This window comes from Ranitomeya imitator, chromosome 2, assembly GCF_032444005.1.
Source record: "Ranitomeya imitator isolate aRanImi1 chromosome 2, aRanImi1.pri, whole genome shotgun sequence".
NCBI classification, from domain to species: Eukaryota; Metazoa; Chordata; class Amphibia; order Anura; family Dendrobatidae; genus Ranitomeya; species Ranitomeya imitator.
The window spans coordinates 767,007,462-767,079,550 of NC_091283.1; positions in this window are offsets into that span (position 1 = coordinate 767,007,462).

Below are 72,089 nucleotides of genomic sequence, written 5' to 3' on the forward strand. Positions count from 1 at the left end.
TTCCATCCTCGTTTCTCTTCAGGACAGGTTGAGTCTTCGGACTGTCCTGGTGTGGATTCTGTGGTGGATAGGTTGCAGCAGATCTGGACTCAGGTAGTGGACAATTTGATCTTGTCCCAGGAGAAAGCTCAACTTTTCGCTAATCGCAGACGCCGTGTGGGTCCCCGACTTCGTGTTGGGGATCTGGTTTGGTTATCTTCTCGTCATATTCCTATGAAGGTTTCCTCTCCTAAATTTAAACCTCGTTTTATTGGTCCGTATAGGATTTCTGAGGTTCTCAATCCTGTGTCTTTTCGTTTGACCCTCCCAGACTCCTTTTCCATACATAATGTATTCCATAGGTCGTTGTTGCGGAGATACGTGGCACCTTTGGTTCCATCTGTTGAGCCTCCTGCCCCGGTTTTGGTGGAGGGGGAATTGGAGTATATTGTGGAGAAGATTTTGGATTCTCGTGTTTCTAGACGGAAACTCCAGTATCTGGTTAAATGGAAGGGTTATGCTCAGGAAGATAATTCCTGGGTTTTTGCCTCTGATGTTCATGCTTCCGATCTTGTTCGTGCTTTTCATGCGGCTCATCCTGGTCGGCCTGGGGGCTCTGGTGAGGGTTCGGTGACCCCTCCTCAAGGGGGGGGTACTGTTGTGAATTCTGTGGCTGAATTCACTCCTGTGGTCACAAGTGGTACTGCAGCTTCTGAGCTTCCTCCCTCAGGTGTTCTGGTGAGCTCGTTAACTGCTTCATTACTTAACTCCGCCTGATGCTGCTATCCTTGCTCCTTGTCAATGTTTCAGTGTTGGATCTGAGCTTCTCCTGATTGTTCCTGTGACCTGCTGCTCTGTATAGCTAAGTGCTTTTTGTTTTTTTTTGTTGCTTTTTTTCTGTCCAGCTTGTCTTTTGTTTTTGCTGGAAGCTCTGAGACGCAAAGGGTGTACCGCCGTGCCGTTAGTTCGGCACGGTGGGTTTTTTTTGCCCCTTTGCGTGGTTTTGCTTTAGGGTTTTTTGTAGACTGCAAAGTTCGCTTTACTGTCCTCGCTCTGTCCTAGAATATCGGGCCCCACTTTGCTGAATCTATTTCATCCCTACGTTTTGTCTTTTCATCTTACTCACAGTCATTATATGTGGGGGGCTGCCTTTTCCTTTGGGGAATTTCTCTGGGGCAAGTCAGGCCTATTTTTCTATCTTCAGGCTAGCTAGTTTCTTAGGCTGTGCCGAGTTGCCTAGGTAGTTGTTAGGCGCAATCCACAGCCGCTTTTAGTTGTGTTTAGGATAGGATCAGGTGTGCAGTCTACAGAGTTTCCACGTCTCAGAGCTCGTTCTTGTATTTTTGGGTATTTGTCAGATCACTGTGTGCGCTCTGATCGCTAAGCTCACTGTGTTTCTGGATTGCCTTCATAACACCTGTCATTAGCAAACATAACACGTGACATCTGGGACCGCACACAGGATGCCATCCGGGCCTCCAAGGAGAGAATGAGGGTTTCGGCTGATACACACCGGCGCCCCGCTCCGGTCTTTGCTCCTGGCGACTTAGTGTGGCTCTCCGCCCGTAACATCAGGCTGCGAGTTGAGTCCACTAAGTTTGCTCCTCGCTACATTGGCCCGTTTAAGGTTCTGGAACAGGTCAACCCTGTGGTCTACCGTTTGGCTATTCCTCCACGCCTTGGTATCACCGATACTTTTCACATTTCCCTCTTAAAGCCTGTTCATTTGTCTCGGTTTTCTGAGTCATCTGCTGGGACATCGGGTTCATCCACGGATGAGTTTGAGGTGAATGCTATTGTGGGGTGCAAGGTGGTACGTGGCTAGAAATTTTATCTGGTGGACTGGAAGGGTCACGGCCCAGAGGATAGAACCTGGGAGCCTGTGGAGCACATTCGGGCTCCGCTGCTTATTGCAGCTTTTGAGCGTAGTGAGGTTCAAGGAAGGGGGGCCCTAGGAGGGGGGGTAATGTTAGGAGTCGAGTTTCCTCTGCTGCACAGGGGGAATCTCGATCCGTGTCTGCTGAGGTCTCCCATTCTGCTTCGGCCGCAGTGGGCTCTGCTCAGCGGAGGCGTCGCTCCCAGCGTCTTGCTGGGACTGATTCTGTGCAAAGGGTTACTGCTGCCTTTTCTGGCTCTCCTGTTGTACCCTACACTGATCTGCGGCGAGCGGGCTTCTCTGGGACTAAGTCCTTATTTGCACACACTGAGCATGCCCAGGGCAAGATCTCCCGTTGGAGATCGAGAGTCACATGCTCAGGTACTGCAGCACATCCCATTGGTCCTTTTGGCAGGTCCTGAAAGGGCAAAACTTCTGTAGCTGTTTCCTGTGCTGCAGCTATATAAACTGCGCATGACCGCACGGCCATGCGCTAGTATTGTCTTGATATAATGTGTGTGTGTAGATGGATGTATGTCGATGGATGAAAGCTCTTAAATATCCCTCCCTAGTGTTGTTGACTGCTCGCGGATGATGGTAGCTATCTAGCGCCCGACTAGCCATCTGCACGTAACACACATCACAGCGTCCAGTTGCTGCGTCCGTCAGTGCGGCACCGCATGCACTCTCGTGCCTTTATATACTATTTAATAGTTTCCTTACACACCCAGTTGTGGTGTTGTGCCAGCAAGTGGTCTAATCGGACTTCAATCCTGAGTTGGGGTTGTGTTCGCTGACTAGTTGCTCGCGCTCTATGTGCGGTACCGCGGTCCTGTGACGCAACAGGATCGCTTCCTTCACACAGGGTGGAGTTAACCCATGTGTGTGTATTCTTATAGTACCGCCATATAGTCCGTCTTTACTAGCAGCAGGGTTTTTACCTGCACGGTGGACCTCGGACTGCGAATGCACCTGGTTCCATATCATCTTATACTTGGTGCGTTCCGCCAGTCCTTAACACATAATTTTCTCCCTTTGCTGGATAAGCTACAAATTTTTCTCAAATCGTACGATTTACCATACCTATCCTGGATAGGAAGAATTAATGTAATCAAATTCTATATTCTTCCAAAAATGTTTTACATTATGAATATGGTCCCCATACTTCTCGCTAGGGTTGAGCGACCTTCACTTTTATAGGATCGGGTCGGGTTTCACCCTCGGAAGCGCCCTGTTTCCTTCCGACAGCCTTCCTTCCTAAGAATCAGCCCTTCCAGGACCTTCGGTGACGTCGCGGGTGACGTCACGGCTTGTGATTGGCCGCGCGAGCGGTCACATGGGCGGCCGCGCGGCCAATCACAAGCCGCGACGTCACCGCGACGTCACGGCAAGGTCCTAGAAGCGCGGATTCGAAGGAGGAAGGCTGCCGGTTAGTACCAGGGCACGTCAGAGGGTAAGTATTGCAATATTTTTTATTTTAATTCTATATTTTACACTTTAATCTGAATTCCGATACCAATTCCCGATATCTTAAACATATCGGGAATCGGGATCGGAATTCCGATTCAAGATTCAAAAGATCGCCGACTTCATGGCCGACCCCCCACTGGGGTCGGGTCGGGTTTCATGAAACCCGACCTTGCCAAAAGTCGGCGACTTTTGAACAATTTCGACCCGTTTCGCTCAACCCTACTTCTCGCTAATTCATTCTTTCTTATCGCAAATAAAGTGGTCACAAACTTTGTATGGAGAGCTAAAAAAGCTAGACTCCTCTTTAAAATCGTTTCCCTACCGAAAAATACTGGTGGCCTTGGCCTTCCCAACTTCAAGATATATTATCACGCAATCCATCTTGCCCGATGGATGCATATGTTCATAATTAATCCAGATCACAAAGCTTCTAATCTTGAGCTTAACCTAATGGGAAAAAAGGCAGAGATCTATCTTTGGACCTCTTTTGCCCCTCCTACTCACTCGCTTGATGCAATATCTTACAACACCTTAGCCATTAGACGCTCCCTTGTCCCTAATAAACTCCCTCATTGTCTTTTTCTGGACAACATCTGATTAAAAATTATCCTATGGCTCATAGACCCTAACTATGTAGATGCTTTTGGCCTCTGGGATTCCTTACCTAACCTACCAATTTCGCATCTTCTCTCTAACCAGATGTCCTGCATCGACACTTGGCCATGCGAAGCAAAGAAACAAGCCCGCAATCTTTTACAAAAACACCACGTACGCTCTATCATATCAAAACTTAATACAGAACAAAAACATAACTCTGATTGGCTGTGGCTAGAGTTTATAGTCAGACTTCGGTCCCTACCCCCCAAACTTATCTCTAAGTTGTACGCTAATCTCATTACTCCCCCCACCCAATTCAAACCGCTCTACCTATCATCCTTGGAATCATAACTAAACTTTTCCCTTTCTCCTCAAAAATCAAATCACATCTTGTGTAAGTCACATGGCTTTTCAAGATGTATTTTACTACAGGAAAATGCCTTTAAAATCCTTTCACGATGGTATAGAACCCCGGAAAGACTATTTTATCTAGGCTTGACTGATTCGCCTCTCTGCTGGAGGTGCTTGAGTTTGGTAGGTTCCTTAGCTCATATTTTCTGGCTAAGCCCAATTATCTCCAATTACTGGTCTGATATAAATAAATACCTCCGCCGTTTAGGTCTAATTAAACGAGATCTAACACCCCAAGAAGTTTTTGCTTTCACTCCCTACAAATTTGTTCAAACCTAGGAAACATGACTTACTCATTCTCTTGTTAGCAGCAGCAAAACACTTGATCTCAATACACTGGAGACATTTGTCTCCCCCTACATTGAACAAATGGATAAATAAAGTTCAAGATCTCTATAGAATGGAAGAGTTGACCAGCTGGGAATCCCGCACACACGAAAAATTTCTAATTACTTAGCATCCTTGGAAAAGCAACACATACATTCCCCTTTGACTCTACCATACACTTATTTCCTGTACTCTGGTATTTCATTATTTCCTGACCCTTTGTCTGCTTTCAAGATTTTGTGCGTAACCCCAATGCCGCACTACTTGAGCCTGGACTCAACTCAAATTAGTTATTTTAAAACAGTTAATTTTCATTGTCTATATGTAAGACCTTATGCTCGATTCTTTTTGCTTTTAGTTACTTTTAATAGTCCTAATGTCTCATCTTTACAGGCGTCCAGAAGATCCTGTTCCAATTTTCTGGAGTCGATGTTATAATGACTTTTTTGTTTATACCTGAAAATTGTTTTTTCCACAGTTACACTATTCTTTGGCTTACACCTGGCATCTTTCTAAGTAGTTGTTCCTGCTGCTTCTTTCTTCATAACTGGTTACTTGTTATCTAATGGAACAATTGAAAAGTTTTTCTTCTTCACTGTACTCCTTGAGATTTGCTTATGTAAGGGTGGTTTCACACTTGCGTTTTTGTCTGCAGCGTTTTTTTTCAAAAAAACGCATGCGTTTTTTTTCCCTATATTTAACATTGAAAATGCATGCGTTTTTTTGTGTACGCGTTTGGTCGCGTTTTTTGACGCATGCGTTTTTTTACTGCATGCGTTCATTTTCTGAAATGCTACTTGTAGTATTTTTAGAAGCGTTTTTTGGACCAAAAAAAAACGCATGCGTTTTCATGCGTTTTTTTTGGGTCAAAAAATACATTGGAGTCAATGGGGACGCATGCGTTTTTTGGTGCATGCGTTTTTTGCGGTAAAAAACGCATGCGTTTTTTTATTAAAAAACCAGAAAACACACTGATATGCCACCCCCCAGCATAAAGGTGATAAAGGGAACCTAACCCTACCCCTAACCCTACCCCTAACCCTAACCCTACCCCTAACCCTAACCCTACCCCTAACCCTAAGGGATCCTAACCCTAACCCTAACCCTAATCCCTTTATGGTTAGGGTTAAGGGTAGGGGTAGGGGTAGGGTTAGGGGTAGGGTTAGGGTTAGGGTTAGGGTTAGGGGTAGGGTTAGGGGTAGGGTTAGGGTTAGGATCCCTTAGGGTTAGGGTTAGGGGTAGGGTTAGGGGTAGGATCCCTTTAGGGTTAGGGTTATGATCCCTACCCCTAACCCTAACCCTAACCCTAACTATTTCTGTTTATAGTGGGTTTTTTACTTTATTTTGATGATTGGCAGTTGTCACACATTTTTCTGCATGCGTTTAAAAAACGCAAACGCATGAAAAAACGCATGTAAACGCGGTTAAACGCCGCGTTTTTTTCACCACATGCAAAAACGCATGCGTCAAAAAAACGCAGCGTTTACACGCGTTTACATGCGTTTTTTCACCATGCTTTTTTTGCGTTTTTTACCGTAAAAACGCACCCGAAAAAACGCCAATGTGAAACCAGCCTAAGCCCTCTTTATAATTATTGTTTGTGTTGAAAATTGAATTAAATAAAGAATTACAAAAAACAATAAAAAATCTCTCATTGCCTGAAAGATGCATATATAACCCTTTTTTAGCTCTTTAACATAAAACATAAACTTTACAAGTGACCTCAACTTTACATTTTAGCAGAAAAATGGATGGTAACCAACAGCCTATTTAATACACTGCAGTATCAGACTTACTTAACCCCTTTAGCTCCTAAGCCTGTTTTCACCTTCATGACCAGGCCAAATTTAGCATTTTTGTCCAGTGTCACTTTATGAGGTAACTCTGGAACACTTCAATAGATTCCATGGATTCTGAGACAGTTTTCTTGTGACATAGTGTCCTTGGAAATTTGGCCAAAATTTTGAACATTTTGCAATTTTCCAGCGTTAAAATTGTATGCACTTAAACCAGAGCATTATGTCACACAAAATAGTTAATACATAACATTTCCCACATGTCTACTTTACATCAGCACAATTTTTGAAACATAATGTATTTTTGAGCAAAAAAGGGGAGAAGCCAGCGCAGCCTAAGGTTAAGACGCAATACATAAAGTGCAAAAGCACATATTAATTTCTAACTGTATTTTCAAAATGAGACATTTAGCAAACAATTGATCAATTCTTTGAGCCACCCCGCCTCTTCACGGCAATCTCATATTGGGGCAGTCCTACACTACGTTTTTTATATTCGCTGTGCCATAAAGGCCTCCTAAATGAACTAAAAGCAAGACCACATTAAAAGCATGCTGTACCTGGAGCATTACTGAGTCACCCCCATGGCGCCAGAGTAGGCAAGCAAGGATAAAGGTTGACAAAGTCCAGACAGACATTTCGGATCCAACCTCCACACTGCCCATCCAGAACCACAGATGAAGAGTGAGACAGGCTGAGGCACAGGTGCATAATCAAACAAAGCCTGAGGCAGGGCAGGGCTGCTGTGAGTGTGAACAGCAGCCTATCAATCACTGAGACACAGAAAGAATGGCGCACATAACCAGGCGCGGCGCACGGCAAGAGTGGTGGTCAGCCACTTACCAATAACAGAGCAAAAAAGGGGAGAAGCCAGCGCAGCCTAAGGTTAAGACGCAATACATAAAGTGCAAATGCACATATTAATTTCTAACTGTATTTTCAAAATGAGACATTTAGCAAACAATTGATCAAATGTATTTTTGTTAGGAACTTAGAAGGGTTAATAGTTGACCAGCAATTTCTCATTTTTCCAACAAAATTTACAAATCCATTTTTTTACAAACAGTATCACATTTGAAGGAACTTTAAGGGGTCTGTATGACAGAAAATACCGAAAAGTGACACCATTCTAAAAACTCAAACCTACAAGGCGCTCAAAACCACACTGAAGAAGTGAAATGATCATTTAACTTTTATTCACAAACATTTTACTTCGGACCCAAATTTCTTAAATTTCACAAAGGTAAAAGGAGAAAATTTGTTGTGCCATCTCTCCTGAGAACGCCATAACCCCAAGTGCTGTTTGGGCACATGGCAGGGCTTGAAAGGGAAGGAGCACTATTTGACTTTTTGAATGCAAAATTAGCTGGAATGGAGAGCGGATGCCATGTCGCGTTTGGAGAGCTCCTGATGTGCCTATACAGTTGCATACCAGTACAAGTGATCCCTTTTTGGAAACTAACTAAACCCCTCAAGGAACATATCTATGGTGAGCACCTTGAAACCTCTGATGTTTCACAGAAATGTATAATGTTGAGCGGTGTAAACAAAAAATCTAATGTTTTCACAAAATGTTATTTTAGCCCCCAATTTTTTTATTTTCACAAGGTATAACAGGAAAAATTTGATCACAAAAATTGTTGTGCAATTTCTTCTAAGTACACCATTACCACATACCTGAGGGAAAATTATTGTTTGGGTGCACAGCAGGGCTCGGAAGGGAAAGAGCACCGTTTAACTTTTTGAGCGAAAAATTGGCTGAGATCATTAACAAATGCCTTGTTGCATTTGGAGAGCCCTTGATGTTCCTAAACAGTGGAAATTCCCCACAAATGACCCCATTTTGGAATCTAGACCCCTCCAAGGAACTTATATAAATGTGTAGTGTGCACCTTGAACCCCAAAGTGTTTCACAGAAGTTTTTAATGTTGAGCTGTGAAAGTAAAAAAATCTAATTTTTTCACCAAAAATATTATTTTTTTGCACAAGGTTAACAGGAGAAATTGCACCATTCAATTTGCTCTGCTATTTCTCCTGAGTATGCTGACACCCGATATGTGGGGGGAAAATTACTGTTTGGGTGCATGGCTGGGCCCGGAAGTGAAGATGCACCGTTTGACTTTTTGAATGCAACTTGGCTGGAATCGAGAGTGGATGCCACGTCACGTTTAGAGAGCTCCTGATGTGGCTAGACAGTCAAAACCACCAACAATAACCCCATTTTAGAAACTATAGTCCTCATGGAACTTATCTAGATGTGTGGTGAACACCTTGATCCCACAGGTGCATCACAAACGTTTATAACGTTGAACTATGAAAATAAAAAAATCTAATTTTTCCCACTAAAATGTGCTTAAACAGTGGATTCCCCCACAAATGCCCCATTTTGCAAACTAGACTGCTCAAGGAATTTATCTAGACATGTGATGAGTACCTTGAACTCCCAGATGATTCACAGAATTTTACAACGTTGATCTGTGAAAATGAAAAATAAATTTGTTGTGCAATTTCTCAATTATTCCTGATTACACCACTACCACATATGTGGTCAAAAAATTGGTTTTTAAGCACAGTGCAAAACTCAGAAGGGAAGACGTGTCATATTGGTGTTCAGCTTTTGCTGGAATGCTTTGACAGCAGAAACCCCCCCATATATGACCTTATTTTACAAACTACACCCCCAAATGAATTAATTTAGGGGTACAGTGATTATTTTGACACCACATATTGCCTCACAGAATTTTCTACTGTTGGGCGGTGAAGAAATAATGATTACATTTTTCCCACTGAAATGTTGTTTATTGTTTAACCCCCAAGTTTTTTAATTTTGCTAAGGGATAATAGGAAAAAATGGACCTCAGCTTGTAAATATTTCTCCTTAGTGCGCCAATACCCAACATGTAATCATGAAATAATGTTCAAGCACAGTGCAAATTTCAGAAGGGATAGAGTACCTGTTACAGAACCCCCAGCACCAAGAATATGTTATGCTTTATACAGTGGGGCAAAAAAGTATTTAGTCAGTCAGCAATAGTGCAAGTTCCACCACTTTAAAAGATGAGAGGCGTCTGTAATTTACATCATAGGTAGACCTCAACTATGGGAGACAAACTGAGAAAAAAAAATCCAGAAAATCACATTGTCTGTTTTTTTAACAATTTATTTGCATATTATGGTGGAAAATAAGTATTTGGTCAGATACAAACAATCAAGATTTCTGGCTCTCACAGACCTGTAACTTCTTCTTTAAGAGTCTCCTCTTTCCTCCACTCATTACCTGTAGTAATGGCACCTGTTTAATCTTGTTATCAGTATAAAAAGACACCTGTGCATACCCTCAAACAGTCTGACTCCAAACTCCACTATGGTGAAGACCAAAGAGCTGTCAAAGAACACCAGAAACAAAATTGTAGCCCTGCACCAGGCTGGGAAGACTGAATCTGCAATAGCCAACCAGCTTGGAGTGAAGAAATCAACAGTGGGAGCAATAATTAGAAAATGGAAGACATACAAGACCACTGATAATCTCCCTCGATCTGGGGCTCCACGCAAAATCCCACCCCGTGGGGTCAGAAAGATCACAAGAACGGTGAGCAAAAATCCCAGAACCACGCGGGGGGACCTAGTGAATGAACTGCAGAGAGCTGGGACCAATGTAACAAGGCCTACCATAAGTAACACACTACGCAACCATGGACTCAGATCCTGCAGTGCCAGACGTGTCCCACTGCTTAAGCCAGTACATGTCCGGGCCCGTCTGAAGTTTGCTAGAGAGCATTTGGATGATCCAGAGGAGTTTTGGGAGAATGTCCTATGGTCTGATGAAACCAAACTGGAACTGTTTGGTAGAAACACAACTTGTCGTGTTTGGAGGAAAAAGAATACTGAGTTGCATCCATCAAACACCATACCTACTGTAAAGCATGGTGGTGGAAACATCATGCTTTGGGGCTGTTTCTCTGCAAAGGGGCCAGGACGACTGATCCGGGTACATGAAAGAATGAATGGGGCCATGTATCGTGAGATTTTGAGTGCAAACCTCCTTCCATCAGCAAGGGCATTGAAGATGAAACGTGGCTGGGTCTTTCAACATGACAATGATCCAAAGCACACCGCCAGGGCAACGAAGGAGTGGCTTCGTAAGAAGCATTTCAAGGTCCTGGAGTGGCCTAGCCATTCTCCAGATCTCAACCCTATAGAAAACCTTTGCAGGGAGTTGAAAGTCCGTGTTGCCAAGCGAAAAGCCAAAAACATCACTGCTCTAGAGGAGATCTGCATGGAGGAATGGGCCAACATACCAGACTTACAGACTTACAGAAAACGTTTGACCTCTGTCATTGCCAACAAAGGATATATTACAAAGTATTGAGATGAAATTTTGTTTCTGACCAAATACTTATTTTCCACCATAATATGCAAATAAAATGTTAAAAAAACAGACAATGCGATTTTCTGGATTTTTTTTTCTCAGTTTGTCTCCCATAGTTGAGGTCTACCTATGATGTAAATTACAGATGCCTCTCATCTTTTTAAGTGGTGGAACGTGCACTATTGCTGACTGACTAAATACTTTTTTGCCCCACTGTATATATTATGTATAATAGGTTCCATGTGAAATGCATTAGTCCACAGGCTGCGCTGTTGTGAGAGGCAATTCAGTATCACAATGGACATAGCGGTCAGAGCACATACAGTGATCTGACAATAACCCAAAATAATAGAACGAGCTCTGAGACGTGGAAACTCTGCAGACCGCAATCCCTGATCCTCTCCAAACACAACTAGAGGCAGCCGTGGATTGCGCCTAACGCTACCTATGCAACTCGGCACAGCCTGAGAAACTAACTAGCCTGAAGATAGAAAAAATAAGCCTACCTTGCCTCAGAGAAATACCCCAAAGGAAAAGGCAGCCCCCCACATATAATGACTGTGAGTAAGATGAAAAGACAAACGTAGGGATGAAATAGATTCAGCAAAGTGAGGCCCGATATTCTAGACAGAACGAGGATAGGAAAGATAACTTTGCGGTCTACACAAAACCCTAAAGAAAACCACGCAAAGGGGCAAAAAGACCCTCCGTACCGAACTAACGGCACGGAGGTACACCCTTTGCGTCCCAGAGCTTCCAGCAAAACAAATAGACAAGCTGGACAGAAAAAATAGCAACAAATAGCAAAGAAGCACTTAGCTATGCAGAGCAGCAGGCCACAGGAATGATCCAGAGAAACACAAGTCCAACACTGGAACATTGACAGGAAGCATGAATCAAAGCATTAGGTGGGGTTAAGTAGAGAAGCACCTAACGACCTCACCAGATCACCTGAGGGAGGAAACTCAGAAGCAGCAGTACCAGTTTCCTCCACAAACGGAAGCTCCCAGAGAGAATCAGCCGAAGTACCACTCGTGACCACAGGAGGGAGCTCTGCCACAGAATTCACAACACTGCGCCCCTGGGCAGAGGGGACAAGATATCCCCCTTCTGTCCTCCCCCACCTTTGTAATTCCCACAGTAAATACCAGCAGGCTCCGGCCCCCTGCGGCTATTGTAATGTATGTCTGGCCTGTTTTTTCTATTGGCCTGCCCTGTGTATCTGTGTTATATATTCTGTGTGTTGTAAATAAAGTGTATTCTTTTAGACTGGAAATACCTGGAGTAGCAGTCAGCTTTTATATGCTCCCATGTAATCAAGAAATCCTAGCCAGCGTCCTTCATTCAGAATCCAGCAAAAGCAGACTGGACCTCCTGAAACACGGGGGGTGCTGAAAGAGGTACTACAGCACAGTAGACCCGTTACAGTACCATATTATAATGAAGATTTTACTGTCATGACTTGCGTGTTCCATGACCTACTGAGAGAGCCCCCAAGGTGACAGAATAGAGGAACCCCTCATAAGTGACCTCATTTTACAAACTACACCTCTAAGTGAATTCATCATGGGATGCGATGCAGTGAATATATTGATACTACAGGTGTGTCACAGAATTTTATACCATTTTTACCACCAAAATTTTGTTTTAGCCCCAGGTTTTACATTTTTACATGGGGGAGTGGGTAAAAATGGCAACAAAATGTGTCCCACAATTTCTGCTAAATGTGGAAATACCTCATATGTGGCTGTACAGTACTGCTTTGCCATACAGCAAGAGGTGGGAGGGAAGGAGTGCTATTTGACTCCTCGAGCACAGATTTTCCTAGAATTGTTTGCGAACTCCATATACAGAGCCCCTAAGTGCTAGAAGAGCAGAATCCCCCTCAAGTGACCCCATTCTGGAAATTATACCCCAATGGAATTTTTCTACAGTTTTAGTGACAATTTTGACTCCATGGATGTTTTCCAGAAACAAGCAGCAGCGGATGTTGATGAGTGAAATTGCAAATTTCTTTTGAAGTGCCCAGTACGTTGTAGTCCTCAGTAAGTTGTAGTGACCAGTACATTGCAGTGACCAGTACATTGTAGTGACTAGTGATGAGCGAATAGCATTGTTGCTCGGGTCTCCCCGAGTATGCTCGGGTGATCTCCGAGTATTTGTTAGTGCTTGGAGATTTAGTTTTTGTCAACGCAGCAGCATGATTTATGGCTGCTAGACAGCTTGAATCCATGTGGGGATTCCCTAGCAACCAGGCAACCCCCACATGTACTCAGGCTGGCTAGCAGCCGTAAATCATACAGCTGTGTCGACAAAAAATAAATCTCCCGAGCACTAACAAATACTTGGAGACCACCCGAGCGTGCTCAGGGAAACCCGAGCAACGAGTATATTCACTCATCACTAGTAGTGACCAGTAAGTTGTAGTCACTCGTATGTGTTAGTGCCCAGCTCATACGTCTGGAGACATGCAAATGTAAATTAGGCGGGCTCTCATCACTACAGAAATAACAAACATGTGGTTTAGGTACAGAAGAAAGAGGGCATTTGGATTTGGAAGTGCAGAATTTGCTGAATTTTTTTGGGGGGAGAGAAGCCATACCACTTTTCCAGAGCCTTTGTACTACTAGTAACATGGAATCCCCCTATATTTCTGATAACAGATGACGGACCTGAGTGAGCACTTGCTTTTTTTGAGGAATGAGTTGAAGCCTTTATTGGGAACATTTTACATCTATCCTGCACTTTACGCTGAGCACTTACATCGGGGTCTCCGTGTATATCTCCGAATGACATGATTCAGATAAAAGGATTCGTTCACTATAATGAGGCAGCAAGGTCACTCTGGACTCCATCTGGCATCTGTTTAGTGGTATCCTTGTTTTCAGAAGTGCACAAAACTGTGACCAATGACACTTTTATGCATGCCTAAAAAGATGGACACCAACGGATCACAAGTTGGACGGCGTCCACAGCGCTTCTATCTGCCTCATTATAAGGAATCTTCCGCCAGGGGTTCAATCTGAATCACATGTTTCAGAGATATACATGGAAACCTCGGTGTAAGCGCTCACTCAAAGCATGGGATAAATGTGAGCCGAGCTTTGCTGTGAATTTTGGGAGACAGAATGAACAGCAACAGCAGGTGAATAATTGGTTTTATCTGTTTTTTTACACCTTTCATTGTGTGGTATAAGTGATTAGACGTCTTTACTTTTCAGGTCGGTGCAATTACAGTGATACCAGATTTATGTAGTTGTTTTTATGTTTGGCTGCTGTCACACACTAAAAGACTTAAAAACTAGATTTTGCATATTTTGATGCCGACAGAGTCATGTGAGGGTTGTTTTTTTGTTGGATGAGTTGTTGTTTTTATTGGTACTGTAAGATAGTGCTTACTGCATGTGTTGGGGGACACTCGCTTAGCAACAGGATTCAGTCACACGGGCACGATTTTCTCTATTAAACAGTCCAAGTGGTTTATTATGCAGTCATAAACCGGGTCATGCACAGTTCATTGTAATGAATGGAAACGGAGGCACAGATGGTGAAGTTCACATTCGTTTTTATTGAAATTAAATGTGGAACCTCTGGACCACGGTCTGTGGGGCTCTGAAGGGGGCATGACTACGTGAGCCCCAGACACCAGTAGTATGACCCCTCAAACAGGGTCAGAATGGGATACCTGGGGGACACGGATGCTACCTCCAGTTAGACCCCAGACTCGTGGTAGCTGACTCAGTGGGACAGACGGACCAGCAGGGTTAGCAGATGACGTAGAGCTAACCGGTGGGTACCGCGGGTAGGGGTAGAAGCTGGTTCTAGCGGTACTGACGTTGTCCTGAGGTTCAGGTGACTGAATGGCGGGACGAGACAGCACTGGAGTAGGCAGATTGGAGATCATCCAGGAAAGCTAGGTAACTGGTAGCAGATAGTCTGTGGAGACAAACAGTGTAAGCGGAGCACTGACAGAGACTTCAGTAACAGAAGCACATGCTAGCAGGAACCAGAAGAAGTAACTGAGGAAACTTGTTGCTCTGGCACCCTCCATATGGTGGAGGGGCTAGAAATAGTAATCATTAACACGCCATTGGTCAGAAGCACCTTTTGGAAAGTGCGCACTGTCTCTTTAAGAGACCGGGAGAGAGCGCGTGCGCGACCTAAGCACACAGCTCAAGGACCTGCTGGCTGCATGCCAGGAAGCAGAGGAGGGAGGGGAAGCAGAGACCTTGTCTGGACAGTGTGGAGCCGGCACAGAGTGGGAGTCTTGACGGGGACCCCATGAAGGTACAGGAACTGGACCGGGTGTAACATTCATTATATACTTCATGGAACACAATAGGCACCAACAGATGACATTAAGTTGTAGCTTTATCTTAGATACTTCATGTACGGCTTGAACTCACAGTTCAGACATTACACCCACCAGTCCTCCTTGACCAGTTCCCCAGGGGGTGTCCATATGCTGTATCAATGTCTCTACTTATATAGCACACACGACATTGGTTCACAGTCTCTAAACACGCCGGACCTCACTTTTTCCAGTTACCGTGGGAGACCACATAGTTCATTACTGACGTCAGTGCACACAGTTCTCCATACTCTGGGTTACCTTCCAGGAGCTCCTGCTCAACATGCTGACTCCTGTCAGTACTCTCTCTCCCAGGGACGCTGCTGAACTGGGATCACTGTCCCGGACAATGCCTTGCTCACCAGGCCACCTGACAGTCCAGATCCTCAGATGGACTGTAGCTCCCCCAATGCAGTGCCATCACAGACTCTGCATACATGTCTTTCCATGTGCTCTTCAGGAAGTCCTACTCCCAGGATCTTCCAACACAGGTTGTGCTATTCAGGAAGTCCTACTCACAGGATCTTCCAATACAGGCCTCTCAGTGCACTATTCAGGGATCCGATCCTACTCCCAGGATCTCCCAACACACAAGTCTCTTAGCGCGCTATTCAGGGATCCAATCCTACTCCCAGGATCTCTCAACACACAAGTCTTCAGGTCCACGGTCTCTCAGTGTGCTATTCAGGGATCTGGTCGACACACAGGACCTCCCAACACAGAAGACCTCCAGGACCTACACACACTCCACCATGTGACCACACCATGGATACATTATGTGCTTGTAACCATTCCCATAGGTGGGAGGTGTGTGTGTGGTTGGTCAGACCCACCCAGCTCTCCAACTAACCCTGCAAGCCTCCTTTTACAAATATACAAATACTTGTGGGACTACAGGTCCCAGAACAACAACATTACTGCCTTACAGCGCAAACTCCCTCTGTGACATATACAGTACATCAAATGGCATACTCGGGAATACAGAACAGGAGCAGGACTTGGGTATCCTGGTTACAAGTAGGCTGAGCAGCAGTCCTCAATGTCAAGCAGCAGCCACAAAAGTAAACAAGATTTTAGAATGTATAAAAAGAGAGATAAAATCCAGCGATCCCAGCGTATTTTGTAAATCACTGGTGCGGCCACATCTAGAGTATGGGATCCAGTTTTGGGCTCCACATTTTAAAAGGGATATTCAGAAGTTAGAGTCAGTTCAAAGGTGGGTAACTAGTTTAAAATTTGGGCTTGTTTAGCTTAGAAAAAAGATGCCTCAGGGGAGATCTCATTTACATATGTGATCAGTGCAAAGGACTAGTGCATGACTTATTCCTTCGAAAGACTATACTAAGGACCCAGGGGCATTCTTTATGGGTGGAAGAAAGGCAAATCTGGTTGCTAAATAGGAAAGTTAGAGCAGCTAGACTGTGGAATGCCGACCACAAGAGGTAGTAATGGCAGACACTATGACAGCTGTTAAAAAAAGGGCTGGATGATTTCTTCGATACACTTAACATTGCGGATTATAGTTAAATTAGTGACAAATGGACAATTGATGGAGAAAGGTTGAACTTGATGAACTGACATCTTTTTTCAAGTTATATAACTATGTAACTATGTATCGCAGGCAGCCACCTGGATTAATGCAGTGTGCAGTGTTCAGCTTAGGCCTCCTTCCCACTTCCGTTTTTTACAATCAGTCACAATCCGTCAAAATGTTGAAAAGACGGATTGTGCAAGATTGCAAAAACTGATGCACTGGATCCATTTTTTTGATGGATCCGTCAAGGCAGTTGTTGCCAGTATTTAAGGCTTTGTGCACATGTTGTATATGCGCCTTCGCCGCATTTTTTCACTGCAAAAACGCATACACAAAACAACCCATGTTAAAAATAATAAAAAATCGTGATATTCTTACCTTCCGGCGTCCCCCGTAGCCTTCCCGATGCTCGCGATGCTCCCGGCAGCTCCCGTTCCCAGTGATGCCTTGCAAGACAATGACCTGTGATGATGTAACGGTCTCGCGAGACCGCTATGTCTTCGGGTTATTGGCGCAAAGCATCACTGGGATCCAGAGCTGCCAGGAGCATCGCAAGCATCGGGAAGGCTGCGGGAGACGCTGGAATGTGAGAAAATCACGATTTTTTAAAATTATTTTTAACATTATATCTTTTTACTATTGATGCTGCATGGGCAGCATCAATAGTAAAAAGAGAAAACGCGAGAGAAATTCTTCCAAGCATGCTCAGTTTCAAAAGACGGAATCCGTCACTGGATTCCATCTTTTGATGGTCAGTGATGGATCCTGCGTCCAAAAGCTTCCATTATAGCCAACAACGGACAGCGCAGGATCCGTCACTGTGCGATCTTCCTACGTACACAAAAAACGTTTTTATGTGCGTTGTCGCTGCCCGACAGACAGCTATTTTACGACGGGTCCAGCGCATGACGGATGAAATGGAATACCATCCCTCATAATCCATCGCTAATACAAGTCTATAAGAAAGAAAACAGATCCAGCAGAAACATTTGCTGGATCCATTTTTCACAAAACAACGGATTTTGACGGAAACAAAAAGACAGAAGTGTGAAAGAGGCCTTATACAGAGGGTCAGGTTCAATTGATCCTGTGCGTCCCATACCTTTTGGATCTGCAGTGAGCCTACAATTATGGCATACCCTTTTCATTTGGTCTATGTTCGGGTTGGGACCCGGTGACTCTTATTCATTATTCACACTAGGTAGGTTTTACCATTAGAAAGTGTAGTTACTTTCCCAATCGGGTATATCTTGTCGTGGAGGGACAGCTTTATGCTGTTTTTTAATCAAAAACAGTGTTTACTAAGTACCCTACGTTAATTATTTAATGCACTTGCTTTTTTGCTTATTTATTTTCATTAGGGTATACAGTATGTACACATTGTCTTTTCTTTGGTTTTGTCTATACACTATATATAAGATTATAAACTGGAGCCTGGGAACTTCAGCTTTACTTGGATGTGACAAGATGCCTAGAGGCTTGTCTCACCAACCATGTTAATGCAAAGAAATTGAAGACCTGTGTTAACGTGTATTACTAAATACAATGGAGTAATAAATATATATTGCTAAATATTTTGTGACATGTAAAGGATTTCTAGTTATGAATAGAATGTTTTCAGTTTTCCTTCCCCTCTCCTCCACTCTCCTTTGCGGCCCACTTGCACAAACATTACTGTAGACAGCTTGTTTTCATGCACAATTGGTCACCTGTTTGATAAATTACAGTGTTTTAAGAATCAAGGAGAACATATTAGCTGAACTTTGCTATTTTTATTGCTGACATTTTTCAGGCAGGGTATGCCTTGACAACCAGTTGGCAGTGGGATTTTCCTGTACATGAGGGACTTTTCAGGATTATACATAGATATCCAGCATTTAAAAAATAGGAGTTATTAGAGCTGGTAGAAAAAAGAAAGTGTGAAGAGTTTGATCTAAAAAAGGTGCACTGTGAAATGGCTAGCAAATTGTGGTTTTGTTTTAAACATTTGATATAAAATATATATTTAATTTATATTTTACAAAAACATACATTACATCCAAAAAGTAAATAAATAAATACAAATATAATACAATAAAGAATAAAACAAACATTTAGGTCTGTTGTCTTTGCCCTTACAGGAATCAGTCACCAAGATTAGGTAGCCCATCTGAGAGCAGCATAATGTAGACTGTTGTGAATTCTGCTCTTGGGCTCCCTCCGGTGGTTGTTGATGGTAATGCAGTTATTTCTGAGCAGCAGTCTTGGACAGGTGTTTCTGCTAATTGCAATTCGTACTGGGGTTTTTAGCTTTGCAGGACTCATTAGTCCTTGCCAGTAGTCAATGTTCCTTTGGAAGTGTTGGTCCTCTGTCTGGCCCTCCTGCTTGCTGCCATTTCAGCAAAGATAAGTGTTTGCTTTTTGACACACTGCTGTGTGTTTATTTTCTGTGCCGTTCTTGTTTCTATTTTTGTTCCTGCTAGACTGTGCCTGATGTTTTTCTCAGTCTAGTTGGATTCGCTGGAGTCGCAGATATACTCTCCACATCTTTAGTTAGGTGGTGGAGTTTTTGTATTTTTCTGCTGTGGATATTTTGTAGTGTTTTATGCTGACCGCATAGTATCCTGTACTATCCTTTCCTATCTAGGTAGAAGTGGCCTCCTTTGCTTATCCCTGTTTTCTGTCTGCGTGTGTCTTTTCCTCTCCTACTCACAGTCATTATTTGTGGGGGGCTACCTATCCTTTGGGGGTCTACTCTGAGGCAAGAGAGTTTTCCTATTTCCATCTTTAGGGATATTTAGTTCTCCGGCTGTGTCGAGGTGTCTAGGTCTGGTTAGGCACACCCCACGGCTACTTCTAGTTTCGGTGATAGGATCAGGGTTTGCGGTCAGTAAAGTTACCACTGCTCCAGCGAAGGTCATTTCATGCTGCTCCAAGGCCACCTGATCATAACAGTACTACTGGCCAACAATGAGTTAATTGCATCTCAGAAGAAGGGAGGGAAGATCTTGAGCCATTTTTTTTTCTCCAGCCTGTTTTGTCTTCTCCTCCCTCTTTATCTCTGGGTGGCTGAAGAGCCTTGTGCTAGCATGAATGTTCAGGAATTAGTTTCTCGTGTAGACCAGCTTGCTGCTAGAGTACAGGGTATTTCTGATTACATTGTTCAGACTCCTGCTTTAGAACCGAAGATACCTACTCCTGATTTGTTTTTTGGTGACAGGTCCAAATTTTTGAGTTTTAAAAACAACTGTAAACTGTTTTTTTGCATTGAAACCTCGATCCTCCGGTGATTCCATTCAACAAGTTAAAATCATCATTTCCCTGCTGCGTGGTGATCCACAGGATTGGGCATTTTCCCTGGAATCTGGGGATCCTGCTTTGCTTAATGTAGACTCCTTCTTTCAGGCGTTAGGATTACTGTATGATGAACCTAATGTGGTGGATCAAGCTGAGAAGACCTTGTTGGCCCTGTCTCAGGGTCAAGAGGAGGCAGAATTGTATTGTCAGAAATTCAGAAAATGGTCTGTATTGACTAAATGGAATAATGATGCTTTGGCGGCAATTTTCAGAAAGGTTCTTTCTGAATCCGTTAAAGATGTTATGGTGGGGTTTCCCACACCCTCCAATCTGAGTGATTCTATGTCTCTGGCCATTCAGATTGATCGGCGCTTGCGGGAGCGCAGAACTGTGCGCGCTATGGCGTTATCCTCAGAGCAAATTCCTGAGCCTACGCAGTGTGATAGGATTCTGTCTAAAACAGAACAACAAGGTTTCAGACGTCTCAATAGGTTGTGTTATTATTGTGGCGACGCTTCCCATGTCATTTCTGTCTGCCCTAAGCGGACCAAGAGGATCACCAGTTCATTTACCATCTGTACTGTACAACCTAAATTTCTGTTATCTGTGACCTTGATCTGTTGATTGTCATCATTTTCTGTCATGGCGTTTGTGGATTCAGGCGCCGCCTTGAATTTGATGGACTTTGAGTTTGCCAGGCGTTGTGGTTTTCCCTTGCAGCCTTTGCAGAACCCCATTCCTTTAAGGGGCATTGATGCTACACCCTTGGCTAAAAATAAGCCCCAGTTTTGGACACAGGTGACCATGCGCATGGCGCCAGCCCATCAGGAAGATTGTCGATTTCTGGTGTTGCATAACTTGCATGATGCTATCGTGCTGGGTTTTCCATGGTTGCAGGTACATAATCCTGTTTTGGATTGGAAGTCCATGTCTGTGACTAGTTTGGGTTGTCAGGGGGTTCATAATGATGTTCCTCTGATGTCTATCGCCCCTTCTCCCTCTTCTGAAATTCCGGAGTTTTTGTCTGATTTTCAGGATGTATTCGATGAGCCCAAGTCCAGTTTCCTTCCACCACACAGGGACTGCGATTGTGCTATTGACTTGATTCCAGGCTGTAAGTTTCCTAAAGGCCGACTTTTCAACCTGTCTGTACTTGAACATACCGCCATGCAGAGCTATATTAAGGAGTCTTTGGAGAAAGGGCATATTCGGCCATCTTCTTCACCGTTGGGAGCGGGGTTCTTTTTTGTTGCTAAAAAAGATGGTTCCTTAAGACCCTATATTGATTATCGCCTCTTGAATAAGATCACGGTCAAGTTTCAATATCCTTTACCTTTGCTTTCCGATTTGTTTGCTAGGATTAAGGGAGCTAGTTGGTTTACTAAGATTGATCTTCGGGGGGCTTATAATCTTGTTCGTATTAAGCAGGGTGATGAATGGAAAACTGCATTTAACACGCCCGAGGGCCATTTTGAATACCTTGTGATGCCATTCGGACTCTCTAATGCTCCATCTGTTTTTCAGTCCTTCATGCATGATATCTTCCGGGATTATCTTGATAAATTCCTGTTTGTATATTTGGACGATATTTTGATTTTTTCCGATGATTGGGAGTCTCATGTGCAGCAGGTCAGGATGGTATTTCAGATCCTTCGTGACAATGCCATGTTTGTGAAAGGGTCTAAGTGTCTTTTTGGGGTGCAGAAGGTTTCCTTTTTGGGCTTTATGTTTTTCTCCCTCGTCTATAGAGATGGATCCGGTTAAGGTTCAGGCCATTCATGATTGGATTCAGCCCACATCCGTGAAGAGCCTTCAGAAATTTTTGGGTTTTGCTAATTTTTATCGCCGTTTCATTGCTAATTTTTCCAGCGTGGTTAAACCCTTGACTGATTTGACGAAGAAGGGCGCTGATGTGGCGAATTGGTCCTCTGCAGCTGTCTCTGCCTTTCAGGAACTTAAGCATCGTTTTACTTCTGCTCCTGTGTTGCGTCAACCGGATGTTTCTCTTCCGTTTCAGGTTGAGGTTGACGCTTCTGAGATTGGGGCAGGGGCTGTTTTGTCTCAGAGGGATCCTGTTGGTTCCTTAATGAAACCGTGTGCCTTCTTTTCCCGTAAGTTTTCGCCTGCTGGACGCAATTATGATGTCGGCAATCGGGAGTTGTTGGCTATGAAGTGGGCGTTTGAGGAGTGGCGACATTGGCTTGAGGGAGCTAAGCACCGTATTGTGGTCTTGACCGATCATAAGAATCTGATTTACCTCGAGTCTGAACTAGTCCAAAGTAGCCGAACTAGCCCGATTATTAAGGGCAAACTCGGCCAATGGCAAAAAAGCCACCCAATCATCCTGATCAGCAGACACAAAGCATCTCAAATAAGTCTCCGAAGTCTGATTAGTACGCTCGGTCTAGCCATTTGTCTGAGGATGAAATGCAGAAGAAAAAGACAAATCAATGCCCAGCCTATGGACCACATGCTGAAAAAACAACGGAACCAAATCAGAAGAAGAAGGTAATTTAGGCAAAGGCACCAAATGAACCATTTTAGAGAATCCACAGGACTGCACAAAAGACCGCACATCATGTGATAAAGAAGGCCACCAAAATGACCTACCAACCAAGTCTCTGGTACCAAAAATGCCAGGATGACCAGCCAACACAGAACAGTGAACCTCAGAAATCACTCTACTAGTCCATCTGTCAGGAACAAACAGCTTCCCCACAGGACAACGATCAGGTTTCTCAGCCTGAAATTTCTGAAGAACCCATCGTAAATCAGGAGAAATGGCAGAAAGGACCACCCCTTCCTTCAAAATACCGACTGGTTCCAAGACCTCAGGAGAATCAGGCAAAAAACTCCTAGAGAGGGCATCAGCCTTAATATTCTTAGAACCCGGAAGGTACGAGACCACAAAATCAAAACGAGAAAAAAACAAGGACCATCGAGCCTGTCTAGGATTCAACCGTTTGGCAGACTCGAGGTAAATCAGATTCTTATGATCGGTCAAGACCACAATACGGTGCTTAGCTCCCTCAAGCCAATATCGCCACTCCTCAAACGCCCACTTCATAGCCAACAACTCCCGATTGCCGACATCATAATTGCGTTCAGCAGGCGAAAACTTACGGGAAAAGAAGGCACATGGTTTCATTAAGGAACCAACAGGATGCCTCAGAGAAAACAGCCCCTGCCCCAATCTCAGAAGCGTCAACCTCAACCTGAAACGGAAGAGAAACATCCGGTTGACGCAACACAGGAGCAGAAGTAAAACGATGTTTAAGTTCCTGAAAGGCAGAGACAGCCGCAGGGGACCAATTCGCCACATCAGCGCCCTTCTTCGTCAAATCAGTCAAGGGTTTAACCACGCTGGAAAAATTAGCAATGAAACGGCGATAAAAATTAGCAAAACCCAAAAATTTCTTAAGGCTATTCACAGATGTGGGCTGAATCCAATCATGAATGGCCTGAACCTTAACCGGATCCATCTCTTTAGACGAGGGAGAAAAAATAAAGCCCAAAAAGGAAACCTTCTGCACCCCAAAAAGACACTTAGACCCTTTCACAAACAAGGCATTGTGACGAAGGATCTGAAATACCATCCTGACCTGCTGCACATGAGACTCCCAATCATCGGAAAATATCAAAATATCGTCCAAATATACAATCAGAAATTTATTATTATTATTATTATTATTTATTATTATAGCGCCATTTATTCCATGGCGCTTTACATGTGAGGAGGGGTATACATAATAAAACAAGTACAATAATCTTGAAAAATACAAGTCACAACTGGTACAGGAGGAGAGAGGACCCTGCCCGCGAGGGCTCACAATCTACAAGGGATGGGTGAGGATACAGTAGGTGAGGGTAGAGCTGGCCGTGCAGCGGTTTGGTCAATCGGTGGTTACTGCAGGTTGTAGGCTTGTCGGAAGAGGTGGGTCTTCAGGTTCTTTTTGAAGGTTTCGATGGTAGGCGAGAGTCTGATATGTTGTGGTAGAGCATTCCAGAGTAGGGGGGATGCACGAGAGAAATCTTGTATGCGATTGTGGGAAGAGGAGATAATAGGGGAGTAGAGAAGGAGATCTTGTGAGGATCGGAGGTTGCGTGCAGGAAAGTACCGGGAGACGAGGTCACAGATGTATGGAGGAGACAGGTTGTGGATGGCTTTATATGTCATGGTTAGGCTTTTGTACTGGAGTCTCTGGGTGATGGGGAGCCAGTGCAGGGATTGACAGAGGGGAGAGGCCGGGGAATAGCGGGGGGACAGGTGGATTAGTCGGGCAGCAGAGTTTAGAATAGATTGGAGGGGTGCAAGAGTGTTAGAGGGGAGGCCACAGAGCAGGAGGTTACAGTAGTCAAGGCGGGAGATGATGAGGGCATGGACTAGGGTTTTTGCAGATTCTTGGTTTAGGAATGTGCGGATCCGTGAAATATTTTTGAGTTGGAGGCGGCAGGAAGTGGAAAGGGTTTGGATATGTGGTTTAAAGGAGAGATCAGTGTCAAGGATTACCCCAAGACAGCGGGCTTGTGGGACTGGGGAGAGTGGGCAGCCGTTTACTGTACTGGATAGGTTCGTTGGGGAGATCGCGTGAGATGGGGGAAAGATGATGAATTCTGTTTTGTCCATGTTAAGTTTTAGAAATCTAGTGGAGAAGAAGGATGAAATAGCAGACAGACATTGAGGGATTCTATATTATATTATATCTATAAATTTATTATATCTATAAATTTATAAAGATAATCGCGGAATATATCATGCATGAAGGACTGAAAAACAGATGGAGCATTAGAGAGTCGGAATGGCATCACAAGGTATTCAAAATGGCCCTCGGGCGTGTTAAATGCAGTTTTCCATTCATCACCCTGCTTAATACGAACAAGATTATAAGTCCCCCGAAGGTCAATCTTAGTAAACCAACTAGCTCCCTTAATCCTAGCAAACAAATCGGAAAGCAAAGGTAAAGGATATTGAAACTTGACCGTGATCTTATTCAAGGGGCGATAATCAATATAGGGTCTTAAGGAACCATCTTTTTTAGGAACAAAAAAGAACCCCGCTCCCAACGGTGAAGAAGATGGCCGAATATGCCCTTTCTCCAAAGACTCCTTAATGTATCTCCGCATGGCGGTATGTTCAGGTACAGACAGGTTGAAAAGTCGGCCCTTAGGAAACTTACAGCCTGGAATCAAGTCAATAGCACAATCGCAGTCCCTGTGTGGTGGAAGGAAACTGGACTTGGGCTCATCGAATACATCCTGAAAATCAGACAAAAACTCCGGAATTTCAGAAGAGGGAGAAGGGGCGATAGACATCAGAGGAACATCATTATGAACCCCCTGACAACCCCAACTAGTCACAGACATGGACTTCCAATCCAAAACAGGATTATGTACCTGCAACCATGGAAAACCCAGCACGATAGCATCATGCAAATTATGCAACACCAGAAATCGACAATCTTCCTGATGGGCTGGCGTCATGCGCATGGTCACCTGTGTCCAAAACTGGGGCTTATTTTTAGCCAAGGGTGTAGCATCAATGCCCCTTAAAGGAATAGGATTCTGCAAAGGCTGCAAGGGAAAACCACAACGCCTGGCAAAGTCAAAGTCCATTAAGTTCAAGGCAGCGCCTGAATCCACAAACGCCATGACAGAAAATGATGACAATGAAAAGATCAAGGTCACAGATAACAGAAATTTAGGTTGTATAGTACTGATGGTAAATGAACTGGCGATCCTCTTGGTCCGCTTAGGGCAGACAGAAATGACATGGGAAGCGTCGCCACAATAATAACACAACCTATTGAGACGTCTGAAACCTTGTCGTTCTGTTTTATACAGAATCCTATCATACTGCATAGGCTCAGGAATTTGCTCTGAGGATAACGCCATAGCGCGCACAGTTCTGCGCTCCCGCAAGCGCCGATCAATCTGAATGGCCAGAGACATGGAATCACTCAGATTGGAGGGTGTGGGTAACCCCACCATAACATCTTTAACGGATTCAGAAAGACCCTTTCTGAAAATTGCCGCCAAAGCATCATTATTCCACTTAGTCAACATAGACCACTTTCTGAATTTCTGACAATACAATTCTGCCACCTCTTGACCCTGAGACAGGGCCAACAAGGTCTTCTCAGCTTGATCCACCGAATTAGGTTCATCATACAGTAATCCTAACGCCTGAAAGAAGGAGTCTACATTAAGCAAAGCAGGATCCCCAGATTCCAGGGAAAATGCCCAATCCTGTGGATCACCACGCAGCAGGGAAATGATGATTTTAACTTGTTGAATGGAATCACCGGAGGATCTAGGTTTCAATGCAAAAAACAGTTTACAGTTGTTTTTAAAACTCAAAAATTTGGACCTGTCACCAAAAAACAAATCAGGAGTAGGTATCTTCGGTTCTAAAGCAGGAGTCTGAACAATGTAATCAGAAATATCCTGTACTCTAGCAGCCAGCTGGCCTATACGAGAAGCTAATTCCTGAACATTCATGCTAGCACAAGGCTCTTAAGCCACCCAGAGATAAAGAGGGAGGAGAAGACAAAACAGACAGGAGAAAAAAAAATGGCTCAAGATCTTTCCTCCCTTCTTCTGCGATGCAATTAACTCATTGTTGGCCAGTAGTACTGTTATGATCAGGTGGCCTTGGAGCAGCATGAAATGACCTTCGCTGGAGCAGTGGTAACTTTACTGACCGCAAACCCTGATCCTATCACCGAAACTAGAAGTAGCCGTGGGGTGTGCCTAACCAGACCTAGACACCTCGACACAGCCGGAGAACTTAATATCCCTAAAGATGGAAATAGGAAAACTCTCTTGCCTCAGAGTAGACCCCAAAGGATAGGAAGCCCCCCACAAATAATGACTGTGAGTAGGAGAGGAAAAGACACACGCAGACAGAAAACAGGGATAAGCAAAGGAGGCCACTTCTACCTAGATAGGAAAGGATAGTACAGGATACTATGCGGTCAGCATAAAACACTACAAAATATCCACAGCAGAAAAATACAAAAACTCCACCACCTAACTAAAGATGTGGAGAGTATATCTGCAACTCCAGCAAATCCAACTAGACTGAGAAAAACATCAGGCACAGTCTAGCAGGAACAAAATAGAAACAAGATCAGCACAGAAAATAAACACACAGCCGTGTGTCTAAAAAAATGAAGCAAACACTTATCTTTGCTGAATTGGCAGCAAGCAGGAGAGGCCAGGCAGAGGACCAACACTTCCAAAGGAACATTGACTACTGGCAAGGACTTATGAGTCCTGCACAGCTAAATACCCCAGTCAGAATTGCAATTAGCAGAAACACCTGTCCAAGACTGCTGCTCAGGAATAACTGCATTACCATCAACAACCACCAGAGGGAGCCCAAGAGCAGAGTTCACAACAGCTGTGATCACGGGGGGTTCGCGGCCGATCGCGGCCGGGTGTCAGCTGACACGGATCGCCCCTGCACATTCACCCCCGGCACACTGCGATCAAACATGATTGCAGTGTTCCAGCGGTATAGGGAAGCATCATGCAGGGAGGGAGCTCCCTGTGGGCTTCCCTGAGACCCTCGGAGCAACGCAATGTGATCAATTTGCTCCGAGGGTCTCCTACCTTCTTCTCCCTGCAGGATCCAAAATGGCCACGGGGATGCATATGGGTCCTGCAGGGAGGTGGCTTACCAGCGCCTGCTCAGAGCAGGCACCGGGAAGCCTCCCTGCTGTCCACGTCAGATCGCTGATCTGACACAGTGCACAACAAAGTGTCAGATCAGCGATCTGTCACTTTACTGTGATATCCCCCCTGGGGTAAAGTAAAAAAGTTTTAAAAAATATTTCCATGTGTAAAAAAAAAAAATCCTAAATAAAAAATATATATATTGTTCCATTAAATACATTCCTTTATCTAAATAAAAAAACAATAAAAGTACACATACAGTATTTAGTATCGCCGCATCCGTAAAGACGCCACCTATAAAACTGTCCCACTAGTTAACCCCTTCAGTGAACACCGTGAAAAAAATTTAAAAACGAGGCAAAAAACAACGCTTTATTATCATACCACCGAACAAAAAGTGGAATAGCACGCGATCAAAAAGGCAGATATAAATAACCATGGCACCCCTGAAAATGTCATCTTGTCCCGCTAAAAACGAGCCACCATACAGCGTCATCAGTAAAAGAATAAAAAAGTTATAGTCCTCGGAATAAAGCGATGCAAAAATAATTATTTTTTCTAGAAAATAGTTTTTATCGTATAAAAGTGCCAAAACATAAAAAAGATATAAATGAGGTATCGCTGTAATCGTACTGACCCGAAGAATAAAACTGCTTTATCCATTTTACCAAACGCGGAATAGTATAAACACCCCACCCCCCCAAAAGAAATTCATGAATAGCTGTTTTTGGTCATACTGCCTCACAAAAATCGGAATAAAAAGCGATCAAAAAAGTCACGTGTCCGAAAATGTTACCAATAAAAATGTCAACTCGTCCCGCAAAAAACAAGACCTCACATGTCTCTGTGGACCAAAATATGGAAAAATTATAGCTCTCAAAATATGGTAACGCAAAAAAATATTTTTTGCAATAAAAAACGTCTTTTAGTGTGTGACAGCTGCCAATCATAAAAATCCGCTAAAAAACCCGCTATAAAAATAAATCAAACCCCCCCCCCCCCCGTCATCAACCCCTTAGTTTGGGAAAAATAATAAAATTTAAAAATGTATTTATTTCCATTTTCCCATTAGGGTTAGGGTTAAGGCTAGGGTTAGGGTTAGGGTTAGGGCTAGGGTTAGGGCTAGAGTTAGGGTTGGGGCTAGTGTTGGGGCTAAGGTTAGAATTAGGGTTAGGGTTGGGGCTAGGGTTAGGGTTGGGGCTAGGGTTAGGGTTTGGATTACATTTACGGTTGGGATTTGGGTTAGGGGTGTGTCAGTGTTAGGGGTTTGGTTAGGGTTATGGTTGGGATTAGGGATAGGGGTGTGTTGGAGCTAGGGGTGTGGTTATGGTTGGGATTAGGGGTGTGGTTGGGATTAGGGGTGTGTTTGGATTAGGGTTTCAGTTAGAATTTGGGGTTTCCACTGTTAATGCTGTAGATAAGCCCCAGATCTGACCTGTAAGGGAAAAAAAAATCACTTTTATTATACTCACCCGCGGGGCAGTCTGGTCCGATGAGTGTCGCAGGTCCTGGGCCGGCGCCTCCCATCTTCTTGTGATGTCGTCCTCCTGCTTGTTTTATGGCTCCCCGGCATCGCGCTCCTGCGCAGGTGTACTTATATGCCCTGTTGAGGACAGAGGAAAGTACTACAGTAAGCAGGCGCCGGGAAAGGTTCAAAGGTGGATATACAAAATACTAACAAAATAATATATGCAAATTGCCTCTTCTGCGAAAAAGAGGACTTAAACTCTATAGCGCCACTTATTGGAAGTAGTGATCCTACAAGTCACAATCAACCCTTTAACGAGTCGTGCAATATGACTTAGGATAAAAGCCAAATCAATATCTCAATTCGCAGACATGGTGTTTCGGGCTGTTGGCCCTCGTCAGTGCGAAGCATGAGAACTGATTTGGCTAAGTGAGAGGCTCTGGACTGGGGTCTAAGGGGTATCGTTTCTCCTTATGGAGAGTGACATACCATCTCTGGCTTATCAAGGTAAGGAGGCTTATTCGCCATGCAATGCTCCATAAGGAGAAACAATAACAAAATAATAAAAATTTAAATTTAGAATTTTAGGAGCAAAACAGTAACAAGAATCTGCAAAACTACTCATATGCTAAATAGTTGCAAGTCAATTTATGTATGAGGTAGTCAAGATAATTGTCCATAAAATAATGATGGTAGTCTCATGTTCGAAGCAGTAGTGGATGGTGAGATATGAACCATGAAAGTCAAAAGTTCAAAATATTGTTACCCTTTTACTCATCAGTGTATCCCCTGACATCATCTGTTGAGGGCTTGCATACATGAGTCGCCCGCCATGGCCTAGGGGTACTCGGTACCGGGTCCGGTCGTTATTAAAGGGGAGGTCACGGTGGTGGTGACCTGGTCCGTGGCAATGGGCGCCCAAGTAAAAGGGAACAGTCTTTAAAGGATGTGAAAATAATACAAGTTTGTGACGCCACCTGTGGTTCTCAGACAAGAGTGACCAACATTGCTTAAAGGGGTCCTCTGGGGGTGATGGTGCTGCATCAAAGAGGGTGTCGCTTCCCACAGGTGAAGCGGGGTCCCCAGGGCTCCCGGTGTGTTTGGCCAGAGTGGTGTGGTGCCAGAAATAAACGAAGGAAACTTTTGGCCAATCCTATCAACATTGGTTCAGACTTTAGTTAATGTGTATGGGTGCCATGTACATTACGTTATACAGAGAAAGGTTTCTTTGAAGTATCTTTCAAGAATCGATCCTCAAGGCTGAGTCAACAGGGGTATACCTGAGCAGATCCATCCCAAACCAGTTATATCTTATATTCTACATTCTAGAAGCATTTCAGTGCATCAAAAGCAAGATAATTAGGAAGGAGAATGTTTTATATTTTAACCCTATCCAGCACCATTATAACCTTGCAAATATTATAGGCGACCTTTGACAAAACCCCTTGAAAGGTACTGATTAAATCTGGTAATGCAATGGATTACATGTTAGCCAATTTCCTGTGCATTAGTTTTGAATTTAGGTTGATTTGGGATATCGTCTGATACAATCTGGGGTCATTTGGATTTTTTCCTGAGTTTAGAATCAGTTTAGTAAAGCTACATTTAATAGACACATAGGGCAAAACGTAGATGACATGGGAGCAGAATGGAGTCATTGGGGGCAGAATGGATACATGTGGGCAGAATAGATACAAATCGGGAAGAATGGAGAGACATAGGGAAGAATGGAGACACGTGGAGACAAAATTTAGATGACATGGGATGAAATGGAGTCATTGGGGCAGAATGGAGACACATGGGGCAGAATAGAGACACGGGGCAGAATTTAAGCATGGCTGCAGAATGGAGACATGGGGGCAGTATGGAGGCACATTGGGGCAGAATAGAGACACAGGGGAAGAATGGAGACAGATAGGGCAGGATGTAGTAACAAGGGGCCAGGATGGAAGTACATATAGGGTCAGGATGGAGACATATGGGGCCAGGAATGGGAAATCATATGGGGCCAGGACTGAGACACAAGGGGCCTGAAATGGAACACATTGTGCCAGGAATGAGACACAAGGGGCCAAGAATGAGACATGTGGGTTCAGAATGGAATACATATGGAAACAGTATGTAGGCCATTATTACTGTAGGGACTAATTAGGGGATATTATTACTGCTGTGATGTATATTATTTTGGAGGATACTGTTTTCAGTGGAAGGGAGGTCCTGGCACTATGTTGTTTTCTTTTCTTCAACTAGTGTAGTGTAGAAGTTGGTGAACAATTGGTGACTTTGCTCTGAAAGCAGTGCTATAGATAACTGTGTGTTATTTTCTGCAGAGATGAGTTCTGGCTGGAAGAAATTATGACGGTCTGTGCTGAATATAGAAGAAAAACGAAGATGAAGGACTTCAACTAGAGATGTCACTGTGAGTCATTGTGTATACACTGTATACTATGTACAGAGGTCCTGTGTATAATGTCACTGGTGATCCCTGTATTACCTGTACACTGACACTATACACTATACTATGTACAGAGCTCCTGTGTAGAATGGTATTTATGGTATTTTTCAGTATTGTGTTTTTCTTTATTATTAATTAGTATTGTAGTATTTGGTAACTACGTGGTGGTAATATGTGATCTCGTCATGGTGTGGTGGTGGTTGTTCCTTGTACAGTGGGGAAAAAAAGTATTTGTTCAGCCACCATTGGTGCAAGTTCTCTCACGTAAAAAGATGAGAGAGGCCTGTAATTGACATCATAGGTAGACCACAAATATGAGAGCTAAAATGAGAAAACAAATCCAGAAAATCACCTTGTCTGATGTGGCAAGACTAGTATTGAGTGATACCTTTTGATATCAAGAAGTATTGGTATCGGATTGGATAGGCCGATATCCAAAAAATATTGGATATCACCGATACCGATACCCGATACCAATGCAAGTCAATGGGACACAAATATCGGAATGTAAATAAGCCCTTTCTGTCCTTCTAAATCCTGTTCCGGAGGGGGAAGAGTGTGGGCGGTGCGTGGGTGGACACTGTGCGTGTCTGTGTGTGCGGGTGGGGTCTGTGCGGGCCTGCCGGGGATCTGTACGGGTGTCTCGGGGTCAGTGCGAGCTATCGGGGGTCTGTGCGTGCCTGCCGGGGCTCTGTGCGGCCTGCTCGGGCTCTGTGCGTGCCTGCCGGGGCTCTGTGCGTGCCTGTTGGGGCTTTGTGCAGCCTGCCGGGGCTCGCTGCGGCCTGCCGGGGCTCTGTGCGGGCTCCCGGGGGTCTGTGCGGCCTGCCGGGGCTCTGTCTCCGGTGCTGTAGAGCTGTCTCCATTGCTGCAGGGCTGTCTCCGGTGCTGCAGGGCTGTCTCTGGTGCTGCGGGGGGGGGGCTCTGACGACATTTTGTGAAAGGCCAGAGCCCCTGGCAGTTCGTCCATGCTTTCTTGTGTGGTGGACTTCGGGAAAATGGCCGCCGGGAGGTGGTGCATGCGCAGATGGAGATCTTGGGACCAAGATCTCGAGAGATGAGATCTCAGCCCTGAAATCTCATCTCCTGAGATTCCAGCGGCCATTTTCCCAGAGTCAGTCATACAGGAAAGCGTGAACGAACTGCCGGGGGGCTCTGGTCTTTCACAAAATGTCGCCACAGCCCCCCCGCAGCACCGGAGCCTCCAGCATCACTCGGGGCAGCAGCGGACAACCGCGGCAGCGGTGGTGGGCGGGAGCGGTGACGGACAACCACGGCAGCGGTGGCGGCCGGTGGCGGACACCCCCTCATCCCAGCCTGTAACGGTAAGCGGTATATCCGCCTTGTAAGACGCACCCCCATTTCCCCCCTAAATTTGGGGGAAATAAAGTGCGTCTTACAAAGCGGAAAATACGGTACTTTCGCAAGGCACTGTATCTCCTTTTTGCTTGATGTGGCAAGAGCCTCTATGCTTTATTCATAAAAGTGGAAAACTCATTTTGTCCATCCATATCTGAAGAATCTTTCCAGTCAGGTCGCACGACAAAGATGTTTGGCAAATTTTAATCTTTCTACATTAGAGCTGTAAGGATGTTCTAGATAAGGGTTATAAACAAATAAACAATTCAGAGTTGATTAACTGTTTATACTGAGAAGACACCTTTCACTTTAGACAGTGACTTCTTGTGCCATTATCTTATCCCTTATTGATGATGCACGTAACACACTTCAGTTTGATCAATGCCAATTTCTTTATCAAATTCAGGGGTTGTACATGACAACATCAGCAACAAGATAAATAAATAACACTTTTCACCATAGTCACCCCCAATAAGGTAGTCAATGTCCCGTAGGAGTCTTTGTTGTTAATCCAAATCTCATGTTCAAGTCACATGGAGCAGATACATTGTGGAGGTGGCATGGGCCTCTGCGCACCTTTCCTAACACATTTCAGAAACTTCATCTTTGTCAGAGATGGTGACTATGGTTCGAAGTATTATTATTATTATTATTAATATTTATTATTATTATAGCGCCATTTATTCCATGGCGCTTTACATGTGAGGAGGGGTATACATAATAAAAACAGGTACAGTAATCTTGAACAATACAAGTCACAACTGGTACAGGAGGAGAGAGGATTATTCTTTTACCTTGTATTTGAAGCTGTCCTGTTTAGATCTAGCAAAGGTTATCTTTACTCAAATATTGCAACACTTGGATATCATGGCTCGAAAAAGTGTAATTTGACACCTATCTTCACATCAGTCAATGGCTTGTGTAATCTAAATCCTTGTCAATTAGATAATCTTCTGTGTCAAGTTATCAAGAATGTGTGTAGCGGGTCATCATATCTTTTGCAACATCAGTACAAGATATGATTTTAATAAAGAAATGAGCATTGATCAAAATAAAGTGTGTTAAGTGCATTCATCAATATGGAGTTGTATGAGGTGATTAGGATAACCTTCTAATGGATTGCGTGAAAGTGCATTACTAATGAGTCATTGCTCGGAATCATGATGGATGGATTATCTGTTTCCCTGAAATGACTTTGATTATGGCCCAGTAAAGAGAAAAATATTTTCTAGCATCTTATTGTTATTCAAATTGCAACCACCAGCCTTGTAGTAATTCTTTAAAGACATCATCCTTTGTGAATAAGGTCGGAATATCTGAACACCTGGGGAAGAGTCCTATGCTGGCATAAAAAAAGAAGCATGATCAAAGATCAGTAACTCATGTATCTTGGTTCTCTATGTGATAGGTCATTCATGGTGAGAAGATAATCTATATCAACCGAGCCGTCTGCTCTAAAAAATATGTTTTGCACATAAAGAAATTGCTGAAGAAAAGCTTTAGAATTCCATAAAAATTCCTAGTAACAAATGTGCAATAAATCTTGTGAACCTTGCAAAATTTTGTTATGGAAAACATCAGCGCTTGTAAATTTTTCAAAGCAAAAAATCAAATAAGAATATTTTACCCGAGCCTTACACTATGGCCGGTCCGAATAACTAAAGCAGTTGTTACCATCCACCTCTCGTGTCTCCCCTTTTCCTCATAGTCTGTAAGCTTGCGAGCAGGGCCCTCATTCCTCCTGGTATCTGTTTTGAACTGTATTTCTGTTATGCTGTAACGTCTATTGTCTGTACAAGTCCCCTCTATAATTTGTAAAGCGCTGCGGAATATGTTGGCGCTATATAAATAAAAATTATTATTATTATTATATTATTACTCCTCTTGATCTTCTGTTGTTCCCTTGTCTGATCCCATAACATTCTTTGCACATGCCAAACTCTTGCGGAGATGTCTCCTTTCTTAAGCAAGGGAGCAAAAAAGGCCTAGGCAATTTTCACGCTGGTCTTGATGAGGAGCCATGTTGTAGTCAGATGCGCCTGATTTATTAAGAAGCGCATGCGTCCTAATAAATCAAGAGCATCTGACAAGTAGTGTGCGCATACATGCGCCATGCCAGAAATCTTACTCCAGCCACCACCATGCCCTCGATAAAATAAACCCCAGATCCACCCATTTTTGGCAAAGCTGAGGGAAACTATAGTGAAATCTCCAAAAGTTGTAAAATTCTTCCAAAATTTCAAGTTGCACACAACTTTTGCGACTTTGGAAAAGCAATTTATGACAGAATTCGGACAAAGTTGCTTAGATGTAGGGACTGGTTTATTTTTTTTAGATGTGCAGATTTTGCTGTGGACTTGCAGGTAATCTGCAGCAAATGGGATTTATTGTGAATTTTGACTTCTCAATTGCACTGTGGGTAAAATTCACAAATCTATAATCGACCGACAGAAATAAATCGTCATTTGGTGATTCTGAAAATCCTAAACACATGTACATTTTTTTAAATATTTTTTTTAAATTGTGCATTAGATTTGTTCAGATGAGATCCACTATGCTGCTACTGTATTCCACTGCAGATTTCATTCTGCAAAAACTGGACAGTTGATTTACGTAAAAGGGAATATCTCGAGATGAGGCTTAGCGACTGCATCCATTCATCATAATATGTTTCACAAGGAATGTACTGCAAATATCAGTACTCTAAAAGAAGTCTGGATACCTTTCTTGTGAAATATAATCTTGATATTCTTGAGATGAATTATTGATCCAGGCATTTATTTTGATTTATTAAAAGTTAAGACATTTATTTTTCAGTTGGCATGTAACTTGTGGGGTTTTTTTTTGCAACTTTTATTTACTTTTTGTCATAATGGAAAAAAGCAAAAAACTTAATTTGACACTTCCATTTGCTTAACAGGTTGGTCAATTTTCTTCCTATACAGTGAGAAAAAGCAAAATGTGACAAAAGGTTACCAAAAACTTTCCACCCTCCACCCGTGTTCCCATGGATACCAAAATCAAGATTTTCGAAAGTATCGGGAAGCAATTCCTCTTGACTCTTCTGTCACCAACTTTTATGAAAGTGTTTTAAGTTTCCTCCAATAGCTCTGTAAATCAGATGTCAAATACCATGAAGTGCAGCGGACAGGTGCTATAACGTCTTTCATTTCATTTGTGTTTAAGAAGTGGTAATATATTTTTTCAATTTTTTAAGAAGCTGGTGCCATGCTATTATTTACACCTTTAAAAGTGTTCATTCGTTGTTTTTTTTGTTTTTTTTCACAGATATAGCAGCTGCCAATAATACAGCTATATCTCACAATGGTGGTATAGGGGTGCACATAAAAGCAAAGCTGCTCATTTACTTTATTTTGAAGTGATCGCAGTACCCTGATTTGCGTCCAAATTCTTGGTGCTAGAAACAAATCTTTGCGACATGCAAAATCACTTGAAAATTGCTATATCTATACAACAACTGCTCTATTATGGGTATACCTTGGCGATTGGTGGAGCAGCTTAACATACATTTTTTTGCAAAAAAAGTATTAACTAAATACCCTGTATTTTTTTCATTTTTTGACTAGCACTTGCTTATTTACTGTGACTTTTTTACAACAGAATATCTCTCTGCGTTTTTGTGTCTTCAAGTTCTTTGGTGGTGTGATCAGGTTTCTACAGACTTGTTCACTATGCACGTAGCCCATGTGTTTTTGGTTCTATAATTGTTCTCTTGTTTCTACAAGACTGGGGAGTCCACCACTCCTCTGTGGGTCATTGTAGCTGTTCCATCCTGCATGTCCACATGTATATTTTTTCTCTCTGAACCCTGCTTATACAGGTACTATACAGATGATCATATATGGATTATATACATTACATAGGACTGCTCTATTATGGGTATACCTTGGCGATTGGTAGAGCAGCTTATCATACATTTTTTTTGCAAAAAAACGTATTAACTAAATACCCTGCATTTTTTTCATTTTTTGACTAGCACTTGCTTATTTACTGTGACTTTTTTACAACAGAATATTTTTGACCTCTCTGTGCGTTTTTGTGTCTTCAAGTTCTTTGGTGGTGTGAACAGGTTTCTACAGACTTGTCTACAGATTTATCCTGGTTACCATTGCAAAAGTAAAAAAAAAAAAAACAGTACATACTCACATTTCGATGTCTGTCACGTCCCCCGCCGTCAGCTTCCCGCACTGACTGTGACTTTAAGGCGGTCATCTTATATTATGTATGGTGCTGTATGCACTTACTATGGCACTGAGGTAGGGCACATTAGGGCTCTAATTGTAATTAACCCCTTTTGATACAGGTTTTATATGGTTAATATCCTTTGAACATTAATGAGGCCATGTCATTTTCCTCATTTTTTACCAATGTCCTGTGCGCGTCCTTACTCTTGCAATGTTCCATATTGTATGTTAAATTTATTACACATTTCTCTCTTGCACTTTGGATTTTGGCCTAATTTTGGCTATTTGAATGAATAAAATTGTATTTTTCTACATATTTTTGGACCCTTTTGTCACTTTGTTGTGTAGATTTTTGTATATTAGGATAATGATAGGGTGTGAATAGTCCTTTTCGCACACACAGGGACCTGATTGCTCATCAGGATCTGCTGTGATAACATGTGGCTCTGTTCCTTAAGAGTTTTGTAACCACCAGCCAGTACATCATTTGGTGATTCTCCAGCAGCGAGTGCAGCCCCTTTAGAAGAAGGATGCGTCGGGGGGGCAGCAGGTCCAAAGCCCGACAATCATCGGAAAAGAAAACAAGTGTCTTGGAAACGGACTTTCCAACAGATGCACCGTTAATTACAATTCTTAACTTGTCCACCCATGAGCTCAGCACGGCTCACCTGTCTGTCTTGTCTAACGGTCTCAATTTTGGTTTACCGGAGGATTTTGTAATGGTTGATTTCAAAATTGATTTATTTAAAGCAGTAAGGAAAATGCATTTGTTTAAATCTTTTGCTTCCTCCGCAGGTTCTTATAAGGACAAATGTCCAGGTGAGGTTCCTTGCACAGTGGGCCCACTGGGCTTTATGGTAGACTCTGACACTGACAGGGACATGCGAAATTACGTCCATTTGTTACTTAGTCTAACAAATTCGGATGTGACTGGTAGCACTCCACATGTTCCGACTTACGTACCCTTTATGGGGGGAGTACAGTCGACCTATATGCCTCCTGTTACCCCTGGTAATATCATAGACATTTTTGAGAAACAGGTCATGCAAGATGTGGAAGCATTGATTTATCGACAATCATTGTCAAATTTAACTGAGGTAGAGAAACGGGCTTTGATGGATATAAAGCGCTGGGCTGATGTGATCGGCACAGCGGACAAAGGCGGTAATACCGTTTTGTTAACAAAAGAGTATTATATGATGGAAGCCCATAGACAGCTATATAAAATAGAAACTTATTTCAAATTAAAATCTGACCCAACTATTAAATATAAGAATGAGTTACGCTCGCTATTGAGATCATTTGTGGAAGAAGGGGTTTTATCCACAAAGCAGGCTGAAAAATTATTTCCATCTTTTCCAAAAAAAAGTATTGGTACCATGTACCTAAACTACATAAGTCATTGACAGAGCTCCCAGGCCGTCCTATTGTGTCAGGGGTGGGATCATTAACAGAACCCCTATCACGTTACCTTGATTGGCTTTTGCATCCTCTGCTTCCTGATATTCCCTCTTATATACATGATGCTAAGAACTTTTTGGAAGTTCTTAGAAGTTTCACTTAGCAGGAAGCTTTTTCCTTAACCTCAATTGATGTAGAGAGCTTGTATACTCGTATTCCTCAACGCCAAGGGGTTGATGCGGTTAAAGAGGTTCTTTCCTATACCCACACGGACAGTAAAACCATTAGGTTCATTTGTGATGGTTTACATTTTGTTTTGACGCACAATGCTTTCATATTTGATTCCACTTGGTTCCTCCAAATAGAAGGAACCGCTATGGGTACGCCCGTCGCTTATACCCTAGCAAATCTGTATTTGGCGGTGTTTGAAAATCGATACATCTATGCCAGTGATAATCCTTTTCTAAAACATATAAAACTTTATATCAGATTTGTGGATAACATATTTATAGTTTGGGATGGTGATCAAACAACATTCCAATCTTTTGTTGAATATTTGGGGCAGGTTAATGACATGAACATGAAATTTACGTCGGTCTTTGGAGGGTTAAATTTGGAATATTTGGATGTTAGAGTTTGGATCAATAATGGGTCTATACAAATGGAGGTGTTCCGCAAATGCTCGGCTACAAACTCCATTCTACATTATCGCATTATCGCAGAGCACATCCACAATACACAAAAAATTCCCTCCCCTACAGTCAATTTTTAAGAGTTAAGAGGGTTAACAGCAGTCAGGAAGGCTATCAACGCCAATCCCAGGAGCTGTATAAGGCCATGTGCACATGCTGCGGATTCCTATGGGAGGTGGAGCCGCATATTCATGACTGTAATCGGCGGCCCCACGTGACCGCTCATACAGGAAAAGCTGTGGCGAGGACAGGACGCTGCGAGGGAGCCGGGTGAGTATTTTATTAACAGCGAGGGGGGGTCGCACAGGGGGTGGGAGGGGGGTGGGGACAGGGATCTTTATTTTAAACACGAAAAAACAAAAACAAAAGGATTTTTCATATCTTCTTTCAGCACCACGTGGGGGGACAGCGCTTACTGTAGCGCTGTCTCCTGCACGGCATACGGACTGCACACGGACAGCGTCCGTGTGCGGTACATGTTTTACATGGACCCATTGACTTTAATGGGTCCGTGTAATCCGTGCACTCCCATGAACACTGACATGTCTCCGTGTTTTCCAAATGGACACATGGTCCGTGAAAACACGCTGACATGTGCAGAGACACATTGATTTCATTGAGTCTAAGTGAGTCAGTGTCTCCTGTACGTGAGGAAACTGTCACCTCACGTACCGGAGCCACTGACGTGTGAAACCGGCCTCACACAGATTTAGACAAATTTTGAACAATATTTGACCTTTTGTGTACATTAACCCCTTCATGACCCAGCCTATTTTGACCTTAAAGGGACACTGTCACCTGAATTTGGAGGGAACAATCTTCAGCCACGGAGGCAGGGTTTTTGGGATTTTGATTCACCCTTTCCTTACCCGCTGGCTGCATGCTGGCTGCAATATTGGATTGAAGTTCATTCTCTGTCCTCCATAGTACACGCCTGCACAAGGCAAGATTGCCTTGTGCAGGCGTGTACTATGGAGGACAGAGAATGAACTTCAATCCAATTTTGCAGCCAGCATGCAGCCAGCGGGTAAGGAAAGGGTGAATCAAACACCCAAAAACCCCGCCTCCATGGCTGAATATTGTTCCCTCCAAATTCAGGTGACAGTGTCCCTTTAAAGACCTTGCAGTTTTTTGCAATTCTGACCAGTGTCCCTTTATGAGGTAATAACTCAGGAACGCTTCAATGGATCCTAGCGGTTCTGAGATTGTTTTTTCGTGACATATTGGGCTTCATGTTAGTGGTAAATTAAGGTCAATAAATTCTGTGTTTATTTGTGATAAAAACGGAAATTTGGCGAAAATATCGCAATTTTCACATTTTGAATTTTTATTCTGTTAAACCAGAGAGTTATCAGACACAAAATAGTTAATAAATAACATTTCCCACATGTGTACTTTACATCAGCACAATTTTGGAAACAAAATTTTTTTTTGCTAGGAAGTTATAAGGGTTAAAATTTGACCAGCGATTTCTCATTTTTACAACGAAATTTACAAAACCATTTTTTTAGGGACCACCTCACATTTGAAGTCAGATTGAGGGGTCTATATGGCTGAAAATACCCAAAAGTGACACCGTTTTAAAAACTGCACCCCTCAAGGTGCACAAAACCACATTCAAGAAGTTTATTAACCCTTCAGGTGCTTCAAAGCAGCAGAAGCAACATGGAAGGAAAAAATGAACATTTAACTTTTTAGTCACAAAAGTGATCTTTCAGCAACAATTTTTTTATTTTCCCAATGGTAAAAGGAGAAACTGAACCACGAAAGTTGTTGTCCAACTTGTCCTGAGTACGCTGATACTTCATATGTGGGGGTAAACCACTGTTTGGGCGCACGGCAGGGCTTGGAAGGGAAGGAGCGCCATTTGACTTTTTGAATGAAAAATTGGCTGCACTCTTTAGCGGACACCATGTCACATTTGGAGAGCCCCCGTGTGCCTAAAAATTGGAGCTCCCCCACAAGTGACCCCATTTTGGAAACTAGACACCCCAAGGAACTTATCTAGATGCATAGTGAGCACTTTAAAGCCCCAGGTGCTTCACAAATTGATCCGTAAAAATGAAAAAGTACTTTTTTTCACAAAAAAATTCTTTTAGCCTCAATTTTTTCATTTTCACATGGGCAACAGGATAAAATGGATCCTAAAATTTGTTGGGCAAATTCTCCTGAGTACACCAATACTTCACATGTGGGGGTAAACTACTGTTTGGGCACATGGTAAGGCTCGGAAGGGAAGGAGCGCCATTTGACTTTTTGAATGAAAAATTATCTCCATCGTTAGCGGACACCATGTCGCATTTGGAGAGACCCTGTGTGCCTAAACATTGGAGCTCCCTCACAAGTGACCCCATTTTGGAAACTGGACCCCCCAAGGAACTTATCTAGATGCCCAGTGAGCACTTTAAACCCTCAGGTGCTTCACAAATTGATCCGTAAAAATGAAAAAGTACTTTTTTTTTCACAAAACATTTCTTTTCGCCTCAATTTTTTCATTTTCACATGGGCAATAGGATAAAATGGATCTTTAAATTTGTTGGGCAATTTCTCCTGAGTACGCCGATACCTCACATGTGGGGGTAAGGCTACGTTCACATTAGCGTTGCGCCGCCGTGCGTCAGCGACGCAACGCGCGACGCACGCTAAAACGCACGCAAACGCGCGCAAAAACGCGCGCGTTTTGCGACGCGTGCGTCGTTTTCCGACGAAAATCGGACGCACAGAAAATGCTACATGTAGCGTTTCCTTGCGTCCGACGCTAGCGTCGGAAACGACGCACATGGCGAAAAACGCCACCAAAACGACGCACGCGTCCCCTATGTTAAACATAGGGGCGCGTCGCCGCTGCGTCGCCGCTGCGTCGCCGGCGCAACAGCGACGCACATTGGCGGAACGCCAATGTGAACGTAGCCTAAACCACTGTTTGGGCACACGGCAGGGCTCGGAAGGGAAGGCGCGCTTTTTGACTTTTTGAATGGAAAATTAGCTCCAATTGTTAGCGGACACCATGTCGCGTTTGGAGAGCCCCTGTGTGCCTATGCATTGGAGCTCCCCCACAAGTGAACCCATTTTGGAAACTAGACCCCCCAAGGAACTTATCTAGATGTGTGGTGAGCACTTTGAACCCTCAAGTGCTTCACAGAAGTTTATAACGCAGAGCCATGAAAATAAAAAAAAATTTCTTTTCTCAAAAATGATTTTTTAGCCCGCAATTTTTTATTTTCCCAAGGGTAACAGGAGAAATTTGACCCCAATATTTGTTGTCCAGTTTCTCCTGAGTACGGTGATACCCCATATGTGGGGGTAAACTACTGTTTGGGCACATGCCGGGGCTCGGAAGTGAAGTAGTGAAGTTTTGAAATGCAGACTTTGATGGAATGCTCTACGGGCGTCACGTTGCGTTTGCAGAGCCCCTGATGTGGCTAAACAGTAGAAACCCCCACAAGTGACCCCATTTTGGAAACTAGACCCCGAAAGGAACTTATCTAGATGTGAGGTGAGCACTTTGAACCCCCAAGTGCTTCACAGAAGTTTATAACGCAGAGCCGTGAAAATAATAAATACGTTTTCTTTCCTCAAAAATAATTTTTAGCCCAGAATTTTTTATTTTCCCAAGGGTTACAGGAGAAATTGGACCCCAAAAGTTGTTGTCCAGTTTCTCCTAAGTACGCTGATACCCCATGTGTGGGGGTAAACCACTGTTTGGGCACACGTCGGGGCTCAGAAGGGAAGTAGTGACTTTTGAAATGCAGACTTTGATGGAATGGTCTGCGGGCGTCACGTTGCGTTTGCAGAGCCCCTGGTGTGCCTAAACAGTAGAAACCCCCCACAAGTGACCCCATTTTGGAAACTAGACCCCCCAAGGAACTTATCTAGATATGTGGTGAGCACTTTGAACCCCCAAGTGCTTCACAGACGTTTACAAGGCAGAGCGGTGAAAATAAAAAATCATTTTTCTTTCCTCAAAAATGATGTTTTAGCAAGCAATTTTTTATTTTCTCAAGGGTAACAAGAGAAATTGGACCCCAGTAATTGTTGCGCAGTTTGTCCTGACTATGCTGGTACCCCATATGTGGGGGTAAACCACTGTTTGGGCACAAGTCGGGGCTCGGAAGGGAGGGAGCACCATTTGACTTTTTGAATAAAAGATTGGCTGGAATCAATGGTGGCGCCATGTTGCGTTTGGAGACCCCCTGATGTGCCTAAACAGTGGAAACCCCTCAATTCTAACGCCAACACACCCCTAACCCTTATCCCAACTGTAGCCGTAACCCTAACCACAACCCTAACCACAACACACCCCTAACCACAACCCTAACCCCAACACACCCCTAACCCTAACCACAACCCTAATTCCAACCCAACCCTAACCCTAAGGCTATGTGCCCACATTGCGGATTCGTGTGAGATTTTTCCGCACTATTTTTTAAAAATCCGCGGGTAAAGGCACTACGTTTTACGATTTACCGCGGATTTCCAGTGTATTTTGTGCGGATTTCACCTGCGGATTCCTATTGAGGATCAGGTGTAAAACGCTGCGGAATCCACACAAAGAATTGACATGCTGCGGAAAATACAACGCAGCGTTTCCGCGTGGTATTTTCCGCACCATGGGCACAGCGGATTTGGTTTTCCATATGTTTACATGGTACTGTAAACCTGATGGAACACTGCTGCGAATCCGCAGCGGCCAATCCGCTGCGGATCCGCAGCCAAATCCGCACCGTGTGCACATAGCCTAATTCTAAAGGTATGTGCACACGCTGCGGAAAACGCTGCGGATCCGCAGCAGTTTCCCATGAGTTTACATTTCAATGTAAACCTATGGGAAACAAAAATCGCTGTGCACATGCTGTGGAAAAACTGCACGGAAACGCAGCGGTTTACATTCCGCAGTATGTCACTTCTTTCTGCGGATTCCACAGCGGTTTTACAACTGCTCCAATAGAAAATCGCAGTTGTAAAACCGCAGTGAAATGTGCAGAAAAACCGCGGTAAATCGGCCATAAATCCGCAGCGGTTTAGCACTGTGGATTTATCAAATCCGCTGCGGAAAAATCCGCAGAGGACCAGAATACGTGTGCACATACCGAAACCCTAACCCTAACCCTACCCCTAACCCTAATGTTATGACCTAGTGGTCAGGACAATAATGGACCTGGTGGTTAAGAGCACACGGAATGACCTGATAGTTACTGATAATAAGGAAGAGCTCTGGGACGTGGGAACTCTGCTGACCGCAATCCCTAAACCTATCAAACACACTAGAAATAGCCGTGGATTGCGCCTAACGCTCCCTATGCAACTCGGCACAGCCTAAGAAACTAGCTAGCCCTGAAGACAGAAAAATAAAGCCTACCTTGCCTCAGAGAAATTCCCCAAGGAAAAGGCAGCCCCCCACATATAATGACTGTGAGTAAAGATGAAAATACAAACACAGAGATGAAATAGATTTAGCAAAGTGAGGCCCGACTTACTGAACAGACCGAGGATAGGAAAGGTTACTTTGCGGTCAGCACAAAAACCTACAAAAGACCACGCAGAGGGCGCAAAAAGACCCTCCGCACCGACTCACGGTGCGGAGGCGCTCCCTCTGCGTCCCAGAGCTTCCAGCAAGCAAGACAACAAATTAAATAGCAAGCTGGACAGAAAAATAGCAAACCAAAGAAATACAAGCTGGAACTTAGCTTCTGATGGGAAGACAGGTCACAAGAACGATCCAGGAGTGAACAGACCAATACTGGAACATTGACAGGTGGCATGGAGCAAAGATCTAAGTGGAGTTAAATAGAGCAGCAGCTAACGAATTAACCTCGTCACCTGTGGAAGGAAACTCAGAAACACCCACCAGAGGAAGTCCATGGACAGAACCAGCCGAAGTACCATTCATGACCACAGGAGGGAGCCCGACAACAGAATTCACAACACCCTACCCCTAACCCTAGCCCTAACCCTAGCCCTAACCCTACCCCTAACCCTAACCCTAACCCTAGTTCTAACTCCAACCTTAGTGGGAAAAAAAAAAATTCTTTATTTTATTATTGTCCCTACCTATGGGGGACAAAAGGGTGGGGGTCATTTACTGTTTTTTTTTATTTTGATCACTGCGATAGGTTTTATCACAGTGATCAAAATTCACATTGGAACGAATCTGCCGGCCGGCAGATTCGGCGGGTGCACTGCGCATGCGCCCACCATTTTGGAACATGGTGGCGCCCAGGAAAGAAGACAGACGGACCCCGCGAGGCTCGGTAAGTATAAGGGGGGGGGGAGATCAGGGCACGGGGGGGGCATCGGAGCACGGGGGGTGGATCGGAGCATGGGGGGGTGGATCGGTGTGCAGGCGGGTGGATCGGTGTGCGGGGGGGTGGATCGGTGTGCGGGCGGGTGGATCGGTGTGCGGGGGGGGTGGATCGGTGTGCAGGGGGGTGGATTGGAGAACGCGGGGTGGGATTGGAGCACGGGGGAGCGGACAGGAGGATGGGGGAGCGGAGCACAGGACGGAGGGGAGCGGACCACAGATCGGAGGGCTGGGGGGGGGGGGCGATCGGTGGGGTGGGGGGGGGGTACAAAAGTGTTTCCAGCCATGGCCGATGATATTGCAGCATCGGCCATGGCTGGATTGTAATATTTCACCAGTTTTTTAGGTGAAATATTACAAATCGCTCTGATTGGCTGTTGAAAGTGAAACTGCCAATCAGAGCGATCGTGGCCCTAGGCTAAACTACCACTCCCCCTGTCCCTGCAGGCCGGGTGAAATTGGAGTTAACCCTTTCACCCGGCCTGCAGGAGCCCAATCCGGCCATGACGCATATGCTGTGTCACAGGTCGGATTGGCACGGGTTTTCATGACACATATGGGGTTAAAAAAGTCTTAGATCTTTGAGTTCAGCTCATGTAAAATGGGAGCAAAAACTAAAGTGCTGCATTTATATTTTTACTCACTGTAGATCAGGAGAAGTTAGAGTTTTTGGGAAATTTTTTTGCTTACTGAAACATATGTACTTTTGGCTAAAAATCTTTTTTTTTTTTTTAATTGGTGGTGGCAGCAGGCTGGTATTTTTAAGCTGGGAAGGCAGAGTAACCAGAAACCTTCACAGTCTGATAATATAAGCCTCCAGCTGTCTGCTTTACCTTTGCTGGTTATAAAAAATAGACAGATGAAAGAGTTATAAACTCTGTCAGTGGTTAACTCATTCTGCAGCCAGCAATAGACACTGTAAAGACCATGTTCACACATTCAGTATTTGGTTAGTATTTTACGTCAGTATTTGTAAGCCAAAACTAGGAGTGGGTGAAAAATTCAGAAGTGGTGACGTGTTTCTATTTTCTATATATTTTTCCTCTGATTGTTCCACCCCTGATTTTGGCTTTCAAATACTGATGTAAAATTCTGACCAAATACTGATGTTTGAATGTGGCCTAAAACAGGAGCAGAACTTGGTGGCCAATTTTCTTGATTGGCCGGTTGGTCTCTTGGATCATTATTAGGTAATTAAAATTGCTTCTTTTTTCACCTGGCCGACAATGGGGCTATGTAATGTTAGATTTTATGTGTAAAGTTTACACTGTCATCTCAATCAGTTGTTGGTTTGGATTTAGTTCAAACATTTCATTAAAATATTAGAAGCCACAATAGTTTCCTGTTGTTTTGTCAGTAGTTATTGTTAATATATTATTAAATAACTCGTGATGCATTTTTAATAGCTTGTTTTTCCCACATTGTATAAAAATGAAGTGCTTCCAGCTGCGGGATCATTTTTTTCTAAGTTTTATTTCCTTTAAAAGAAAATATTCTTTATTTCTTATTTGGTGCATAACATATTAAACACAAATCAACCACAATGTTGAGCTAACAGCAATAAACATATAAATGAAGGAATAATTTGAATACAGCATATAATATCTAAGTAAAATGAAAACCAACCAGCAGGACCCTCCTTAACTATTATGCCTTCATAGGGATCTTCCATTCAAAGATTGCTTTAATGTACTAGATAAAGCATATTTAAGAAAATTAAGATCCGTGCGCCTTCTTTTTCACAGTTTAACCCCTTAATAACAGCCAATACGTCTTTTAACTGACCTGAGATATAAGAGAATAGCCTCTCCATACAGGTGACAATCCAGTAGCTGTCAGCTGTCCACTATAGCTGACAACTTGCTGTATCACCCACGATCAGTGTTTGCACCGTCCAAATCTGTTTAACCCCTTAGATCCTGCTGTCAATAGTGACTACATCATTATAAATGGTTAACAGAGTGTGGGGGCTTCTTCTTTATCCCAATTGGTGCCCTCAGATCATGATTTTGTGGTCCTGATGTTTGCCATGGCAATTCACGACCAAATAGCGGCCTTAGAGTCTGTCGGCTGTAGTAATCTGTTTAGAAGTTAGCGACATTTAGGTGGTAAAAATACACATTTTTATTTCTGTCATGCCACTTTGCATTAATTCCTGAAAAGCACCTGAAGGGTTAACAACCTACCCGACAGCAGTTTTCAATATGTCAGGAGGTGCTGTTTTTAAAATGGTATCACGTTTGGGGGTTTCCCAATATATGGAACCCCTAAAGGCACTTCAAATATGGATAAGTCCTAAAAAAAAAAATTTTTTACATTTTCTTGAAAAAATGAAAAATTACTGCTACATTTTTAAACCTCCTAAAATGCTAACAAAATAAAATAACATTTTACAAATGATGCTGATGTAAAGCAGACATGTGGGAAAGGTTATTTATTAATGTTTTGCTGTGGTATGACTATCTAGATTAAAGGGATAATCATCCAAAGTTTAAAAATTGCTATTTTTTAACATTTTTCTCAAATTTCTGATATTTTTTTTTATAAATAAACACAAAATATATCAACCTAAATTTACCATTATCATAAAGTATAATGTGTCCTGAAAAAAACAGTCTCAAAATCACTGGGATTTGTTGAAGCGTTCCAGAGTTATTACCACATAAAGTGACACTGGTCAGATTTCGAAAATTTGTCTCTGTCACTAAGGGGTTAACAGCTACAGTATTTAGGCTCTCTTGCTGTGTTCTGGTCCCCTGATTTGACCCTGCAATGCATACACATTGTGTCTAAGAATTTGCTATCTGGGCAAGGGTGAAACAACAATAGGTGCAGGGGTTGCATTTGCACTGGGGCTCTGAAGCCTAAGGGGCTCAAAAAGTTCCTTTGTTTTATAAGAAAAGACCAATACTATTAGGGTATGTTTACACTGGGCGTTTTTTTTTTTCTGCAGCAACACCTGGTTTCTTGGCAGGAAAGAAGCTGAGGCAAAAACGCATGTTTTGAGGCTTTTTTTGTTGCAGTTTTGGTGCGTTTTTTCATGCGTTTTGGGGGCTAACTTGTGTCTTTTTGTGAATGCTAATAAAGTTGAGTGCTCAGAGAAAAAAAATACTTATAGTCTTATAGACACCTTTCCATTACTAATCTGTGGGCTTGATGTCACTGGACAATACAAAGGTGACATCAACCCTACAAATATGAACCCCACTTGCCATAGATACAGGGCAAGTGGGAAGAGCAAGGCAAAGTGCCAGAATTGGTGCATCTAACAGATGTGCCTATTCTGGGCTCCTGTGGGCTGCTATTTCTAGGCTGTGAAGACAATATCCATGGCCCCTTATCAGCCTGAGAATGCCAGCCCCCAGCTGTCTGCTTAAGCAAGGCTGGTTGTCAAAAATGGGGAGGACCCCACTCCGTTTTTAAAAATTATTTATTTAAATTATTTAAAAAACAGCGTGGGGACACCTCTGTTCTTGATAACCAGGCTTGCTAACGGAGACAGCTGAGGGTTGCAGCCCCCCAGCTGGGAGTTTTACCTGGCTGGTTATCAAAAATATGGAGGAACCCACTTTGATTATTCATTTACAGCGCAGGAGCGGCTGATGAATACACCTATCAGTCGCTCCTGCTCTCACTATTATTAGAGGTAGCAGGTGTCGGATGATGGGAGCGGTAGTCTCATCAGCTGACACCAGTGACTGGAGGTAAACCGTACACCTCTGGTCACATCTGCGCTCACGCTGTATTTTGACAGCGTGGGAACCACGGCTCTCTGACCAGTGGGGATGGTTTCACTGCCGATCAGAAGCAGTGTTTGCTTCGCTGTCATGCATATGACAGCATGTCAAATACTGTATTGTCGGTCCTCCCATCAAGTGAATGGGGTTCGGGTCCGATCTGCTGGATGACAGGCTGTATAGATGCATCGTGCAACCATGCTGCCTGTCATCTAGATGTAGCGGAGCTGACTGTGAAGTCACATCCTGCTGTCCTTGACTGTTTTTCAGCAAATACACTGCAAAAAAAGTCAACCTGCGTATTTGCAGTGTTTTTTCACTATCCATTCAAGTCAATGGGTAAAAAACACTGCGAACACACTGAAAAACACTGAAAGAACTGACATGCTCTGTGTAAAAAAAGTTGCAAATCACAAAATTCTGCTGACAAATAAAACAATGTGTGTGCATTAGATTTCTGAAATCTCATAGGCTTTGCTAGTACTATAAAAAGAAGCTGAAAATTAGCATACAAAAGCAGCAAAAGCCAAGTGTGAACATACCCTTAAAGGGAACCTGTCACCTGAATTTGGCGGGACTGGTTTTGGGTCATATGGGCGGAGTTTTCAGGTGTTTGATTCACCCTTTCCTTACCCGCTGGCTGCATGCTGGCTGCAATATTGGATTGAAGTTCATTCTCTGTCCTCTGTAGTACACGCCTGCACAAGGCAAGATTGCTTTGCGCAGGCGTGTACTATGGAGGACAGAGAATGAACTTCAATCCAATATTGCAGCCAGCGGGTAAGGAAAGGGTGAATCAAACACCCGAAAACTCCACCCATATGACCCAAAACCAGTCCCGCCAAATTCAGGTGACAGAGTCCCTTTAAAGAAATGCTGCAATTAGAGACCCTGTTGAAGCTTTTGCGTTGGGACTCATGAGCTTCAAGTTACGCCACAGTACCTGGCTTTCTTATAGTTTTTAAAGACAGAAGAGGCTCCCTTCAGTATATGAGCTCAATTGCTTTCCAATGTCTTATCTTATATCAATCTAACAATCCTCCAGTAATTTTTAATCATTCTTATTAGATCAATTGCCTACATGCAAGCTAAGAGAGAGAAGAAGCTGATTTTACAGTGGTCACAAATTACAAATAGAATACTGCTAGCTGGTCATTGAGAGGTGGACATCAATATCAGAGGCCACTTGCAAAAACAGTTCTGTTGAACAGCTCAACATAGAGCAACCCCCTTATATCACTAATCCAATACAGTAATAAGTGTGTGCCATTACTATGATGACAGTGTCCTCCAGAAGTGTATCTAGGTTTTCTGGCACCCAGGGCAAGAATTCTGTTTGGCGCCCCCGCTCCACCCCCAACCCAAGCACATATGCGATTTTCACACTTAGTCAAGTACCGAGGAGCTGCTCTCCCTAATGCTCTTAATGTTCAGTGAAAAACTGAGAGAAGCAGGAAGAGAAGCTCATTGTCACAGGACCATAAGTATGAAAATCGCATATGAGTGAAGTGTCCATGTGACGACTACTGGACCCTGCAGAGCTGAATCCTGACATTGTAGGCTACTGAATTCTCACAACAAATGCATTGCACACTTTTATGATTCTCCTTTGCTGGTGGCAAGAGAGGACAGTCATGTCAGCACAGACAAACAATTTGTATCCTTCTGGTCACATTCCCACTAGACGTATCTGGCCTTGCTCAGTTCATTTTCATTGAGTGAGGCCACACATGTCTAGTCAGCTTGTGACCACATGCATGTAAATCGCCGGCAGGAGAGAATCCTAACAGCATGCAGTGAGCACTGTGAGAATTCAGAAGTCTGCAGTCACAAATAATGACTGCAGCTTTATCCCAAACCTGGATAATCCTTTTAATGCTCCTAACATACCGTATATACTCGAGTATAAGCCAATCCAAGTATAAGCAAACTCCCTCATTTTGCCACAAAAAACTGGGAAAACTTAATGACTCGAGTATAAGTCTAGGGCGGGAAATGCAGCAGCTACTGGTAAATTTCAAAAATAAAAATAGATACCAATACAAGTAAAATTAATAGAGACATCAGTAGGTTAAGTGTTTTTGAATATCCATATTGAATCAGGAGCCCCATATAATGCTCCATAAAGTTCATGATGGGCTCCATAAGATGCTCCATGCAAAATACACCACATATAATGCTCCATAAAGTTCATGATTGTTGGGGCTAGCGGAACGCACCAAATAATAAGACAGATGGAGTAAGGTGCGTTCGCAGCCCGGGGTCCACCGTGCAGAGATGGAACCTGCTGCCAAGTAATGATGGACTATATGGCAGTACAATATGAATACACACACGGGTTAACTTCACCCTGTGTGAACGAAGCGAACCCTGTTGCGTCACAGGACCGCGGTACCGCACCAAAAGCGCAAGCAAGGAGTCTTGGAACTCAATCCCAAGACACAGGATTTGAGTACATATAGACCTCATGCGCTCGACACCGCTACTGAGGTGTCAGAGTGACTGAAATAATTATAATAAAGAAGCACGAGAGTGCATGCGGTGCCGCACTGGCGAACGCCACTAACCACCCAGGTTGGGTCAAGAAAGCGCTGTGAAAGTGCACGGCGCCGCACTGGCGGTCACAGCAATTAGAGGCTGTAATGTGTGTAACGTGGAGAAGAATAGGAGACCGCAGCGGAGATGGTTCGAGATTCCCCCTGTGCAGAAGTGGGAACTCGACAGCTAACATTACCCCCCCTCCTAGGGCCCCCCTCCTTGGACCTCGCTATGCTCGAAGGCAGCAATGAGCTGTGGAACTCGAATGTTTTCAGCAGGCTCCCAGGACCTGTCCTCTGGGCCATAACCCTTCCAATCCACCAAATAGAATTTTTTGCCACGTACCACCTTGCACCCCAAAATAGCGTTCACCTCGCAATTGTCCGTAGACGAACCCGATGTCCCAGCAGATGACTCGGAAAACCGGGACATGTATACGGGTTTCAAGAGGGACACATGAAAGGTGTCGGTGATACCCAAGCGTGGAGGAAGAGCCAGACGGTAGACCACAGGGTTAACCTGTTTGAGGACCTTAAAGGGACCCAAGTAGCGAGGTGCAAACTTAGTGGACTCAACACGCAGCCTGATGTTACGGGCGGAGAGCCACACTAAGTCGTCAGGAGCAAAGGTCGGAGCGGGGCGCCGATGTGCATCGGCGGAGGACCTCATTCTCTCCTTGGAGGCCCGAATGGCATCCTGAGTGTGGTCCCAAATGTCCCGTGCCTCCACAGCCCAGTCTGCCACCCTGGAGTCGGCGGAAGACACAGGCATGTGCACAGGAACACGCGGATGCTGGACGTAATTTAGGAGGAATGGAGTCTGACCGGTGGAGTCGGCTACGGCGTTGTTAAGCACAAACTCTGCCCACGGTAGCAAGGATGCCCAGTCATCCTGCCTGGCAGAAACAAAATGTCGTAAATATGTGACCAGGGTCTGGTTGGCCCTCTCTACCAACCCATTCATCTCGGGATGATATGCCGAAGAGAGATTCAACTCAATACTGAATAGACGACAAAGCTCTCTCCAGAATCGAGACGCAAACTGGGGACCCTTGTCACTAACAATTTTGTCTGGCATACTGTGTAGGCAAAAGATATGTTTGATGAACAACACTGCCAAAGCCCGTGCAGAAGGTAGCCGAGGAAGAGGCACCAAGTGCACCATTTTGGAAAAATGGTCGGTGATCACCCAGATAATGGTGCAGTTACAAGACTTGGGTAAGCCCACCACAAAGTCCATCCCGACCATCTCCCAGGGCCTGTCCGCCACCGGCAGAGGGTAAAGCAAACAAGATGGCTGTTGCCGAGGGGACTTGTTCTTGGCGCAAGAGACACACGCCCGAACATATTCTGCGACATCACGAGCCATATGCGGCCACCAGTATGTTCTCACCAGTAACTCAGATGTCCTTTTGGAACCAAAATGTCCACCCACCCTGGACGAGTGTGCCCAAGAGAGAACCTCCGGTCGCAAACTGGATGGTACAAAAGTCTTGCCTGGAGGCACAGACTCTAGCGAAACCGGGGCCACAGTTCTCAAGCTCTCGGTGGGGACAATAAGCCGAGGCTCCTCTTCCTCTTCCACAGATGACACAACGAAGCGAGAGAGAGCATCGGCCCGAATGTTCTTCTCCCCAGAAAGGAAATGGAGGGTGAAATGAAACCGAGAGAAGAACAAGGACCATCTGGCCTGGCGATAATTCAACCGCTGGGCTGTCTGAAGATACACCAAATTTTTATGGTCTGTGAAGACTTGGAAGGGAAAACGAGCTCCCTCCAAGAGATGTCTCCACTTGGAGAAAGCCAACTTCATGGCTAGCAACTCCCTGTCCCCGATGTAATAATTCCTCTCTGCTGGTGAGAAGGTCTTAGAAAAGAAGAAGCAAGGATGCTTCCGACCTTGAGCATCCTTTTGGAAGAGGACTGCTCCAGCACCAACAGAAGAGGCATCCACCTCCATGATAAATGGCTTATCTACATCGGGGCGATGTAGGATGGGAGCGCTAGTGAAGTGTGACTTTATGGAGTTAAAGGCCTTGGAGACCTCCTCAGACCACAATTTGGGATTTGCCCCCTTCTTGGTGAGGGCAACCAAGGGAGCTACCAAAGTTGAGAAGTGTGGAATGAACTGGCGATAATAATTAATGAACCCCATGAAGTGCTGCACCGCTTTGAGAGAATGGGGTTCCTGCCAGTCCATCACAGCCTGTAAGTTGGCAGGATCCATAGCCAATCCCTGGGCAGAGATGATATAGCCTAGGAAAGGTAAGGACTCCTGCTCGAACATACACTTCTCCAACTTGGCATAGAGGGAGTTTGCCTGTAGAAGGTCGAAGACTTTGCAAACATCTCTCCGGTAGGAGTCAATATCTGGAGAGTAGATGAGAATATCATCCAGATAGACTATGACCGAGGTGGAGAGCATATCCCGAAACATGTCATTCACAAAGTTTTGGAAAACGGTTGGGGCATTACAGAGCCCGAAGGGCATTACCAGATATTCATAGTGCCCATCCCTGGTGTTAAAAGCCGTCTTCCATTCATCCCCCTCACGGATGCGAATCAGGTTGTAAGCACCCCGCAGATCTAACTTAGTAAATACCCTTGCTCCCCGAAGCCTATCGAAGAGCTCAGATATCAAGGGCAAAGGATACTTATTCTTAACGGTCATGGCGTTAATGCATGGACGCAATTCCCCATTCTTCTTCTGCACGAAGAAGAACCCTGCCCAAGCAGGTGACACTGACTTCCTAATGAATCCTCTTGCCAGATTTTCCTGGATGTACTGTGACATTGCCTCTGTCTCCGGGAGAGATAACGGGTAGACTTGACCCCGGGGAGGCTCAGAACCAGGCAAGAGATCAATAGGACAGTCATAGGGGCGATGGGGCGGAAGAGTCTCCGTCGCCTTTTTGGAGAACACATCTGCATAAGACCAATACTGCTTGGGGAGAGAGGATAAATCTGCGGGTACCTCTGTAGTAGCAACCTGAATGCACTCCCTGTGACACCTACCCCCACAAGATTCACCCCATCCCAGAATTCTGCCTGAGGACCACTCGATATGAGGAGAGTGGTACCATAGCCAAGGTATCCCCAATAGAACCTCATCTATTCCCTCAGGAATGACGAGCAGAGAAATAATCTCCTGATGGAATGGCGACATGGACAGAGTAAAAGGGATGGTTTGGTGTGTTATCTGTGAGGGCAGTGTCGACCCATTCACCACTCGTACCGTTACTGGTTGAGCTAGCATAACCAGGGGTATTGCGTGATGTTGGGCGAAGGCAGAAGACATAAAATTACCCTCCGCCCCAGAATCCACGCAGAGCTCTACCGAGTGGGAGAATGAGCCTATAGTAATTGTCCCCTTAAAGGACAATTTGGAGGCAAACGTCGCCGTGTCTAGTGTACCTCCACCAACTACCACTAGACGCTGACGTTTCCTCGACCGCTGAGGACATCTGGTGGCAAGATGCCCTGACTGCTGGCAAACATGAGAGACCTTGAGTGCATAAGCGGTCCGGGACCTAGATCCCGCTCATGACACTTCCATGGCCTCATGTGACTCAGGAACCTGGACCGGAGATTCCAGCAGTTTGGCGAAGGTGGGAGCCAACCGGAACCTCTGCCTACACTGGGCTCGCTCCAACCTCCGCTCGTTAAAACGGAGGTCAATTTGAGTAGAGACAGCTATTATCTCCTCCAGTGTGGCAGGAATCTCCCTAGTGGCCAGAGCGTCCTTAACGTGATCAGCCAGGCCCCTCCAAAATATGGGAATAAGGGCTTTATCCGACCACTCCAGCTCAGAAGCTAAAGTGCGGAAGTGGACAGCAAAATGGCTGACCAAGGACTCACCCTGAGTCAGTGCCAGCAGTTGGAGCGCCGTGTCATGGGTGAATTGAGGTCCTAAAAAGATCTGTTTCAGTGTGCTCAGAAACAGCGGAGCACTCTGCACCGCATGATCGCCACGCTCCCACAGCGGCGTAGCCCACTCCAACGCCCTGTCCGACAAGAGAGACACAACAAATCCCACCTTAGCCCACTCTGTAGGAAAACGTGCAGCCAGGAGCTCAAGGTGAATAGAGCACTGACTCACGAATCCCCTACAAGATTTGCTATCACCAGAAAATTGTTCTGGCAGCGGGAGGCGAGATAATGTCGGAACAGGGGTGGCAGTGGACAAGGTTGCTGCAGCCACGCCAGCAGCCTGTACAGCAACTGCGGTAACATCCACAGCTGAGGTTGAGCTCTCGAGAGCCGCCAACCTACCCTCCAGCTGCTGGATATACCGCAAAGATTGCTGTTTGTCCGTCATTACTAGCCAGACCCTGGCGCTAGTTTAATGTTAGGGCTAGCGGAATGCACCAATTAACAAGACAGATGGAGTAAGGTGCGTTCACAGCCCGGGGTCCACCCTGCAGAGATGGAACCTGCTGCCAAGTAATGACGGACTATATGGCGGTACAATATGAATACACACACGGGTTAACCTCACCCTGTGTGAAGGAAGCGAAGCCTGTTGTGTCACAGGACCGCGGTACCGCACCAAAAGCGCAAGCAAGGAGTCTTAGAACTCAATCCCAAGACACAGGATTTGAGTACATATAGACCTCATGCGCTCGACACCGCTACTAAGGTGTCAGAGTGACTGAAATAATTATAATAAAGAAGCACGAGAGTGCATGCAGTGCCGCGCTGGCGAACGCCACTAACCACCCAGGCTTGGGTCAGGAAAGCGATGTGAAAGCGCACGGCGCCGCACTGGCAGTCACAGCAATTAGAGGCTGTAATGTGTGTAACGTGCTGATGGTTAAGTCGGGCGCTGGGTAGCAATCATCCACCTTCTGTGAGCAGTCATACAATAGGGAGGGGATTTTAAAGAACGACTTTCATCTATCGACATACATCCATCAACACACACACATTATCAAGACTATACTAGCGCATGGCCATGCGGCCATGCGAGCCCTAAATAGTTGCAGCACGTTTAGGACCTTCAGAGAAGGACCAATGGAGTTGCTGCAGTACCTGAGCATGTGACCCCAGATCTCCACTGAGAGATCTCACTCTGGGCAGGCTCAGAACGCGAAAAGCAGGACTTAGTCCCAAAAGCGTCTGATCGACGCTGCCCAGTACTGACTACAATGGCAGAAGCAGGAAATGCAGCAGAGTGAGACTGAGCAAGACGCTGGGACCGACGTGTCCGCTGAGCAGACTCCACTGCGGCTGGAGAAGAATGGGAGACCGCAGCGGAGATGGTTCGAGATTCCCCCTGTGCAGAAGCAAGAACTCGACACCTAACAATGATGGGCCCATATAATGCTCCATAAAGTTCATGATGGGTCCATACAATGCTCCATAAAGTTCATGCTGGGCCCATATAATGCTCCATAAAGTTGATTATGGCCCCATAAAGATGGTCCATAGAAAATATGCCCCATATAATGCTGCATAAAGGTTGATTATGGCCCCATAAGATGCTCCATAGAAAATATGCCCCATATAATGCTGCATAAAAGTTGATTATGGCCCCATAAGATGCTCCGTAGAAAATATGCCTCATGTAATGCTGCATAAAAGTTGATTATGGCCCCATAAGATGCTCCACAGAAAATATGCCACATGTAATGCAGCATAAAGGTTGATAATGGTCCCATAAGATGCTCCATAGAAAATTTGCCCCATATAATGCTGCATAAAAGTTGATTATGGCCCTATAAGATGCTCCATAGAAAATATGCCACATGTAATGCTGCATAAAGGTTGATAATGGCCCCATAAGATGCTCCATAGAAAATTTGCCCCATATAATGCTGCATAAAAGTTGATTATGGCCCTATAAGATGCTCTACAGAAAATATGCCACATGTAATGCAGCATAAAGGTTGATTATGGCCCCATAAGATGCTCCATAGAAAAATATGCCACATGTAATGCTGCATAAAAGTTATGGCCCCATAAGATGCAGTTTATGCTGATATGATTAACTGTACAGTATATATACTGCTGCTGCTGCAAAAAAAAAAAGTCATACTCACCTCTCGTCGCTGCCCGCTGCTCCTCAGCATCCTGTCTCTCCACAGTGACTGTTCCAGCAGAGGGTGCACAATGACACATCATCGCGCCATCTGACCTGAACGTCACAGTCAGAGGACGTGGAAGACGGAGCCTGGCAGTGGAACGGGCACAGGTGAATATCAGAATGCTCACCCTCCCCGTTATACTCACTTGCTCCCGGCGCGGTCCCTGCTTCTCACTGACAGATGGTCTCCCGGCGCCAGCATCTTCTTCCAGTGTTGAGCGGTCACTGGTACCGCTCATTAAAATAATGAATATGCGCTCCACCCCTATGGGAGTGGAGTCACTTCCATTTTCATTACTTTAATGAGCGATACAATGAGTATCGTTTGACAGCTGCCACTCCCCCTGCCTCTCCCCCAACAACCCCCTGGGACAATGACTCGAGAGTGGCACTTTCAGCCTAAAAAATAGGCTGAAAATCTTGGCTTATACTCAATTATATATGGTAAATAAAAACATGAGAATTAGTCAGTATCACAAATAACATTTGCATCCAGGTACCTTATAGATGACATTGTCTCTGGAGTTGTTCTCCTTCTTTTCTTCAACTTGTCCATACCTCATGATGAGTTTTCTCATGCACTGCCCATATCTGCAGACTTCCATCTTCTCCGGTCTTCTGCAGGAAATCTCCACATGATGCCCTTAAAGATAGCAGTGTCATTATAATGCTCCTGAATAAAAATATCTGCCCTATGCTGAGCCCCTGAATAAACAATTGCCCTTCACTATATTGTCTGCACAATATTTGAGCCCACACTGTCCTTCTTATGGTACATGCCCTCCACACTGTCCTCTCCTTTCCATACTGGAACCCCTCTTCACACTGTCCTCTCACACTATGTCCTCCCTATAGAGCCCAGTCTCTATACTGTACCTTCTCATCACAATCTCCCTCCTTGGTATACTGTCCCCTCCTGGTTCTACCCTTACAATGCCCCCCGTTCTACGACCCCACTATTCAGGCTCTATTCAGGCTCTATTCTGTGCCAACTCACTTTCCCCCCCCATACTATCTCCTCACACTATTTCCCTCCCTCTTCACACTTTCTCCTCTCACATCCCCCAGTTCATCATACTGTCTCCTCATATATTTACCCTCTCAGTATCTATACTGCCTGTTCACACATACCCCCGACTCCACATACTGTGTCTGCACACATGCCATCACCCTCACTCCCCATACTGTGTCCACATACATTTTTCCCATCGCACTCATACTGTGTCAGCATACATTCACTTGTTCACTTCCCATATTATCTGCATCATCCCCTCACTCAGCATACTGCATTTTCACCCATCCCCCATACTGTTTCATCATACATGCCACCCATTCCCCCATGCTGTTTCCTCATCCATGCAACCGATTTACCCGTACTGTTTCCTTATACATGCATCCCATACTGTTTCCTTGTCCATTCCCCCATTCCCCTATACGGTTTCCTCATACATGCCCTGCATCTCCCCCGTTGCTCCTCATTTTGTGTCCTCAAATCTCCCCCACACATTAAATCTCCCCATCTCCACTCCAAATCTCTCCAAACACATTAAATCTCCCCCCTCCCACATGCACTCAATCTTTGGTGTCTTTAGCTCCACTGGAGCACTTACCACCAATGTGCACCTCTGCAGAGCGGTAAGTGACATCAGCAGCGTGTTCACATGACCTGAGATGTGAGTACATTTGATAACTGGGAGTTGGTGCACTGCAGCTTCTTGTGCTGATTGTCAGCTTGACAGCCGACCCAGAGAACGGCCGACTCCCAATTCGGGGGGGCGGCAGAATGCATCCACCGGGGTGGACACTATGGACCACAGAATTAGGCGGCCCGTCTGTGCCCCTCTGCCGGCTGCACCCTGGGCACATGCCCTGGCTGACACTCCCTAGATACGCCTCTGGTGCCCTCCCTTACCTATTGGGCCCTTGCACAGATTGACAGGTTGCACATATATGGCCATCTCTGTGGTCATAGAATTGACAATATTTTGAAGAAACAGTATCAATAAAACAAAGGGGAACCACAGAGGCATTTTCATATGGCAAAATCTTTTCCACCGCTATTACCATTTTAGGAGATAAAATTGAATAGAACCCTAATGTCATTTATCTCGTGCCAACATTATGGGGATCTGTGGAAATGCATATCCTAACATAGGGGCCGACACAGACAGTAGAGGAGCCCTGTGCAAGAACTTTTTGTGGGATCTTTGCAATCCCATAGCTCAACCTCAGAGCTTGTGTCCGGACCACAACCATTTAAATTGGACAAGTGCTATTCCTAGTTTTGATGGTTAGCAATTGTACCTATGTTATTCTACTGGGCTGTGCACATATCTGACTTTTTCTTTGGATCGAGTGGTTTTCTCTCCACCTCTATGAAAATCGGATCCCTCTTATCAAATTCTAAGTGTGATTAGCATAATCAGACCATTTTTCTCACGTGGGGAGAAAACCGGTTGTCCCTACCTGCCCTAAGGCACAATTCTACCTGCTTTGGAGGTAGCAGCAGGCCACCTTAACTCTTAAGTCCTGTGCATCTGCACAGTTTGCACAAATGGTATGTCTGCCACTGGCCTATAAAAGGTTTTGGGGAAAGTAAAACACAAACTTCCCATATTTCCTTCTTCTATTGGAAACCCAAAATAGCATCTATAGTATGCACCATGTTTTAAGTTAGAGGATATTCAGTCCAGCTTGTTGGAGGTGTTTAAGGGGATGTCTAAATAAAATAAGGGTCTGTTGTTCTGATTGATGCTGTTGTCCACATGATAATTAATCTAATTGAAATTCTGTTCTCCTTTTTACTTAATATGAATTGATTCTGTTCAGCAACAAGCCAAGTTAGATGAATCCATAATTCACTGCAGTCTCATCATTAAGAGACTGACTTTTCATGAAATTCATGTTAGAAAAGAAAATGGACTACAGATGTAATGGAATGGAAAAAATATTCTCATAGGCGAGTTGCGAACCTGATGATATGCAATTTTATGATGGATCTTAGCATTGACTATGCAACAGAATTCTGAAAATCAATTATGAAAACCTGTGCATAGGTGTCTTTGCAGCAAAGTATCAAATCAGTTTCCTGGAAGCTTAAAAAATGCAGGCAATGATCAGCCATAAATGTTGATTGTAACTGATCATGAAGTTTAGTCACAGGGGACCTGTCACGGCTCCAGACATGTATGCTTTAGTAACTACTTGTATGAACCATAAAATTAGAATTCTGAAACACCTTTTCTTATAAATCTGATTAGTGGCAATTCCTCCCTTATTCTTAGTAGAAATAAATGAATTAATTTACATCTGGGTTGTGCCACTCTCCATATTAAAGGGGCGTGTCTGACACTGGCAGTAGTGATTGGGCAGTGAGATAGCGCTAGGGACGCATACTCAACTGGTGACACCTGATTGTCAATTTATTAATACATGGACAGCACAGGACAGAGATCTAAGAAAAATGCTCCAAAATTGTTTTTATTGAGGAAAATACAATTATATACTAAAATAGACAGGTCCTATTTAAAAATTGTGCATATTAAAAAGAGTTTGTCAGAACAATCAGCACAGAATAACTGATCAAATCAAGTACAGGCGCTCGGTGCATCACTGTGCGGCCACACATATAAGTACACCTTCCCACCTACTTATTTTTGCTCTGTCTCCACCCTCATTCCTTCATCTTTGATTGACAGCTCTGGCTTGATAGAGCAAAAGAAGGGCAGAGAAAGATAGAAAACAAGCAGGTAAAGGTGCACTTAAATGTTGGGCCTCGTCATGATGTCCCGAGTGCCTGTACTTCGTCTGAACAGTTATTGTGTGCTGACAAAGCCCGTTTAAAGGGACGCTATCAGCAGACAATGGCTAGTTAAACTAAGTACAGGCGCTCGGTGCACCCTTGTCGGGGCCAAACATTTAAGTGCACCTTCCCACCTACTTGTTTTCCATCTATCTCCGCCTCCCCACCCACCTCTTCTTTTTATCAGTCCTGCAACAGAAAAACTCAGAAAAACTGAAGAAGTGGTTTTATCTTAATGTGACACTTTATGAGAAATCACCCAGTTGGCTTCCTTGGGTTTTTTAGCATCTGATATAACAGAGAAAAAACACTTACAAAACATCTATGACGTACAGCAGGGAAAATAATTATTTGATGCACTGCTGATTCTGCAGGCTTTCCCACCTACAAAGAATGGAGAGTGTATGATTTTGAAATAATTAAATTGCATTTTATTGCATGAAATAAGTATTTCATCACCTACCAACCAGCAAGAATTCTGGCTTTCACAGTCTTGTTAGTTTTTCTTTAGGAAGCCCTCCTACTCTGCACTCGTTACCTGTATTTATTGCAGGCTTGACTTGCTACCTGTCCTGTATTTTATTATTTTAACCCCTTCTTGCCCTCAAAAGAAAACATCAAAATGGCAGCCAGTTGGTTGCTCTTTTGATGGATTAGTGCAAATCAAATAATGGAAATTTTGGATTCGCCATTCCTCTGGACAAAGACTATGGACTGAAAATGATGCTGTGAGATCTGTACATAATACTTTCCTGTCACAATGGTTATGCCAAAGGCACTTTGTGGTATTGTTGTGAATAAGCTGAAGACTAAAATAATGAGGCAAGTTTATTGTCATCGATATTTCATATTGGGATTCTCATAAATGACGTCAGATTGGTTAGGGAGTAAAGACCCTGATATATTCCTGTTAAATGTTGGTCCCAAACAAAAGTTTGATTTAAAAAAAAAGGACAAATATAAAACAAATTGTGATCTTCACTCCAATGTGCAATTTATATGTGTTCTAATTTGCATATGAAAAAAGTTTGTAGGGGAAAAGTAAGGAGGTCACTACTGGAGCATATAATTGAATATATTATACCATACTATTGCATCTAAACTCCATTTCCTACTTTAAGCCTCTGTCCTGATTAATGGGTTCAATCATTGACAAGCGCCATAGAAATGAGACCACAGTGAGTTATGAATTGATCCAAACAATCAATTTAATCTCCATCCGAAATGCAAAGCTGACTGTGCCATCTGCATCTAGTATTAATACGGGACTTTCACAGCAAATATTTAGAAATATAGAGATCAGCAGAGTGAAGTTTAGCTTTTGTATAATTTTTCATTCCTGAATGCAAATTTATAACATTTGTTCAGTGTCTGCAGTTCCTGTATTTTCGATTCTATTTTATGGCTCTAAAGTTCATGGAAGAATCAGAATTCCGCAAACAGAATCTGCAGAATCTGTTATAAGCCACCTCTTCTCCCTGCATTCATGTCTCCACTTACACAAAGTTTTTTTTGTATTTTAAAGAAATATTTACAAAGCACAAAAGGTTAGTTATAAAAAATGTTGTAGAATAAATAACGTATTCCTAAAATAGCACGCAACACAGCAAAGTGATACAAAGAATTAAAGCTCTGATTGTGCTTATCCGCCCTTGTCCGAAGGGTTAAGCTTTAGTCACACTAAACGACTTACCAACGATCACGACCAGCGATACGACCTGGCCGTGATCGTTGGTAAGTCGTTGTGTGGTCGCTGGGGAGCTGTCACACAGACAGCTCTCGCCAGCGACCAACGATCAGGGGAACGACTTCGGCATCGTTGAAACTGTCTTCAACGATGCCGAAGTCCCCCTGCAGCACCCGGGTAACCAGGGTAAACATCGGGTTACTAAGTGCAGGGCCGCGCTTAGTAACCCGATATTTACCCTGATTACCATTGTAAAAGTAAAAAAAAAACACTACATACCCACATTCTGATGTCTGTCACGTCCCCCGCCGGCGTCCACAGGGTTAAAACTGCTTTCGGCAAGAGCGCTGCTAATGCACGCGCTGCTGTCGAGATGCACTGTCTGTGTAAGCGCCAGCAGTAACAGCGTGTGCTCTGCTTTACGGCCGGCGCTGACACGGTCAGTGCAGTCAAGCTCTCGGCCGGAGCGCGTGCATTAGCAGCGCTCCTGCCGAAAGCAGTTTTAACCCTGTGGACGCTGGGGGGACGTGACAGACATCAGAATTTTAACCAGGGTAAATATCGGGTTACTAAGCGCGGCCCTGCGCTTAGTAACCCGATATTTACCCTGGTTACAAGTGAACACATCGCTGAATCGGCATCACACACGCCGATCCAGCAATGACAGCGGGTGATCAGCGACCAAAAAATGTTCCTGATCATTCCCCAACGACCAACGATCTCCCAGCAGGGGCCTGATTGTTGGTCGCTGTCACACATAACGAGATCATTAGTGGGATCGTTGCTACGTCACCAAAAGCGTGACGTTGCAATGATATCGTTAACGATATCGTTATGTGTGACTCCAGCTTTATGTCTTCAACCCCAAACAAGTAGCCATTAGCTAGCAATAAGCGCTTATGTTTTTCTTATCTCCCTCACAGATTAGGCTCTTTGGTAATAACAGGCCCCCTAAAAAGTGCAAAGAAGCAAATTAAATTGTTTGCCCAAGAGTTCATTTTAATCAATAGAGCTTGGAATTATAATAATTTCCACAACTGAATGTGTTTGAATAAAATGTTCCTGTGCCGAGATAATCTTATAACTGTGCCCCTGCTGTGTACTGTGTAATGGCTGTGTCTGACCATGCAGGAACATGGTATGATCATATCACATCTCCTAGAGAGGGGAGGAAGCAAAAGAGTATTCAGACAGGACAGCAAGAGGATGCAAATGATTCTTTCTTTGAAGTAAAAAATTGTTTAAAAGCAGGAAGGAAAATGTTTTACCTCACAAAAAGAATCAATTACAATCTCATGTTGTAATGCCTGTATACTTTTTTGTATCTTCACCTGCTCTGGAGCTGTGGTATGATCAGACCATGTTACTGTACGGTCAGACACAGCCATTACACAGTACACAGCAGGGGCATTTTATTTACCTCTTTTCTGGCAATGGATGTACTATTCTGTCCATGTGACCTGGGACTCAATTCCCATGGACGGAATAGTACGTCCAAGGCGATCAGCCGCGCTCACGGTGGGAGCGAGGCTGATCGCGGCCAGGTGTCATCTGATCCTCACAGCTGACACCTGGCACTAAGTGCCAGGTGCGGTCACGGACCACTCCCGGCACTTTTACCCCTGGAACAATGAGATCAAACAAGATTGCAGCGTTCCGGTGCCGGCAGAGGCATAGAGAAGTATCGTGCAGGGAGGGGCTCCCAGCGTGTGCTTGCCTCAGAACAACGTGATGTGATCACGTTGTCCTGAGGTTCTTCTTTCAGACCCCGGCTCCAAGATGGCCATGGGGTTGTTCCGGGTCCTGCAGGAAGGTGGCTTCTCAGTGCCTGCTGATAGCAGGCACCGGCAAGCCTCCTTCACTGCCTGTCAGATCGCTGATCTGAAACAGTGCAGTGCAAAGTGTCAGATCAGCAATATAAATGAGGTATAGCTGTAATCATACTGACCCAAAGAATAAAACTGATTTATCAATTTTACCACACGCGGAACGGTATAAATGCCCCCCCCCCCCCAAAAGAAATTCATGAATTGCTGGTTTTTGTTCATTCTGCCTCACAAAAATTGGAATAAAAAGCGAACAAAAAATGGCATGTGCCCAAAAATAGTACCAATGAAAACGTCAACTCGTCCCGCAAAAAACAAGACCTCACATGACTCTGTGAGCCAAAATATGGAAAAATTATAGCTAATACAAAAACTATTTTTTTGCAATAAAAAGTGTCTTTTAGTGTGTGTGACAGCTGCCAAACATAAAAACCCGCTATAAAAACAGCTATAAATAGTAAATCAAAGCCTCCTTTATCACTCCCTTAGTTAGAAAAAAATAAAATAAAAATAATATTTATTTCAATTTTCCCATTACGGTTAGGGTTAGTGCTAAAGTTAGGGTTAGGGTTGGGGCTAAAGTTCAGGATAGGGTTGGGGCTAAAGTTAGGGTTAGGTTGGAGCTAAAGTTAGGGTTAGGGTTGGGGCTAAAGTTAGGGTTAGTGCTGGGGCAAAAGTTAGGGTTAGGGTTGGGGCTAAAGTTAGAGTTCGGGTTGGGGCTAGAGTTGGGGTTAGGGTTAGGAATGTGTTAGGGTTAGAGGTGTGGTTATGGTTAGGGTTGGGATTATGGTTAGGGGTGTGTTGGGGTTAAGGGTGTATTGGGGTTAGAGTTGTGGTCAGGGTTGGGATTATGGTTAGGGGTGTGTTCGGGTTAGGGGTGTGATTAGGGTTATGGTTAGGTTTGGGATTAAGGTTAGGGGTGTGTTGGGGTTAGGGTTGGAGTTAGAATTGGGGGGGTTCCACTGTTTAGGCACATCAGGGGCTTTTCAAACGCAGAATGGCGTCCGATCTCAATTCCAGCCAATTCTGCGTTGAAAAGTAAAATGATGCTCCTTCCCTTCTGAGCTCTGCCGTGCGCCCAAAACAGTGGTTAACCCCCACATATGGGGTATCAGCGTACTCAGGACAAATTGGACAACTTTGGATGTTCAATTTCTCCTGTTACCCTTATGAAAATAAATATTTGGGGCTAAAAAATCATTTTTGTGGTAAAAAAATATTTTTTATTTTCACTGCTCTGCGTTATAAACTTTAGTGAAACATTAGGGGGTTCAAAGTTCACATAACACATCTACAGGTCCTTCTCAAAAAATTAGCATATAGTGTTAAATTTCATTATTTACCATAATGTAATGATTACAATTAAACTTTCATATATTATAGATTCATTATCCACCAACTGAAATTTGTCAGGTCTTTTATTGTTTTAATACTGATGATTTTGGCATACAACTCCTGATAACCCAAAAAACCTGTCTCAATAAATTAGCATATCAAGAAAAGGTTCTCTAAACGACCTATTACCCTAATCTTCTGAATCAACTAATTAACTCTAAACACATGCAAAAGATACCTGAGGCTTTTATAAACTCCCTGCCTGGTTCATTACTCAAAACCCCCATCATGGGTAAGACTAGCGACCTGACAGATGTCAAGAAGGCCATCATTGACACCCTCAAGCAAGAGGGTAAGACCCAGAAAGAAATTTCTCAACAAATAGGCTGTTCCCAGAGTGCTGTATCAAGGCACCTCAATGGTAAGTCTGTTGGAAGGAAACAATGTGGCAGAAAACGCTGTACAACGAGAAGAGGAGACCGGACCCTGAGGAAGATTGTGGAGAAGGACCGATTCCAGACCTTGGGGAACCTGAGGAAGCAGTGGACTGAGTCTGGTGTGGAAACATCCAGAGCCACCGTGCACAGGCGTGTGCAGGAAATGGGCTACAGGTGCCGCATTCCCCAGGTAAAGCCACTTTTGAACCATAAACACCGGCAGAGGCGCCTGACCTGGGCTACAGAGAAGCAGCACTGGACTGTTGCTAAGTGGTCCCAAGTACTTTTTTCTGATGAAAGCAAATTTTGCATGTCATTCGGAAATCAAGGTGCCAGAGTCTGGAGGAAGACTGGGGAGAAGGAAATGCCAAAATGCCTGAAGTCCAGTGTCAAGTACCCACAGTCAGTGATGGTGTGGGGTGCCATGTCAGCTGTTGGTGTTGGTCCACTGTGTTTCATCAAGGGCAGGGTCAATGCAGCTTGCTATCAGGAGATTTTGGAGCACTTCATGCTTCCATCGGCTGAAATGCTTTATGGAGATGAAGATTTCATTTTTTAGCACGACCTGGCACCTGCTCACAGTGCCAAAACCACTGGTAAATGGTTTACTGACCATGGTATTACTGTGCTCAATTGGCCTGCCAACTCTCCTGACCTGAACCCCATAGAGAATCTGTGGGATATTGTGAAGAGAAAGTTGAGAGACGCAAGACCCAACACTCTGGATGAGCTTAAGCCCGCTATTGAAGCATCCTGGGCCTCCATAACATCTCAGCAGTGTCACAGGCTGATTGCCTCCATGCCACGCCGCATTGAAGCAGTCATTTCTGCCAAAGGATTCCCGACCAAGTATTGAGTGCATAACTGAACATTATTATTTGATGGTTTTTTTGTTTGTTATTAAAAAACACTTTTATTTGATTGGATGGGTGAAATATGCTAATTTATTGAGACAGGTTTTTTGGGTTATCAGGAGTTGTATGCCAAAATCATCAGTATTAAAACAATAAAAGACCTGACAAATTTCAGTTGGTGGATAATGAATCTATAATATATGAAAGTTTAATTGTAATCATTACATTATGGTAAATAATGAAATTTAACACTATATGCTAATTTTTTGAGAAGGACCTGTACATACGTTTCTTGGGGGGTCTAGTTTCCAAAATGAGGTCACTTTTGAGGGGTTTCTACTGTTTAGGCACATCAGTGGCTCTGCAAACATAACATGACACCCCCAGACCATTCCATCAAAATCTGCATTCCAAAATATCGCTATTTCCCTTCCAAGCCCCGTGTACCCAAACAGTAGTTTTCTCCCACATATGGGGTATGTGTGTACTCAGGACAAATTGGACAGCAGTCCAATTTCTTCTGTTACCCTTGTGGAAATACAAAATTGGGGGCTAAAAACTCATTTTTGTGGCAAAAAAAGATTTTTTAGTTTCACAGCTCTGCTTTATAAACTTTAGTGAAACACTTGGGGGTTCAAAGCTCTCATAACACATCTAGATAAGTTCCTTGGGGAGTCTAGTTTCCAATATGGGGTCACTTGTGGGGGGTTTCCACTATTTAGGCACATCAGGGGCTCTCCAAACGCGACATGATGTCTGACCTCAATTCCAGCCAATTCTGCGTTGAAAAAGTCAAACAGTGCTCCTTCCCTTCCGAGCTCTGCCATGCACCAAATCAGTGGTTTAGCCCACATATGAGGTATCTGCGTACTCAGGACAAATTGCACAACAACTTTTGGGGTTCCGTTTCTCCTGTTACCCTTGGGAAAATAAAAAATTGGGGGCGAAAAATCATTTTTGTGAAAAAATATGATTTTTTATTTTTACGGCTCTACATTATAAACTTCTGTGAAGCACTTGGGGGTTCAAAGTGCTCACCGTACATCTAGATAAGTTCCTTATGCGGTCTACTTTCCAAAATGGTGTGACTTGTGGGGGTTTCCACTGTTTAGGCACATCAGGGGCTTTCCAAACACGACATGGAGTCCTATCTCAATTCCAGCCAATTTTGCATTGAAAAGTAAAATGGCGCTCCTTCCCTTCCTAGCTCTGCCATGCGCCCAAACAGTGGTTTATCCCCACATATGGAGTATCAGCGCACTCAGGACAAATTGTACAACAATTATTGGGGTCCAATTTCTCCTGTTACCCTTGATAAAATTAAACAAATTGGATCTGAAATAATTTTTTTGTGAAAAAAAGTTAAATGTTCATTTTCATGTATCATTCATAAACATTCCAAAAAGTAACATAGTAACATAGTTAGTAAGGCCGAAAAAAGACATTTGTCCATCCAGTTCAGCCTATATTCCATCATAATAAATCCCCAGATCTACGTCCTACTACAGAACCTAATAATTGTATGATACAATATTGTTCTCCAGGAAGACATCCAGGCCTCTCTTGAACCCCTCGACTGAGTTCGCCATCACCACCTCCTCAGGCAAGCAATTCCAGATTCTCACTGCCCTAACAGTAAAGAATCCTCTTCTATGTTGGTGGAAAAACCTTCTCTCCTCCAGACGCAAAGAATGCCCCCTTGTGCCCGTCACCTTCCTTGGTATAAACAGATCCTCAGCGAGATATTTGTATTGTCCCCTTATATACTTATACATGGTTATTAGATCGCCCCTCAGTCGTCTTTTTTCTAGACTAAATAATCCTAATTTTTCGTTAATCTATCTGGGTATTGTAGTTCTCCCATCCCCTTTATTAATTTTGTTGCCCTCCTTTGTACTCTCTCTAGTTCCATTATATCCTTCCTGAGCACCGGTGCCCAAAACTGGACACAGTACTCCATGTGCGGTCTAACTAGGGATTTGTACAGAGGCAGTATAATGCTCTCATCATGTGTATCCAGACCTCTTTTAATGCACCCCATGATCCTGTTTGCCTTGGCAGCTGCTGCCTGGCACTGGCTGCTCCAGGTAAGTTTATCATTAACTAGGATCCCCAAGTCCTTCTCCCTGTCAGATTTACCCAGTGGTTTCCCGTTCAGTGTGTAATGGTGATATTGATTCCTTCTTCCCATGTGTATAACCTTAGATTTATCATTGTTAAACCTCATCTGCCACCTTTCAGCCCAAGTTTCCAACTTATCCAGATCCATCTGTAGCAGAATACTATCTTCTCTTGTATTAACTGCTTTACATAGTTTTGTATCATCTGCAAATATCGATATTTTACTGTGTAAACCTTCTACCAGATCATTAATGAATATGTTGAAGAGAACAGGTTCCAATACCGACCCCTGCGGTACCCCACTGGTCACAGCGACCCAGTTAGAGACTATACCATTTATAACCACCCTCTGCTTTCTATCACTAAGCCAGTTACTAACCCATTTACACACATTTTCCCCCAGACCAAGCATTCTCATTTTGTGTACCAACCTCTTGTGCGGCACGGTATCAAACGCTTTGAAGCATCTGAAGGGTTAATAAACTTCTTGAATGTCTTTTTGAGCACCTTAAGGGGTGCAGTTTTTAGAATGGTGTAACTTTTGTGTATATTCTATCATATGGACCCCTCAAAGTGACTTCAAATGTGATGTGGTCCCTAAAAAAAATGGTGTTTTAACCCTAACAAGTCCCTAACAAAAAATGTTTGTTCCAAAATTGTGCAGATGTAAAGTAGACATGTGGGAAATGTTACTTATTAAGTATTTTGTGTGACATATCTCTGTGATTTAAGGGCATGAAAATTTTAATTTGGAAAATTTGGGCCACATTTTCATTTTTTTCACACATAAACACAAGTCATATCAAATAAATTTTACCACTGTCATGAAGTACAATATGTCACGAGAAATTATAGTCAGAATCACCGGGATCCATGGAAGCATTCCAGAGTTATTACCTCATAAAGGGACAGTGGTCAGAATTGTAAAAAAAAGTGGTTAAACAAATCCAATTGTGGAACGTATTATTATTCCAAGATGTAGTAATAATAATAATAATAATCTTTATTTTTATATAGCACCAACAAATTCCACAGCGCTTTACAGGTTGCACACATTATCATCGCTGTCCCTGATGGGGCTCACAATCTAAATTCCCTATCAGTATGTCTTTGAAATGTGGAAGGAAACAGGAGTACCCGGAGGAAACCCACGCAAACACGGGGAGAACATACAAACTTGGTGGGATTTGAACCCAGGACCCCAGCGCTGCAAGGCTGCAGTGTTAACCACTGAGCCACCATGCTGCCCCACGACGTATTGATTAAAATCAACTTTTGCTCATGCAAAAACCCCTTTAAAATTAACCTATCAGCAGGATTTCGCTGAGTAAACTACAGACAGTGTCAGCTTGGCACCGTTATACTAATTTAAATGATACCTTGGTTGTTGAAATCCATCTTGTGGTTGTTGTTTAATCTTTATTTGCAGTTTTCAGTTAATGATATGCTTGTGCTCTGAGGTGGGGCTGTGGGCTCTGGGCTTTATGTGGTGTTCTGCTTACATATATGTATGGCTTATGACAGGTCACTGATCCTTCAGTAATCTGCTCCTATTTTACATACTGCATATAATATTGTTCAAAAGAAGAAAATGTCCAGCTTCTCCGAATATGTGAAAAAAAGTTTTCTTTATTCACAAACTTAAACATGGAGGATACAAACTTCAGCACAAACCATAAGGGTAAGAATCTCATGTCATGATTAAGGGAGCTTAGTCTCCAGAAACGCGCTGAGATTCTTACTCACATGGTTTGTGCTGAAGTTTGTATCCTCCATGTTTAAGTTTGTGAATAAAGAAAACTTTTTTTCACGGATTCGGTGAAGCTGGACATTTTCTTCTTTTGGATTCTACCCGCCTGAACACAGCGGGTCCATGCTCCCGAAATTTGGCTTATGCATCTTGGGTGAGCTGGTTTATATTCCTTCTTTCAAAATATAATATTGTTGGCTTAGATAAAAAAAAATGTAACTACAGCAAAATGGTGCCTGCAGTGGCGCATAGCAGTTGCATTCATTGCTTGAAGGCTCAGTAATCTGTCATTTAAGCCCATAAGGTTGAATATTTGAACAGAGCACCACATAGAGCCCTGTCCACAGGCCACCCCAGAGCAGGAAACTCTCAGTAAC